The 72089-nt window shown below is 37.7% G+C and overlaps 3 protein-coding genes, 2 long non-coding RNA genes and 1 other non-coding gene across 8 annotated transcripts; 1 reads left to right on the forward strand and 5 right to left on the reverse strand.

The window, feature by feature from the left end:
* Nucleotides 1-20871: 20871 nt before the first annotated feature.
* Nucleotides 20872-23090, reverse strand: LOC110897962. The gene is made up of 2 exons (XR_004877107.1): nt 21219-23090; nt 20872-21126 (listed from the first exon to the last, which is right to left on the reverse strand). It is a non-coding gene; the product is annotated as an uncharacterized LOC110897962 (long non-coding RNA).
* A 2978-nt stretch (nt 23091-26068) lies between these two features.
* TRNAI-AAU lies at nt 26069-26142 on the reverse strand. Its single transcript has one exon. It is a non-coding gene; the product is annotated as a tRNA-Ile (tRNA).
* Nucleotides 26143-50418: 24276 nt separating this feature from the next.
* On the forward strand, nt 50419-55182 carry LOC110897960 (alpha/beta hydrolase domain-containing protein 17C). The gene is made up of 5 exons (XM_022144695.2): nt 50419-51404; nt 52671-52707; nt 53481-53717; nt 53811-53858; nt 54495-55182. Exons 1-5 carry the CDS (start codon nt 51058-51060, stop codon nt 54996-54998), a joined length of 1173 nt encoding a protein of 390 aa, XP_022000387.1. The 5' UTR covers nt 50419-51057; the 3' UTR covers nt 54999-55182.
* A 78-nt stretch (nt 55183-55260) lies between these two features.
* On the reverse strand, nt 55261-56735 carry LOC110897961 (protein SAMBA). Its single transcript, XM_022144696.2, has 3 exons — nt 56539-56735; nt 55579-55689; nt 55261-55439 (listed from the first exon to the last, which is right to left on the reverse strand). Exons 1-3 carry the CDS (start codon nt 56687-56689, stop codon nt 55366-55368), a joined length of 336 nt encoding a protein of 111 aa, XP_022000388.1. The 5' UTR covers nt 56690-56735; the 3' UTR covers nt 55261-55365.
* A 3645-nt stretch (nt 56736-60380) lies between these two features.
* LOC110897959 lies at nt 60381-62493 on the reverse strand. Of its 2 annotated transcripts, none has more exons than XR_002569119.2 (4): nt 61945-62493; nt 61601-61846; nt 60859-60995; nt 60381-60430 (listed from the first exon to the last, which is right to left on the reverse strand). It is a non-coding gene; the product is annotated as an uncharacterized LOC110897959 (long non-coding RNA). The 2 variants fall into 2 exon arrangements; XR_004877108.1 differs by having other exon boundaries at nt 60859-60931; nt 61945-62492.
* Nucleotides 62494-66027: 3534 nt separating this feature from the next.
* On the reverse strand, nt 66028-69755 carry LOC110897958 (heat shock factor protein HSF8). 2 transcript variants are annotated; one of them, XM_022144692.2, is made up of 3 exons: nt 69257-69755; nt 66822-67843; nt 66028-66562 (listed from the first exon to the last, which is right to left on the reverse strand). In XM_022144692.2, the coding sequence occupies exons 1-2, from the start codon at nt 69539-69541 to the stop codon at nt 66866-66868; spliced, it is 1263 nt and encodes a 420-aa protein (XP_022000384.1). In that variant the 5' UTR covers nt 69542-69755; the 3' UTR covers nt 66028-66562; nt 66822-66865. The 2 variants fall into 2 exon arrangements, with proteins under 2 accessions (XP_022000384.1, XP_022000386.1); XM_022144694.2 differs by having other exon boundaries at nt 66028-66549; nt 69257-69735.
* Between the last annotated feature and the right edge of the window lie 2334 nt (nt 69756-72089).

A 72089-nucleotide genomic window follows, 5' to 3' on the forward strand; every position in this document is an offset into this window, starting at 1 on the left:
GCTAACCAATATGCATGTATTATGTGACTAAATGAATGCTTGTTGATTGTGTTTACACGTGGAATGTTGTCTACCTGCCTTAACGACGTAGTACTATAGTTTGGACTCAGCACCCGTTCAAACGGAGGTTGTTAAGTACAATTACTTGCATGGATTACGGTGGTAATCATGTATTGCGAACCGTCTCGGACGGTCAACCCGCAGTCACTGGTATCGATAGATCCATATCGATAATTAACTTGCTTCGTTTTCCTCTGTGTACGTGCTGGTTATGCGTAAACTATTTCGAACTCTATATGCTATTACCAAACTTGTATGCTAACCTTTACATTATATGTATTGACTTTATTTTAACGTATGTGACAGGTGTTTAAGATGTTTGCTTGCTAGGAAAGTGAGGCTAGAATAAAGCTCTAGAGGCCCCCAACAAATAGTTGTCTGTCAGGAAAAAGCAACTAGAGCATAGTTGTCTGTAGATCTTGTCAGGCTGGGTCTTTAGGAGCACTTGAACAATATTTATTTGTTTTATTTAAAAATCTGAGTTATCGAAACAGAGTATTTGACTGGTTGTTATCTGTAATAATTTGTTTGTTATTTGGGACACGGTGTGGGACGTGTTATTTAAACTGAATAGTGATGGACTCCAACGACCTGAACTCGAACCTTGGCAACTTATTCTAACTTTTACTTATCTCACCAAAGCCTCGACGGACTCCAACGACCTGAACTCACGAGTATGGCCTAGGGAATACACGTTGAATGCCCAAGAATCGAGGCAGAAACGCGATCCTGAAAGTCGAAAAGTGATGACAAGTCTATTGTGAATAGTCGAATCGCTTTGGGTAGTCAATGTCTAGTAGCCGCAGACAATCCATTTCCTCGATTTATTGTGTTTCAATTCAGAGCCCGCAACTGCTGACTCTGATAAATTCGTCGATTTTATGTGGTTTATGTGTAATTACCTGTTTATGTGTTTAATTGTAATGTTCGCCCGATTTTTGCTATCACTTCGATCAACACACACGACTCGTATTGCTATTCTACCTCAAAACGCTAACAAGTCGTTGCAATTCTAGGCAATATTATGATACGATATACACTATACTATACTCGATATGCTATACGATTATGCAATACTATTCGATATTCTATGCGCAATCGCTATATACGAACGACTCGCGAGCTTTGAATGATAGGTTTCTGTATTCTGACTGCTTCTGTGCTTAAATGTGCATGTGCTTCTGTGTTTATGTGTCTCTGTGCTCTACGTGCCTATGTGCTTCTGTGATTACGTGAATCCGTGAATCTGTGGTTATGTGCCTACGTGTGTATGTGATGCGTGTTTCGACGTGTTTCTAAGCGTTAGTAAGTAGGAGACGTGTGAGATGAGAATCGATTTGTTGTGTCTGAGACATACGACGATGTCTGTTGCAGACCATGTCGTCATCTGGACACCGAACCCCACTTACTCGCCAAGAGAAGAGAGACAGGCGTCTCGCCGCTATCATTGCCAAGAGCGTGGCAAAGGTAGTGAGCGATGTGTATGAAAACGCCAGCAAATCGTCTGAGGAATCGCGAATCGACGCTCCTAAGGATGCCAACAAGACTGGTTTCAGCTTCAAACAGTTTAAAGCATGCGGACCTAAAGAATTCACCGGAGAAGATGGCCCTACCGCCATGTTTCAATGGTTCGATTCAGTTGAAGTCACTCTGCGCCAAAGCGGCTGTCCTGAAAATCTCCGTACCCTCCATGCTACAGGCGTCTTCCAGTCCCGAGCTCTAGACTGGTGGACGGCCGAACGAAACAAGCGCGGAAATGATGCAGCTTATGAGCTGACCTGGGAGGAGTTAAAGGCAATCATGATGGACGAATTTTTCCCTCCCCATGAACGCCAAAAGCTGGAGGACGAGTTTTGGAACATCAAGCAGAAGGATGGAGACAACGCTGCTTTAACTGCACGCTTCAAGCAGCTCAGCATCATTTGTCCCGATCAAGTCAAACGCCAGAGATCGCAATCAAGAAGTATATTCGAGCTCTACCCGATTGTGTTGCCGATTTCGTTCATGCTGCCAAGCCATCATCGATTGAAGAGACCTACCTGCTTGCCGCTGAGATCAATGACAAGCGGGTAAAGTCTGGTTTTTGGGATAAGCATACCAAGTCTCTGCACCAAGCCACCGCCACGTCAACCGTCGACACTACCACTGCTCAACCCTCCAAGACATCAAGAAGAAAGAAGAAGCACAACAACAACAACTCCAACAACAAGAACTGTGCTGTGACAACGACTGCTGCTCCTCTGCAAGCCGTACCAGCCCAGCAGGAGTCTCACCACCGGCAAGCTCCAGTGATCAATGCGCCGCCAGCTAAGCGCGCTTACACAGGTCCCCACCCGCTCTGCCCGGCATGCTCATACCATCATCCGGTGGGAATCGCCTGTCGTTTCTGCGCCCACTACAATCTTTACGGACATTTCACTGCGAATTGTCGCTATGGTCCCCGTCAAGCCCCAGTTCAAGCCACCGCTCATCAAGCTCTACTTCCAGCCCCTCAAGGCCAACCAACAGCTCAAGCACCCGCGGTCAATGCTCGAGTCTGCTTTGCATGTGGTGACCCTAACCACTTTGCAAACATGTGCCCGAACAGGGTTGTGAAACAAGAACCCCAGCAGCAGCAGCAACAACAGCAAGCAACCAGTTCCAGAACCTTTAACATCAACGCCCGTCAAGCCGAGGCTGACAACAACGTGGTTAATGGTACGTTCCTTGTGAATGGTATTTATGCATCATGTTTGTTTGATACTGGAGCCGATAACTGCTTTGTATCGTTTGAATTCGAGAAGCTCCTTAGTCGTAATCGTTCTTATCTCCCCTCATCATTCAAAGTCGAAGTTGCTACTGGAAGAACCGTCGCCGTTAACTCTGTTCTTCGTGATTGTACCGTCGAGCTCAAAAATCACATCTTCCCAATCAATCTTATTCCGATGCAACTCGGAAGTTTTGACGTCATAGTAGGCATGGACTTTCTTCGTGAAAACCATGCTGAAGTTGTGTGTTTCGAGAAAATGATTCGATTCTCGCTCGCGAATGGTGATCTACTATGTGTGTACGGTGAAACAGCTTCAAAAGGTCTCAAACTCATGTCATGTGTCCAAGCTAGCAAGTATCTCCGCAAGGAATACAACGCTTTCTTGGCCAACATTGTAGTAGCGGAGAAGGAAAAGAAAAAGAAGGCCGAAGTCAAAGACGTTCCAGTGGTTTGTGAATTTCCTCAGGTGTTCCCTGATGATCTTCCCGGGCTACCGCCAAGTCGTGATATCGACTTTCGTATCGACCTCATTCCTGGAGCTAACCCTGTTGCCAAAGCCCCTTATCGACTAGCGCCATCCGAAATGAGGGAACTCTCAAACCAACTCCAGGAGTTACTTGAAAAAGGCTTTATTTGCCCGAGCACCTCTCCTTGGGGCGCACCAGTCCTTTTCGTCAAAAAGAAGGATGGGTCGTTCAGGATGTGTATCGATTACCGAGAATTGAATAAGCTGACCATCAAGAACCGCTATCCTCTACTTCGAATCGATGATTTGTTTGATCAGCTACAAGGTGCATCGTGTTTCTCGAAGATCGATTTACGCTCAGGATATCATCAGTTACGCATACAAGAGGAAGATATACCCAAAACCGCTTTTCGCACTCGATACGGCCATTACGAATTCGTTGTTATGCCTTTTGGTCTAACCAACGCGCCCGCGGTATTCATGGATCTGATGAATCGCGTGTGTAAACCTTATCTTGACCGTTTCGTCATCGTGTTCATCGACGATGTCCTGATTTATTCCAAGTCGAAAGCCGAACACGCGCAACATCTACGTTTGGTTCTCGAGTTACTCCAGGGGAACCAACTCTACGCCAAGTTCTCCAAGTGCGAATTCTGGTTGGAGGAGGTTCAGTTTCTGGGTCACATCGTGAATAGCCAGGGTATTCATGTCGATCCCGCGAAGATTGAAGCAGTTAAAAGTTGGATTACGCCTAAGAACCCGTCCGAAGTCCGATCATTTCTTGGATTAGCGGGCTATTATTGACGATTTATCGAAGGATTCTCTAAGATCGTTGTGCCGCTTACCGCTCTTACCCATAAAGACAGGTCTTTTGTTTGGGGAACTGAACAAGAGTCTGCCTTCCAAACCCTTAAGCGCAAGCTCTGCAATGCTCCTGTTCTCACTTTGCCGGACGGAAACGACGATTTCAATGTCTATTGTGATGCTTCCAACCTTGGTCTTGGCTATGTTCTCATGCAACGGGACAAGGTTATAGCGTACGCATCTCGTCAGCTCAAAATCCACGAGAAGAACTATACAACCCACGATCTCGAGCTAGGCGCAGTTGTTTTTGCATTGAAGATATGGCGACACTACCTGTATAGTACCAAGTGTACGATCTTCACCGATCACAGGAGTTTACAACATATCTTTAATCAGAAAGAACTTACCATGCGTCAACACCGATGGGTAGAACTTCTTAACGATTACGACTGTGAGATTCGTTATCACCCGGGCAAGGCAAATGTTGTAGCCGACGCACTCAGCAGACGGAGTTATTTGCTCAGCATTCGCAATACCCAAGCCCAGCACAATCTCGAAGCTCTCATCCGCGAAGCCCAGCATGCTTGTTTTAATGAACGCACTTTGAAGAAGGAGAGAATCTATCACGATGGAGCTCAGCTTGTAAGCAAAGCAGATGGGATTTTCTATTATCTGGACCGAATTTGGATCCCTAAGCGGACCGATTTGCGAAAGATTATAATGAACGAAGCCCACAAATCCCGATACTCTATTCACCCCGGTGCCGATAAAATGTACCAGGATCTTCGTTACAAGTACTGGTGGCCGGGTATGAAACGGGATATCGCCCTCTATGTTGGAAGTTGCCAAACTTGTGCGAGAGTTAAGGCTGAACATCAACGACCTTCCGGCTTACTCGAACAACCCCCAATCCCCATATGGAAATGGGAGAGTATAGCTATGGATTTCATAACCAAACTTCCGCCCACGCCATCAGGTTACGACAGCATTTGGGTCAGAGTTAACCGACTGACCAAATCAACCCATTTTTTGCCAATACGGGAAGACTACAAGGTAGAACGACTAGCCCGAATCTACACCGACGAGATCATTTTTAATCATGGTACGCCTCGTGACATCATTTCAGACCGTAATGCTCGGTTTACTTCGCGATTGTGGGAAACGTTTCAAGCGGCCCTTGGGATGTCGCTTAACCTGAGTAATGCATTCCACCCTCAAACTGACAGACAGACTGAAAGAACGATCCGTACTCTTGAAGACATGCTCCGCGCATGTGTCATAGACTTCGGGGGTAGTTGGAACAAATACCTACCGTTAGTCGAATTCTCGTACAACAACAGCTATCATGCCAGCATACAAATGGCACCATTCGAGGCTTTATATGGAAGAAGATGTCGTTCGCCTATTGTGTGGCACGAGATCGGTCATTCGCAATTAACCGGTCCCGAGCTGCTACAAGAAACGACTGACAAAATCCTCCAGATTCGAGACAACTTGGCAAAGGCCAGGGATAGACAGAAAAGTTATGCTGATAGAAGACGCAAGCCCCTTGAATTTGACGTTGGCGACTACGTGCTCCTAAAAGTATCACCTTGGAAGGGTGTAGTCAGATTCGGCAAGAAATGGAAACTAGCGCCTCGATATGTTGGACCTTTTAAGATTCTGAAAAGGATCGGAAAAGTCGCCTACAAACTCGAACTACCGGAGGAACTCAGTAACGTCCACCCAACTTTCCATGTGTCAAACCTCCGAAAATGCCTAGCTGACCATGATCTGATTGTGCCTCTCGACGATCTTCAGGTCAACGAAACGCTACACTTTGTAGAAAAGCCTGTAGAAATCATGGATCGTTAAACCAAGCAACTCAGGCGCTCGCGCATCCCTATTGAAGCGTCAAAATGGTAATTCACGGTGCTGTGCAGCTTCGAGCCTTTCCCTAAACAAGGGGAGGCTGTAACACCCCGTGTTTTCGAATGTCAAAGTCAAAGTCAAAGTCCAAGTCAACTTTGACTGTAAATAGTCTATTTTATGTTTTATTTGTATTATGTGGAGTAAGTGTTGTACTCAAGAAGGAATCGAAGTAATCGAATGTTTGATCGACGCGAACCAACTTACGACTGTGAATGGTAGGAAGTAACAATGCGATAAAGTTAACTAATCAGTAATCAAACCGATCTAACTATCATCGAACTCGAATCTCGAATTACGTGAACTTTGGTTGTTGTTTTGCGTGTGCGTGTGCCTTATGTGTTACCTGTGCGTGCTTACTTTATGTTTTGTGTGGAATTCAATCGAATCAATCGAAACTTGAATCGAAACTCGAAGCTCAAATCGAATGCAATCAAAATCGAATTATGACGAATGGCAACGAAAGAATAGGGTGAAGTATAGATGATTGTATGTAAGATATAGTGGTTGGGATTAAAAGTAATTTGAATAGGGAACTCTATCGTACTCGTATCGTCTTCAATCGAAATCGAAATATCAGAAATCGTCGCACCGAACCCTCGAACCAGACTGCTAATCGATCAGGCTGTCAGTCGATCGAACAGCCCAGCCGATCGAACAGACTGTTCGATCGAGCAGGTTGTCCGATCGGGGGAGCCTGGCCGATCGGCCAGCCCTTTCCTCTTTTGGAGCCTATAAATAGGGCTGTCATTGTCACTCTTTACCACTTTTGGAAAGCTCTGACCGACCAACTCGTGCTCCTCTTCTTTTCTCAGATTTCTTCTGATTCCGGTAAGTTTTCGTCCTAAATCTTGTACTTTCTTGATCAAAACATGCTCCTACACCTTTCTATCTTTCAAATCTTGATTTCTAGCCGTGAAATCACCAAGATCTAAGCATTCTTGGATGATGTCATCATGGTGTTCTTCAAGAACATCATATTTTGGCCTCAATCCACCATGAATAGCTCGGATCTAACCGATTTCCACATAAAAAAGCTAAGATCTAAACATTTACATGATGTAAAGGATTGAAAGAAGGATTTCCAACTTTCTTTCAACTCTTTTACACTCAATGCCTTCAAACCGGTAGAAACGGAGCTTAAGCTAACTCACTAATCATTCCGATGGTTGTGTGGTTCAAGATTCGGGTTCTAACTACGAGGTTCACCAACTTCGGGTTAAACGTTAAACTGCCATTCCGAACCGTTCACTGGCCGAATTTGGGTGATTCCTGTCCGAGCAAGAGAAACAAGTAAGAACGAAGGTTCCCTGGTTAAACTCATTATCAAACTACCTCGATATAACGTCAAATAATCAGAACAGCCAAGTGTTAGATGAACAGGCCGACCAGGTCAGGATACTGGCCCAACGGTTAGGCTATTCGAACGAACAGCCCAACCGATCGGACATGCCAGCCGATCGACCAAGGCAGTCGCTCGGCTAGCATATGGCCCTACACTTAACAATTTCATGAAGTATGGTATTGAACGAGGTATTGTTCGATCGAACAGCTGTTCGTCAACATTACTCCTCGGATCATGAGATACTATGCTTCAACACTTAGTCGATTTTCAATTCATTTAACGTATAAGAATGCCACCCGATCGAACATGTTGTTCGATCGAGTATGCTATTCGATCGAGTAGGCTGTTCGATTGAGTGACATCCTGCTGAGGACTAATACTGAAGTTCCTAATCGATCGGTTAAGCCGACCGATCGAACAGAACGTTCGATCGATCGACCTGAAAGGTAAGAATACTTCAATGTTCTCAAATACTACAACAAAAACTTCAAAAGTTCAAATCCTCACACACAAACACATCTTACTCAAAGGAAGAAACAATCCACTCGAACAGTCCAGCCGATCGAGCCTACCGGCCGATCGAACAGACTGTCCGAACGGACTGTCTAGCCGAACGAACAACCCGTTCGATCGAACCTACTGTTCGATCGACCAGGCTGTTCGACCCATCATCACTTGTTAACCTGTAACACGTAGAATGTTATTCATCGTTATGCTATCGAACTATTTAGGCTAACCCTACTCTCAAGCGCTCCCTTCAATCCATCAAATCAATCGCTGTGAGTATACTCGATCCCTTTTTGCTTTTAGCAATTTTGGGTGTTACATACGTTACTTATATCAAAACACAATCGATCACACTACTCAAACTATTTGAACGCTAACCAATATGCATGTATTACGTGACTAAATGAATGCTTGTTGATTGTGTTTACACGTGGAATGCTGTCTACCTGCCTTAACGACGTAGTACTATAGTTTGGACTCAGCACCCGTTCACACGGGGGTTGTTAAGGACAATTACTTGCATGGATTACGGTGGTAATCATGTATTGCGAACCATCTCGGACGGTCAACCCGCAGTCACTGGTATCGATAGATCCATGTCGATAATTAACATGCTTCGTTTTCCTCTGTGTACGTGCTGGTTATTCGTAAACTATTTCGAACTCTATATGCTATTACCAAACTTGTATGCTCACCTTTACATTATATGTATTGACTTTATTTTAACGTATGTGACATGTGTTTAAGATGTTTGCTTGCTAGGAAAGTGAGGCTAGAATAAAGCTCTAGAGGCCCCCAACAAATAGTTGTCTGTCAGGAAAAAGCAACTAGAGCATAGTTGTCTGTAGATCTTGTCAGGTTGGGTCTTTAGGAGCACTTGAACAATATTTATTTGTTTTATTTAAAAACCTGAGTTGTGGGAACAGAGTATTTGACTGGTTGTTATCTGTAATAATTTGTTTGTTATTTGAGACACGGTATGGGACGTGTTATTTAAACTGAATAGTGATGATAATTGTTAGGGAAACTTCTGGACAATCTGTTTCGCTCAGTGCCATGCCCCGATGATTCCGCCATCGGTTGGGGAGTGACAAATTAAATAGAATAAAATATTCATGTATATGGTGTAATTTGAAAAAAAAAATCAGCGTACCAAAAAGTTATGACCTTTTAAAAATCGGGGGGGGAGTTAATTTTTTATAAGGGGATAAGTATAATTACTAACTAATTATCTACAATTTTGTTAAAGATGAGTGATTAAAGTGTAGTCTAGATGAGATGATTAAATTGACGGTATTTAATCACTTGACATTTTGTAGCTATTAAACATTATGGGATAATGACTAAGTATGTTGGGCTATAATTACATGTACACTAAGGCATCATATACTTGTACCTTTTAATCCACGTGTCAATACTGACCAAGACAACTATCGAAACATCGACAAAAATGAATAGATCGTCACAGTACTTTTGGATTTTTTTAAACATTATAGTTTATAAGATATGACAAGAATATGTAAAAGAATTATAAGTTTGTTGTAAAGTGGGAAAACTGTAACTAATTACCCATAATTGTGTTAAAACTCAGGGATTTAAGTGTAATAAGATGGGGCCTAAAATATAATTATCTACAATTTTGTTAAAGATGAGTGATTAAAGTGTAGTCTAGATGAGATGATTAAATTGACGGTATTTAATCACTTGACATTTTGTAGCTATTAAACATTATGGGATAATGACTAAGTACGTTGGTCATTAATTATTGTACACTAAGGCATCATCTACTTGTACCTTTTAATCCACGCGTCAATACTGACCAAGACAACTATCAAAACATCGACAAAAATGAATAGGTCGTCACGGTACTTTTGGATTTTTTTAAAACATTATAGTTTATAAGATATGACAAGAATACGTAAAAGAATTATAAGTTTGTTGTGAAGTGGGAAAAGTGTAATTAATTACCCATAATTGTGTTAAAACTCAGGGATTTAAGTGTAATAAGATGGGGCCTAAAATATAATTATTGTTTAAAAGACCAATTTACCCTTATTTTAGGGGTATATTTATAAATTAAGAGGGAAAAAGTTCTTATTTTTTGGCTTAATATAGAGATGGTAAGATACCGAGATCGTCTAAGGATACAACTATTTTAGTACCGAGTCTTCAATGCCGAGGTCGTTGATACGTGGTTGAAAACCAGTGTTTGTTATTGCATAACTTGATGTTTTTACATAAGTTTTAATTTCGGATAGCCTACTTTTAATCAAAAATGTGTTTTGCAGGTTTGATGGAGTTTAAGGAGCTTTTCGGGAGCTTTACGAGTCATCGGGTGGAAAACCGGAGCACTGGGACGCAGTACGGATCAACCGGGAGTGCGGGGAGTGAAAAATGAGAAGTTGGTGATGAAGAGGCCGTCGCCGACGGGCTAGAGGCCGTCCTGGACGGGCTCTAGAAACACCCGTCGGCCAAACAAACTTGTATCCAGCCGATCAAGCCGTCGGCAGAAAATCGATTTTTGAGAGGTCGTCGCCGACGGGGTCAGGGCCGTCGGCGACGGGTCCCGGATTCCCTAAACGCTGAAGTTCTTGAATTAGGTGATTAAAACGATTCCCATTGGTCTTTTTGGCATTAACTCGTAAGTTACACTTTACTTGGAGTTTGAATCTTGACGTTGGAGCCTAAAACCATCCATCATTCACCTCTAATCGATCTAACACAACACATATCATCCGAATCATCATCAAGATCATCATCAATCATCCACAACCCTAATTCTCCATACCATCAATCCTTCCACCATCATCCTTCACCAAACCTTCATCATCCATTAATTCTCCATTGTTCAAGCTTCGAGATGACTCCATTCAAGTTCCAAGCATCCGGTGTTCAAGCTTCTTCAACCATGAGCGGCTAAACACCTTGGTTTCACCCCGGTGTAGGTAGTTGTTAAATTTAGGGTTTCGAACTGTTCTTGTTTCAACTTTGTGACAATTTGTGTTTGATTTTTGAAACCATTGACAACAGTTTACATTTGTTTCGTATTCGTAAATTGTCGAACGATGCTAAAAGTTATGACTTTACGAAATGGTTATGTGTAGTTATGCATTGTCGTGGTTAGGTTTTACTTGTGTTTATTACAAAGTGCATTCTTGTCCGTTTTTCGAAACGTTGATAGTTATTGGCACCTAAGTCACAGTACACTAAATCCGCTAATCGTACGCAATTGAGTTGAATCTAAAAACTTGTAGAAACCCTAGGTTGGCAATTACTGAAACCGGGTATGAACCCTTTTTCTTATTATTGTTTAGTAATCAATTTTCTTTCAATCGTTAATCATTAGTCGTTAATTAATTAAATCAATTCTATTAGTTCAATTTCACATTTTTCAATTAACAAAACCACAAAAATATCTGGCAAGCTTCATAATCTGTGACAATTGTTCTAATTCAATCGAATCCACACATAAACCACATACTCTTCGTGGTTCGACCCCTTACCACCACTAACTATTTGTTAAGGGTAATTTAGGCTTATAAATATTATCTTTGACCGGAACGCGACACTCCGATCAGTCGTCTAAGGATACAACATGTTTTGACTCTACATAGACATAGAAAATATGACCGACCCAAGTCAATGGCACCACAAGATTATTTATAGATTTTAAGGGTTAATCTGAAATACTAATGACCCAAGTCAATGGTGACACTAAGATTTCACTCACTTTCAATAAACTATTGATTAACCAAAGTCATTAACACACACACACACACACACCTTGTCCACTCATGATCTTCCTTAGTTAACTCTTCATTAAGGGGGTAAGTTTCCCCCCAAACACCCTTAAGAATCTAGCCAAGAGTAGCCATGAAACTAGTTTTCACCAAATTTGAAAAGATTATATTAAGCATCAAAAGCTTGATTACATTAATGATTTTTGAATTTTTTTTAATGATTATAATGATTAGAGATAGTGGGTAGAAGAGAAATGTGTTGTGGAGAAGAGAGGAGAGGAGAAGAATTGAGCACTTGAAAATGGTGGAATTGACCTCTATTAATAGGTTGGCTGGGCTCAAGACAAGGGGTGTACCTGGATAGCAGGGGTCGTGCCTGGCCAAGTGACCTGCTACAACCTGTTCGTGAGCCACATGGGGTGTTTGCCATGCACGGGTTGTGGTCAACTCAGTGGGTCCCCTTGATCCTCCAAATCTTCCATAAGTCAACTTTTGTCATCTAGTGTCGTGTCTGGTATCTAGGCTTTGCTCTTTGGTTTTCTGGAGGTATCTGACAATGTCCGCATCTGAGCCATGGGACGTGTCTGGCGAGGTATGGGGTGTGTCTGGATAGTCTTTCTCATTTTCTTCAGCTTTTCGCCCAGATTTGCTTCCTTTGTTCATCTTGGATTTTGTTTTGTCTTGGAAATTAAAAATAACGAAATAAGTCTATTTTGAATATTTCTTTAACAAAACATAATAAAAAAATAAGTGTAAATTTGTAACGCCTCGCTTTTTGGAACTTTCCTTATTTAGAAAGTTTGCTTGTATTTCTATTTTTGGAACTTTTATTCTCTTTGTAATTGTATTTCATTTCCAGCCTTGTAGCCCGAGAATTGATCATAATGAAATTCATTCTTTATACTTATTTGTTGTACATGCAATCAGTCAATTAAATACATGTTTTGATACTCATTATATGTGCAACACTTATACGTGCATTCACGATACTAGAATTATAATTAAGTACATGTTTCATACTTAAAAACCCGCTAAACATGGAAATTATGGCATAAAATAATAATAATAATATCAAAGTTTAGGGGCTAAAATGAAAGAAAAACAAAGTTCCGGACTTCAGTAGCGCCGCGCTATGCGAGCCTCATCCCCTCTTCTCTTCGTGTGCCGCCAAGGCCCTTAATCGGCAGTAAGTTGTTTCCTGGCTTCGGGTTGGCCAAATTTCTAACACCTTTTTACTCCCCAGTCACCTTTAATTTTCATTAAACACTAAACTCTAACCAACCACTACATAAACAAGCTTCCTATCACCCATTTTCACTTTCCAAACTCATCTACACTCTCAAAACTCCCTCAAATCAGTTGCAAACATCAGAAAACACAGATTATTCTAAGTGCAAAAGTAAGCACTTTCTTCACTTTTCTTCATCTGTTCTTTCATTACAAAGCTTGGAACACCTGTAGGAGTGTATTCACAAGTTTACCATGGTAAACTAAGGTGGAACATCACCATTTTGAGGTCCAAACCTTCTGTTTTGGAAGATTATCTTGTTAACTTTATAAAACTTATGATTTCTTTTGCAATCTTGTACCTACCTTGCTTCTAATCAAGTCTATGGTTAGTGAGCTTGTGTATGGTTGATTCTTACGAGTTTAGAGGTGCAAACACCCTCCAAACTTTTTGTTTTGATAGGGTTTAAACACCCACAAGTGTTGAAACCATCCAAGTCTACCATAGTCCATATGGCAAGACTTGTGTTTTCGTGAAAGTGTGAACTTGGAGGCCATGGCTATCCTAACTTGTTCCACCACCTCACTTGATGTTTTATCTTGCTATTCCAAGTAGCTTACTAGTCCTAAAGTAACACAACCCCGCTGCAACTCCAGCATTTTCCATGATGGGTACGAAATAACCGGGTTGATCTTACTTGGCTACTTGATGAAATGTTAGATAGTTGTAATTTTCTTTTTCATTCATGACCATCCGAATCATCCTTGTGATGATTTGTACATTGGTGAATTCATACAATGAGGTTAAATTTACCTCCATGCTTGACTTATATGACATTTATGACATTCATGATAGACTTAGTTTTAGGTTTACTATATAAAATATATGTATGTATATATATATATATATATGTATATACATAGTCGAATTCATGATGCTAATCGGTTATGATTATGTGTCATGATTTAGGTTATTTTATCTGTTGTTCTAAGTTCCTCGTTTTCGATTCTAATGGGCAAATTAGGACCCATGAAATCACATACAAACTTAGTGTCAAAACGAGTACTTAGACAAGATATGTTTTATGAATACATACTTTTTGTAATTTAAATTCCAATCTGAATCCTTCGTCAAAACTCCGAATACTCACACACCTTCCTTTACCCCATGTAGGGTGACCACGGTGTTTCCAATCTCCAACTCTTCAACTTGCGGGATTAACAAAAGAAAGCTTTGCAAAACCGTGAGTATACTCGAACGCCCTCTTTACGTTTTACATTTTTGGGTGCAATATGTTTACATTATCAAATTACACATTCACACTTATACTTTATGCAAACACAAACAATCCAAGCACAGTTCATTTTGGTCTGGGAAGCGAGCAGTTGACCCTCAAGCTCAGTTACCTTTAGTTGAAAAGCTACCAAGTCCTTCTAAGAGGTCTTAAGTTCTACTTCTTTCTTCCCCAAAGAGGCAGTGACATCGTCAACCTTACTGACAGCAACTGCCCAACGTTCAATGCAGACGGGAAGGGAAGTAACAAGTCGGGCAGCATCCGCTAGAGTTCGGTAAGCATAATCTTCATAGTTAGCCCTTACGGGCCCCTTCCCTTTAACCACCTCTGTTTTCTCCTTTGAAACCTTCTCCCCAACATTCTCATCTTTTTCCTCAACCTTCTCTTTTTTTCTTCTCAACCACCTTCGAGGAAGCAACTTCCTCATCATCAACCACAGAAACACCCCTCCCAGGGGAAACAATCTTAGAAGCACCACCCTTTTGCTTCTTCTTCAAAAGTGTTTTCAACTTCTTACCATCATTAATAACAGGAACAGAATTTTTAGGAACAACCCTCTTGGTTTCCTTTAGCTTCTTCAAAACAGCAGCTACCTACTTGGTCTGGGGCCACGACTGCCTCATTTGAAACCTTCAGAGCTTCCTTCTTAACTGGCTTCACACCAATCACGGAAGCAATGATGTTAGCATCATCTTCATTACCACTATCAACAGAGATAGGGTCAGAAGATTGGGAAGCAACAGCAGGGGAACTAGTAGATCTGGTAAACCGAACCCGTTTTCGGGGTGTTATAGTGACCACCTAAACGCCTTGTCGCCAACCACCACTCCCAGAACTCTAGCTTTTCTCCACAAGCCACCACCAGCAGCAACAGACAGCCAACAACCACCACCTTCCGACTACCATCACCACCACCCAACCTCCGGCAACCACAAGCATCACCACCATCTTCCCTCAACTTAGATCCACCGGAAAAGGAGACAAATTTGTTATGGTCGTTTCAGATCTAAAAAGTCGAACCCCACTTTGACATTACACCTTAGATCTGACATCACTCGCTTCTATGCATACACTTCAATTCATGTTGTTATCTTGCTACGATAGAAATCGTAAAACATAGCAAGAAGACCTACTTATGCTTTTGCTTAACAGTTCCCATACAAGGTTTAATTCACATAAGCTTTTTTCTCTCTTTTTGGGTATGGAGTGACTAATTTGGGTTGATTGAGGTCTGAATATTAAGGGCTTGTGAGATTAATTGAGAAAGAAATAGGGTGATGTTGGAGGTGAGAGGCTTAGATCTGGTAGTGAGTTATTGTTGGTGGTGGGTGGTGGTGAGTGAAGGTGGTGCTGGATGAGAGAGATAGGGTAATTTAGTTTTTTTTTTTTTTTTTATCTTTTTAAATTTAGTTTTCTTTTGTAAGTAAATAGGTAAAATGTCTAAAATGCCCTCATGTGCCTTGCACATGATCAGACTAAACTGATAAATTTAACCTGGTTAGTGCTAAACGACGTAGGATGTAATGAGTTTTACAACAAAAAAGACTGTCACTGTAATTATTAAAATTAAATGGTCATATATTGCAATCCGATACAAACATAAATGATGAAAAGTGTAATTTACCCTATAAAATAAGAAGCAATATTGAAATGATTAAAATACCCTAATGTGATAAGCATATGGGTTGAGTTAACTGAAAAATCTAACAAATGTCAGTGATAGGGATCACTCGAGTTTAAAATTACAATCATTTAGATCACCTATATAATTAGTGAAGCCTCAAAACAAAGTCTGCAAAAATGACAAACCACAAGGACTAACCAAGCATTTAACTCAAAAGATTTTGATTGAAATGCTACTCTAAATACAGATTAAACAAAATTTGAAGACAAATATTTTTTAAAGACGAGAAATACATTTAAATAGGAATATTTTAAGCCTGGCTGTCATACACACTTATGCGTTTCTAAAAGTGTGACGGGCCCTGTTAATCCTTATAGGCTTGAGCTAGCCCACCTATTTTTTAAGTCTCAGCCCTTATAGGCTTGTACCAGCCTAGTTTGTATTTATTATTTTAGAGTTAAATGTTATTTTAGTCTGTGGTTTGTGTTATTTCGACAGTTTAGTTTAAATATTTTATTTTTTTATATGTTCAAAAAGGTTTCATCGTTGCCATTTTAGTCAACTGGGTTAACTTCATCTATTTTTTCTGTTAACAAGAAGAGCAATTCAGTCATTTTATATGTAATTCTATTAACTAGAAGGACAATTCGACTATATAAAATGACCGAATCACCCTTCTCATTAACAAAAATAATGAATGAAGTTAACCTAGTGGACTAAAATGGCAACGGTGAAACCTTTTTCGACCCACAGGCGAAAAATAAAACCTTTAAACTAAACTGGCAAAATGACCCAAACCAAAGAGACTAAAATGACATTTAACTTTTAATTTAATATTATTATATAACATAACTCGTCCATTGAAGACGATATGACTTTGACTAGTGTGTTTCATAGTAGTGCACCACTTCTGAGATAGTAACTTGTGAATACTCTAGTTGTAGAGAACTAGTGTTCAACCCCCGCGTTGTGGGGCGGGGGTTGTAAAACCGTGTTAATTATGTTCCTAAGATCCTACTTTAATTGCTTTAGGTTACCCTGCACGTTTCAACGAGTTTTATAGCGGCGTCTTACATGCTTTACAAACAGGAGAACTTTCATATTGTTACCTAGAGACAAGATAAACCCATTTAGCCAAACCAAAACCTACAAAATTGAACCATAATCAATAATGATGGTTCGGTTATGCGACGCGTTAAAACCGAACCGTGAAGCGGCACTCCACTAATATATTTTTTTTTGCACCACGCTAAATTTTATTTGAACGGTTATTATTAAATTATAGCACATTTCATTTTTTGGAATAAAACTTTCTAAACTAAATGTTATAAATATTGAAAGTTGATGAATACCTTTTGGTTCATTAAAATAGCTGTCATTTTCTAATTGCAATTAAGGATTCATAATCCTTTTACAAACACACCCTGCAATTTACTTTTTTCTTTTGACTGTTTCTTGAAACCACAAGCAACCTCTGCCTTCATCCACACACAATCAAACCTGGAATATTTCTTGTCACCCATATGTGAATAGTTCAAATTATACTCATCCCTTCTTCCCTAAAGACGATATGTACACATATAGTGATAGGGGAGGTTCATTTGAGAAGAAAATTAAATTGAGAAGAAAAAGAACAAAGGGTAGAATTGTAAAACATTAAATAGTATTTCTTACATCTCATTTATTATTATCTTTGACTAATTAATTAGTCATAAAGATTATTGTCATTCACACTAAATTTTTTGCCTATACACATCAAAATTTATCCTACACGTTTTGAAAATTTATCCTACATATATTGAAATTTATCCTACACAACTCGTAATTCATCCTACACACCTCGTAATTTATCCTACACTTTAAATTAATTGTTTTTCTTCTTTGAAAAAAAAATATTTTTTGAAAATAAGTTACAAATTTAATTTACTAGATATTAAAAAGGAAGACTAACAATTAATGATCTATCTAAGTTTACCAATATACCCTTACACTAATATTAAATACAAAAATTAAATGAAGTAAAATGAAGGATTCTTATTGGTTGAAATTTGTTATTTTTTATTCTTACAAAAAAATTGTTCTCATTTGAACCCTTATAGTGGTACAATTACTTATCTTTACACCAACACAACAATTTATAGTTGGTTTATATATGGAAGATTTCTTTACAAATTAAAATTTCTTCTCGCTCGTTCGTATCCTTGTCTAAATGTATAACTAAGATGTCATTTAGGTGGTCGGATGTCGCCGATCTGAACATGCATGGCGAAAACGACTCGCAGGAGATTGGCCGAGACGTCGCCGGAACCCTAGCCGCCATTGTTGGAGGCGGCGGCTAGATGGTGAAACACCCTCAACAACCCCCTTGCAGCCATAGAATTTATTGATGATGTTTGTTGTAGACGTCGGAGATTGTTTTGAAGTGGACCAGTGAGCTATTCACCGTCTAACCTCGTCACCGTCGCTGGGGTGTATAAACCACCACCACCAGTTTCTTCCACACCTTCAGATAGGGAACATAACCGATCCACGCGCCTGGTGGTGTTGCCGCCGTAGCGCCGCCACGGAACCACCGTCCTCGGCCCCTCCCTTTTAACTCCTTCTCATCTCTAACTCTTTGTCTCGGTAACCATCTCTTTCTATTCCTCACGTTTTCTATCTCTTCCTTTTAATTTGAACAAAGGCGGTTAGGAACCTAGGTTTTCATGGAGATAAGCAGGTGGGTGTCGTCGTGGTAAACAAAAGCTTGTGGCAATATTGTAAATAAGATCCCAAAACTGTCCAATTATCCTATTGTTCACAAGAACCTACGCTAATTGTCATATAGAATGTTTGATTGCTTGTTGAAAAACATATTGTCTATGTACACAACTAGGTTATAACCCGTGGTACCCACGGGTCGCTCTCTTTTTAAGGATATTAATATTTTATTAATTTTATTAAAACGGTTTTTTTATAAAATTTGTGAGGATATATATTCAATAATTCAATGTTATTCGTACATAAAAATATATTAAATTAATGATATAGCTTATCTTAAGAAAAGCTCCACTAACTAAGAAATGACATTGATCAACTCATTTAAGGCTGAATATGATGTTTTGGATAGAAATGCCCTTTCAAATTTCAATTAAAGGGATTTCTGACTTAAGTTGTTGAACGCCTATTAATAGACCATGGCCATGAGCAGCCAGCAGTCGTCATCACTTCTTCATGCAAGTCATGAAAAAAAAATTCTGCAACAAACCTTCAAAAATTGTTAGACATGCAGCAATATTCAATAAAACAGTAACCAAAATGCAATTTAAATTTCCAAATGCACAATATCATAAATACGGTACCTTAATATGAAAATAAATAACGTGTATTTTTAAGGGGTAACTTTGTAGAATAGTAACCAAGTTTTAAAAGTGTTCCAATTAGGTCACTCAAGTTTCAAAAGTGTTTCAATCAGGTCACTCAACATTCATTTTTCATTAAAATTAAGGGTCTTTTCATCCATTTCATAAGTAACCATGATGATGTTGATTTTTGTTTCTTTTTTCTCTTTTATTTGATGCTAACTTTGAGTGATAACGTGAAATGTAACTTGTTTTTTAATTTTTAATGTAATTAAAGTGTTTTTATTTTTAATAAATATAATTTCATATATTAGAATAATCCGATCCCAACATCTTATCTTTCATTTTTCTCTTGACCTATAGAAAAAAGGACATGAGTTGATTTGAATGTTAAGTTATCTAATTGGGACAAAAACGATCCGAGTGACCTAATTAGAACACTTTTGAAACTTGGTTACTATTCTGTGACATTATTGTTTTCTTTTATTTAAGTAGATTGAAACATTTTACAAAACAATTGAATATGTATGTATTTATTGATTGAATGATTGAAATTGACCGTAAAAGTCTTGAATTTTTTTGTGAATTTTTTTGAAAGTTATAGACACAACCTTCAAATTTGCAAACTTAAACAAATAACTTGAATTAAAATTTTAGTTTTTAGAATGACATTCAAACTTCTGAAGTTAAAACTTATTATACAAATTAATTAACAATTAATGCGGCTATAATTCTTTAGTACAGCCTTGAAAATCCTCGTCCTATACATAATAGAATCTCGTGTAAATATATGGCATCACGAATGCCCATTTCTTGAATTTATTGAAAAAAAAATTTCAACATAGAAACATATTAATTAGCGGGTTTACCACGTCATACAATGAGCTAGAAAGTGAAAATTAAGTGGTCTCATTGATTAACACATGGCATAAAAAACTTTATCTATTATATAACATAGAATAGATTAAGCTTCACCCCTCTGAGGAAATAAATCCCCCAGAAACTATACTATTCGAATATTAATTAATCAAAATATTTATGGGTTGTTCGATTTGTTTTTGATAATGAACTTTTCTGTTTAATAAACACGAGTTGTACAATTTGTTTTTGAAAACGACTTTTCTGTTTAATAAACGTACACAAAAATTATTTGTGATTGTAAAGTGAAGTGTCCAAATGAGTCGGAAAGGATCTACTTCTTTGATAATTCTAATTGGTGTAGTGTGTCGAAAGGATCAACTTCTTTGATAATTCATTAAAAGACTGGTATTGTATTTTGCATGAATGCTTTTCAGATCAGTTGGTTATTCAACTATTGCATTTGCTGTTGCTGTTCTTGAAGGCAATACACAACCAGGTGTATGGTTTCCAGAAGAGGTACGCACCACAGGCACATAAACAAATGCATAGTCATTTGTACACCACTATAAATAAATGACCACTACATTATTAAACCTTGAAAACATTACCAACATACCCCCATTATCAGGATGAAAGGGTGGGTAAACTTGTAACTTTGATGGTTTTATTGGTTTTTTTTTGAAAGGCAAAACAACTCAAGTTAATCTTTTTGGAAACAACTCAAGTTAATCTTTTTGGAAAAGTGTTAATTTGGCTCGGCTCGGCTCGGTTAGAAAGTGAGCCTAGCTCGTCTCGTGACAATTTAAATTATGTAAACAACGGTTGAACAATGTACAAAGGCTTTACCATTTAATTTTATAATATCTTTTATATTATATTTGTAGAGACCTATAATGGCATACATAATGAAGATGAGTCCGAATTCAAAATTAAAATATAACTAATTTGAGTAGAAATAAAGACAACCTGCTCATTTAGAAAACGGATTCTTTGCTCCATGCTAGGAATCATAACTTTGGGTGACAGATCAAGAACAAAATCCTTCTAACTATTGCAACTTATATAAAGTTGAACATAGATCATCTAACCAACATAAATAAGCCTTAAAGAAAACTGGTTTAAAAAAATAATAAGAGACTAACTCATCTATATCCTCATTGTTAATAGCCAAGATGCTGACCGGGTGAAGCATTTAAACCCTGCCAAAGAATGCAACCATTCATAATCTGTTATGAATACAAAAAATATATTGAAATACGACAACAACTTGCATTATTATAGATGCACTTACATACAAATCCCATGGATTCAGACATTCAGTTTGTGATTAACTAATCGACCTTTGGAGGAGTTAATGAAAAGTAAAGGACAATCATTTGACCCAATGTATTTCTCTTAGTTATTCTGAATCACATGCAATAAAAAACAACAATCTTATAATTTGATAGATGTACTAATAAAGAGGCGATTAGAAGTGGAATGTTGTATATGGCTACATAAGCAGAGGATACCAATAGTTAATAGTAAATTATATAATAACTTACATTCTATGCAGTGGTATAAGAATTAAACTCAATAGTCTTAGATCATAATAACAACCTGATAACCCCATAATTTAAACGGTGGATGGAAATAGTATGAGTATGAAAACAATCCACAGTAATATTCACCTAAAATATTAAATGAGAAAAAAAATTCAGATGACCCGTGGCCACAAATTCCAAGGTATATATGGAATTCTTTTTCTAGTTAAGTGGTGTGGGGAGGCCATCCTTCAAAAGGCGTTCTTTAGTTCCCTTCAAATACATAATCTAGAATAAAATTGCATCGAGCTATATCACAAACATTGTGACCTATCCTGACTTAAACTCATTCTAACCCATACCTATCCTGGCCCAGTTTTTTATCAGCCTAGCTTATCCTGACCCAAACCCATTATGACCAAAACCCATTCTGACCCAACAACTAACCCAATCCAACTTGCCCATTTTGCAACCTCTAATGTTACACATCATCTTCTTCATGACCAGTAAATGAAACAGAAACTTAGCCGATACTCATGTTGGTCGTAAGATTACCTAATGTATGCATAACATCCAATGGAAGGATTGCTAAAAGCTGCCAAAATGTAATAAAACTAACTTCAAGAAATATAAAAATATGCAACATATACATGAGTTCGGTTAGTCTCTTCATACCTGTCCGCAATTGATATTTGGCCATTTATGAAGATTTAAGGCCTAGGGGTGCTAAACGGGTCGTGTTCGCGGGTTGGCGGGTTCAACCTAACCCGAACCCGAAAATTTTAGACGAACTCGAACCCGAAAATCATGCCATACATATGAACCCGAACACGACCTGAATACTCGCATACTGACCCGAACCAGACACGTTCAACCCAGATTTTTTATTTTTTATTTTTTTCAGCAAATTAATATATTAAAATTAACACGACTACAAAAAAAAACACAAATTTATATAATAAAATTACATTAAATCATAAAAATTTATGTCAACTTCCATTTTTAAGTTATATTTATAGCATAAAATACACATCCAATTTAATTTATGACATAAAAGATATTTTAAAAGATAAAATATAATATAAATGGGTTAAATGGGTCAACCCGCCAACCCAACTGGGTTGACCCGAACCTGACCAGTTTAGCTAAACGGGTTCGCGGGTTCAACCTGAAACTGACCCAAGCTCGTTAAGACTAAACCCAAACCTGACAAGTTTTGAAGTGGACCAGTGAGCTATTCACCGTCTAACCTCGTCACCGTCGCTGGGGTGTATAAACCACCACCACCAGTTTCTTCCACACCTTCAGATAGGGAACATAACCGATCCACACGCCTGGTGGTTTGCCGCCGTAGCGTCGCCACGGAACCACCGTCCTCGGCCCCTCCCTTTTAACTCCTTCTCATCTCTAACTCTTTGTCTCGGTAACCATCTCTTTCTATTCCTCACGTTTTCTATCTCTTCCTTTTAATTTGAACAAAGGCGGTTAGGAACCTAGGTTTTCATGGAGATAAGCAGGTGGGTGTCGTCGTGGTAAACAAAAGCTTGTGGCAATATTGTAAATAAGATCCCAAAACTGTCCAATTATCCTATTGTTCACAAGAACCTACGCTAATTGTCATATAGAATGTTTGATTGCTTGTTGAAAAACATATTGTCTATGTACACAATTAGTCTTGCCCGCCCGTGTTCCAGGATATTAAGCCGAATATTTTTTTTTCATATTTGATTACTTGTAAAATACTACTCATAACATGATCTGAAGAAAAAATACATCAAGTCAACCAATTAAAACTTTGCTAAAAAAACTAAAACGATGGAAATACTATAATTTTAAAAATGGGGGCAAAATTGTAATTTTCAGGACAAGGACAAATGAGTGTGTGCCAGGCAGCCGCCTAACACGAATAAAAATTCAACCGAGTCAACAATTAAAACAAAACACTACCATAGTTTTGTAAAAAAAAAAAAAAGCTAAAATAAGCGCATGACTGTAATTTTACACCGGGGACGAAAACGTAATTTGATAGAAAAAAAACCCAAAAACAATGGCAAAATTATAAATTTGAATTCAGGGCAAAATCATAATTCGACTGGGAGGGAAAAATAACAAATCTAATGACAAAACTGTAAATTTAAACGGGACAAAAAATAATGTATATATATTGAATTTAAAAAAAAATAATGTATATATATTGAATTTAAAAAAAAAAAAACGCGTGCCCTTCGAAATCACGCGTCTTGTGCGGATGTCCTCCCCATACACCATCAAAGCCGTCATTGCCTATACATCATGGCTAAAATTTAAAACACAAACCTATATAGACTTCTAACATTTTTAGGAGTTTTTAACTTTATAGTCTAACTCTATGAATTATTATATTTATTATATTATATTTATAGTTGCTAAGTATACAATTATTCATGGGTTTTCATCATTATCATGGTATCCAAGTTTGAGGTTCTCTAAAATATGACGCAAAGATGTGGGCCCCCCTATTAAAATATGACCGTTAATAATAAAAAAAAATTAAATTTCTATTTTTTGAATAAAGCCAAACGGCTAGATTTTTAAAATATATAAATTAAACCCCCATTTTCACTATCAAACACCAAATTAACTTCCACAATTCACCATTTTCTCCTATAATTTTTACACTCTCTTCCACTACACTCTCAACCTTCTTCCACATAATTTTCATGGATCCGTTCAACAACCCCGATACTCCCAACACGCCTTCGAACAACCCGAATACTCCCACCAATCCGACCCAACCAAATGTTTTTTCGGTTCCGGGGTATTATCCAACGCTAGAACCGAACCAATTCTCCCAATTTTCATCGAACGCTTTTGCGTCATTCCAACAATCGCCCAACCAATTCGATGTTGAGAACGAACCCGAGCCGAGACGTTCGATGTTGAAAAAACTACAAGACGACATCATGAAAAAGTATCAAATTATTTAACTTTATGTTTATTTTTATTAAGTCTTTTTTTTAAGTTTATGTTTTTTTTAATATTTATGTAATGTGGGTTTAATATTAATGAAAATATTTTATTAGTATATTTGTCAAATGTTAAAAAAAAATAAAATAATAAAAAAAATAAAAAAAAACATGGTGAGGACTATGACTAGGATCATCCTACCATGCCTTGTAGTTTTGGAGGATGGAGCATCTTAGTGAGGATTGTGACGTGTCGCCTACGTGGCGGACCATCCTCCAAGGATGGTCCATCACCATACCATGTAGTCTTAGTTACTACTTCCTTGTCTCGACTCAAGACACCGTTATCCTTTCCTTTGTTTATTTGGTTTAGAGCTAAAGCATTGTGTTGTCTTTGTCGCATCTTGCTATGCCACATGTCTTGTGCTATTCAAACTACTACTTGTGATCAACGATCCTCATATGACCGGCCTGGGTTGGGCGGGGAGGACCAACGGCCAGGACCCGATATTTCGAGGGGCACATTTTTTATGAAAAAAACCCGATATGTATATGTAAAATATTTTTTTAATCGGGTACATTCATACAAACAACAACATAGGCCCCCTTACAAAACTATTCTTATGGTTTAGATTAGTTATTAACCCCTTTGACATTAGGTTTAGACCTTTAGTGAGCCAAATACCTAATTTCGTTAAGGCCTAAGGACACATTTTTTTGAGCTTGAACAGGGTATACGAATTCTCAGGACCGGCAGTCATGTCTTTCCTTGTGCCAATAACGTGGTTGTTAATTTGTCATTGCTTTGTGAGCTTGTTATCATAAGGTTTTTCCTTTTATTTGTCACCGATATCTTTGTATTTTATTATTATTTTTATTTTTCTTGACGTCTGTTTTAGTTTTCTTATGGTTGCAAAATTGGAGGTATGGAACCATCTTATATCATCACTTGTTTGTTGATGCTTTTGATTTGAAGTTGTTGGGTCTATTGGTTAGTTTGCATTGTGTGATGTTCACTACCATGGAAGTTCAATATATTTTCTCATTATCTGTTTTTTTTTTTTTTTTTTTTTTAATTTGCAGCTCGTCGCCCGCAACCCTCTAACAGAACGTCATTGCTAATCCATTCACTCGACATGTTGTCATCGTTGTGGTGTGTGCTGTCTCATATGCATTTGAACTTGGATTCATGGATTTTATGTTTTTGGTATACATTCTGGCTCGGATCTTTTGAACTTGTCTATGTTTTCTTTTGTCGTTACAATTTGATGGGTTGCAACATCAATCAATCGTCGAGATATGTATTCTACACAAAGCTTGTAAAATTGAACCTGGGTAATTGTTTAATGATAACTTTATGAACGATTGTCGCATTTGTTACCTCGAAAAAAATTACTAAAAAATATATTAAACTAAAATGATGACTTTATGAACAATTTTTGCATTTGTTTCATCAAAAAATAATTACTCAAAGTATATTAAAAGGAAGACTAAAACTTTATTATTATTTGTTACATAAAAAATAATTACTCAAAGTATATTAAAGGAAGATAAAAACTTTACAATTGTAGTCGTATATACTGTTGTATTGTTACCTATTTTAACATTGAGAAATCTATAAATCGATGTGAAAGAAAAAAAGAAACTGTCGGTAAAAATATTAATACAAAAAGTGGCCCATGCAGGTCTCGAACCTGCGACCTTCGCGTTATTAGCACGACGCTCTAACCAACTGAGCTAATAGGCCTTGTTGGTTATTTGTTCACTGTTTCATATTAATCTTATATTGCGTGTGAGATGTTTTCATTGACTTGGTCAATGAAAATGTAAATACAAAGTTAATCAAATACCGTGATATGATTATATACTTTTGCTCATAAAAATATATGAAAACTTATTAATTTCAGTAATATTTACAAAATAATAATTGATATATATAGAGGAACAGACATATTTGTAAATGAATCATTTCATAAACTAAAGTTAGAAGAATAATGAGTATTGTATTTGACTAAGATGTGGTGGATGTAAAATGATGGTACAATCCAAAATGATGTATTTTAAATTTATTGGTAGCTTCATTTATTAATCTTTATTAAATTTATTAATCCACATGATTTTAATTGAACCAACTTTATCTCAAAACAATCCGACCCGTGCCTCAACCCGGGTCAAATAATTAAACATTGCTACTAATAATGCACCGGTCATTAATGAACTGGTGACATGGATATTACTATTCGTAGAGATGATGACCCTGAAATTAGTGACTATTCATTATTTTAGTGATTTTTATCATGCAACAACAGAGGCGTTTATGAGAATTCACTACCATGTTCGAGCTTGAAAAATGTATCAATTGACGATAGAAAAGTAGAAAGAATCAAGATCTAGGAGGCACAAAATCAAGAATAAAGGGGAAAATGATGAAACTAATCTTAATCGAAAGGGTTATATGGTAAATTATGAAAGTTAAAGGTTAAAAGATTAAATTGGAGTTTGATATAAACACAAAGGATATATAGATAATGGTTAGAGATTTGTTTATTAGTTGTTTAGTTATTTGAGTAGGATAAGATGACTTGTTTAACAAAGTTTATTTTAGTATAAATAGGGCTTAAATTTAATGTGTTATGTGTGGTCTTTGTTCATAATAATAATATAGAGTTCATAACTAGTGATTAGTTCGTGTTGTGTTATTTGCTCGATATAATTCTTCCAACATTTAAACCGAACTAACAAGGCCAAAACAAATTGTTTTACTTCTTAAAACGGAACAAATCCAAGCCTGATTTTAATTCGAAAAGGTTGGTTTAACAACTTCAATTCTCTCTTAATAGATTGTTCATGGCAATCGAATCAGGGTGAAGCTATATGTTAAATATATATGCTAATATAACGGTAAATATATGTTCAGTCGTGTTGTTTGGATTATATGGTGTTTATGTAGTGATTAAATTCGGTTTCGTACAAACAAATCATAAAACCGAAATTCAAACAATATGGTCCAATAAGAATGGTCGAATATTACAATTCGATTAGCTATAAATAGTAAACAAATATACGTTGATTCTATAACATTGCATATAACGATTGATGTAACTCATGAGTTACATAGTGATTCAGTCTCATTTGAAAAGTTTTGGTTTCTATTGTTTTACATACTAATCTATAAGAATTAAATCAATAAGTTTGTTGTGTATAGGATTTATTGGGTTTGGTTGTTATTATATTATAAGAATTAGAAGTTAAAACTATTATTATCGAACTTTTGGTAGACTTCCAAACTAGTATATTAGGGTGGAGGGTATCGTTCAATCACTTAGGGTGTTTGAGTTATTCTATAGCCAATAATATCATGTCATGTCAAGTCCCCATTCCACTCCTTATTTTGCACTCAATCACTCACTGGCAATGGTTCAAACACCTAGAGAGTGCTAAAAAATTAAAAAAAAAATTATTATTGGTTGAAAGGGGTTGGGACCCACCATTAAACCCCCATCTCTCCTCCTTCCCTCTTCTTCCCGCATCGGTGAGTAGCCACCGAAATCACCACTCCCTACTCACCGACTTGAAGCCGGCAATCATTCCCTGTGCGGTAAACTTGGTCCCCGCGATAACTCCCCGCCATGATACCGTGTACCCTTGTGATAAAATCAACATTAATAACTTGAACTTTGTGCAACATTTATGTTTGATATTGATGAAGTATTCAATATTTCCACCACCGGGAAGACTTCAAAGGAAGCATAAGCCACAACGGTAACAATCAATATCCATTCAATGCTTATCTCAAGTTCTCAACTTTCATCCACAAAACTCATCTTTAGGTCTAGTAGCATTTGTGCCAATGATCTCTAGATCAAGTGGTGGAAGACTTGCATTTCTTTTGAGAGATGCAAGTTTAACTCTCACTTGGTGTAGAGTGAGGCATTGGTGGACAATGATAGGAGACCCAGGAAAACCTGGGTTCGATCCTTGAGCCAAGCGGGTTTTACCGGTAATTTCACCGTCGTGCCTAAGGGCGGGTGGGTTACCGGGTTTTGCCCGAAATTGGTGGTGGACTCGGGTTACTCTCGGAGTACTCCGTTTGGTCCAGTGGGTGACCCGAAAGTACACGGGATTGATTCTGTTGGCCGTTCAAAAAAAAAGGTCTAGTACCATTGCCAATGAGTAGTGGTGGAGTGGTTGAAAAGAATTACTGTTCCTTGTGACCCATGTTTGATTCTCGCTCTCCTCATTATTTTCTGCGGCATCCAGGTGAAGAGCGAATACATGTGGCGCCGGTTCAGGGCAGACAAATCATGTCTTATCGGGTTTAACATGTCTCTGATGTCACACCCCAACCGATGGCGGAATCATCGGGGCATGGCACTGAGCGAAACAGATTGTCCAGAAGTTTCCACAACAACTATTAATACTATTCATTTAAATGATACGTCCCATACCATATCCCAAATAATACAATAAATTATTACAGATAACAACTAGTCAAGTAATTCTGTTCCGACAACTCAGATTTAAATAAATAAATATAAAAATTGTTCAAATGCTCCTAAAGACCCAGCCTGACAAGATCTATAGACAACTATGCTCTAGTTGCTTATTCCTAACAGACAACTATTTGTTGGGGGCTCTAGAGCTTTATTCTAGCCTCGCTTTCCTAGCAAGCAAACATCTTAAACACCTGTCACATACGTTAAAATAAAGTCAATAAATATAATGTAAAGGTGAGCATACAAGTTTGATAATAGCATAATAAGTTCGAAATAGTTTACGCATAACCAGCACGTACACAGAGGAAAACGAAGCATGTTAATTATCGACATGGATCTATCGATACCAGTGACTGCGGGTTGACTGTCCGAGACAGTTCGCAATACATGATTACCACCGTAATCCATGCAAGTAATTGTCCTTAACAACCCCCGTGTGAACGGGTGCTGAGTCGAAACTATAGTACTACGTTGTTAAGGCAGGTAGACAGCATTCCACGTGTAAACATAACAACAAGCATTCATTTAGTCACGTAATACATGCGAATCGGTTAGCGTTCAAATAATTGAGTAGTGTGTTCGATTGTGATTTTGATAAGTAACGTATGTAACACCCAAAAGTGCTAAAGCAAAAAGGGTTCGAGTATACTCAGTGATTGGTTGATGGATTGAAGGGAGCGCCTGAGAGTAGGTTTAGCCTGAATAGTTCGATAGCACAACGATGAGTAACATTCTATGTGTTACAGGTTAACAAGTGATGATGGGTCGAACAGCCTGGTCGATCGAACAACAGGTTCGATCGGACGGGTTGTTCGGTCGGTTGAACAGTCCGTTCGGACAGCTTGTTCGATCGGCCGGTAGGCTCGATCGGTTAGCCTGTTCGAGTGGATTGTTTCTTCCTTTGAGTAGGATGTGTTTGTGTATGATGGTTTGTCCTTTTGAAGTTTTCGTTGTAGCATTTGAGAACACTGAAGTGTTCTTACCTTTCAGGTCGATCGATCGAACAGCATGTTCGATCGGCCAGCTTAACCGATCAGTTTGACACTTCTGGTTGAGTTCTCAATGCGATGTCACCTGATCGGACGGTATGTTCGATCGGGTGGCACTTCACTACGACGGACGAGTTGAAAATCGATTAAGGGATGAAGCATAGTATCTCATGATCCGAGGAGTAATGTTGACAATCAGTCGTTCGATCGAACAGTCCCTCGTTCAATACCATACTTCATGAAACTGTCAAGTGTGGGGCCATATGCTAGCCGTTCGGCTGACCTGGTCGATCGGCGGACATGTCCGATCGGTTGGGTTATCCGTTCGGACAGCCTAACCGTTCGGTCAGCATCCTGACCTGGTCGGCCTGTTCGGCTATCACTTGGTTGTTCTAGTTATTTGACGATATATCGAGGTAGTTTGACAACGAGTTGAACCATAACACTTCCGTTCTTACCTGTTTCCCCTGCTCTGACCGGAATCACCCAAATCCCATCTGCTTTGCATACAAGCTGAGCTCCATCGTGATAGATCCTCTGTTTCTTCAAAATGCGTTCATTAAAACAAGCATGCTGGGCTTCGCGGATAAGGGTTTCGAGATCATGCTGGGCTTGGGTATTGCGAATACTGAGCACATAACTCCTTCTGCTGAGCGCGTCGGCAACAACATTTGCCTTGCCTGGGTGATAACGAATCTCACAGTCGTAATCGTTGAGAAGTTCTACCCATCGACATTGACGCGTGTTAAGTTCTTTTTGATTAAAGATGTGTTGTAAATTCCTGTGATCGGTGAAGATCGTACACTTGGTACCATACAGGTAGTGTCGCCAAATCTTCAATGCAAAAACAACTGCGCCTAGCTCGAGATCGTGGGTTGTATAGTTCTTCTCGTGGATTTTGTAAAACCCGTTAGGATCCTTCAATGATATCAAGCACTAGTTTGTGAAAGTGCGGAAAAACAGTCACAAACCGATTCAAGAACTAAAAGATAAACGAAACAATAATGATTAAACACAAACCGGAATATCTTGCATTCACAGTTAAACAATGACTGATACAAGACACCTTTGAGTTTTCGGCCAGCCTTCCTAGTCGCAACCTTCTGATCAACCTCAACCAAATGGTTGAGGTTTGTTTAAATACAAAACGAATGGGCTCTAAACCTAGGCCCATGCGACAACTAGCTAAACAACCCAACCCATACATAATCGACCCAAATACTAGTTAAACATTTACAAAATCAACCCTGAACTATGCTAACCTACATGTATAAACCTTCAGGTTCCAACAATCTCCCCCTAGGTTTATGCATGCAGGTTCTTGAAGCTTCAATTGTCACGATCACCACCCAAACGATCTTTAAGTCCACAAAAACCCTTTGTGCGAATATGAATGGCTGAAGCGACAGCTGCAGTCCATCCTTTAGCAATTTCTTCATACTTCTCAGTAGCTCTAATCTGATTCTGAGCCAACACCTCCAGATCCTCAAGAGCAAGATTTAGCAAATCCACTTGATCCACCAAACGAAAACTTACATCACCATCACAAACAAACACAGCCTGACCAAGACGCTCATCATAAGCCCAGAAATGTAAAGACTTCAAAGCACCTTTTGGAATCTTTTTCACCAACGGAATCAACTTTTCTTTGTCAGTTACAGGCCAGTGCACGATTTTCATACGCTTCTTTGTAAATGGATCTCTAATTAGCAGGTTTAACAAAAGACTATGCCGTACGCATCGACGGAAAGTTATGAAGAACTTCCCTCTTCAATCTCTCGAAAAACACATATCCAGGACCTCCAGTCTTGTCATCTACATAAGGTGCATTAGACAACTCTGTCAGATCAACCTTAGTGAAAGACTGAAACTAGCCTGGGTGTTTGTACCACTCGACAGGTCCCACTTTTCTTTTTATCCACCATCTCTTTCGATCATGATCAAAACCCCAGCTAACAACACCAGAACGATTTCCAACTTGATCGTAGAGAGTTTCACCAACATCCATTAAATGGTGAGTTGCATGAGCATCATCATCATCTGGATTTAGATTCTTGTTCTTCAAAATCACCAACTCCCTTTTCTTCTTAATTCTTTCAGCCTTCTCTTTGTCTGTCACTGGATCAGTAACTCTTTTGAAGTATTGTTCCATAGCAGTACTTTTCTCAGCATTATCCTGTTCAAAAGCTTTTCTTCTGTTTTCAACGTCAGTCGGATCAGAAAACTCTTGCCCAAACTTTTTCTCCAACTTTCCACGTAAATCATAAACCATAGTAAACAGCAAACTGACATCTCCTTGAAGTTGTTCAATTTGTTGATTCTTTTGCACTATAATATCTTCAAGTTGGATAATCTTGGCTTCCTTATGAATTAAATCTTGCTCAACCACAACTAATCTTTTCTTCATTTCTCTCATACTAATGAACTCATCATCATCGCTTGAATCGTCAAACTGCATTCTAAACGGCTCTTCAGGTCTCTTACCACTTGAACTACTAGGCATATCAAGATCAACTCTAGAAAGACCTGCAGATTCAGAAGCACTAGGTAGCGTTGTCTCAACAGCAGTATCAACATTAACACTTGTAACCTGAACATCTGCAGTGGTGGTCTCCAAAACATCTCCTTGAGAATCAGTGTTTAACTCAAAGATATCTTCAATTGTAGTGGTGGTGTCAGAGACATTTTTCTCAAAATCGAAGTCATACAGACCTTCATCATCCTCATCAGTATTCATGGATTGATCTTTGTTTTGCTCAACATACATTCCGAGTCGAGGATCCCTCCTTTTCCGCTTCAATGGTAGGGAATCAGGATCCTTTGGGTTCTCACTAGACTCTTCATTAGAAATAGGGATGGCAAAAAAGCCCAAGCCCGACGGGTATACCCAAAACCCGAAACATACGGGCCGGGTATACCCGAAGCCCAATGGGTATGGGCCGGGTATGGGCTTAAAAATGGAAAAAATTCGGGTACGGGTACAGGTATGGGATTTAGTGATACCCGCCCGATACCCGGCCCATTTACCCGAATAATACCCCAAATAATCATATTATAAATTTCATTTGATTATGTTTATAGAAATGATTATTTTTATATTTATTGTGTTGCTTTTTTTAATACACACAACAACCTGTTCAAAAGATATCGACGAAGCATATTGTCAAACAATTGAATATGACTATGATGATGGTGACGAGGTAAATATATCTTCCAAGTTTAAGATTTTATTACATTTATGCTACATTAGTGATGAGTTATTTAATAGTATATTTTTCTCTTTTCTCATTAACAGTAGGAAAGATATTTCAAGGGATGAGTGATGAACTGCTACTCTAGCTTCACGTTTGGAAAGCAAGCACAGTACTTACAATAGCTATCACAAGTGAACTTACATTTTTTACTACATATGGCTATCACAAGTGAACTTAACTTTTTAAATACATATTTGGAAATGAAGACAACTAGTATTTCATATGTGGATATGTATTTGGCAACTGCTTAGCGAACAAATAACTTATTTTTAAGCATGTATATTGTAAATGGAAGTATTTAATCGTTTTGATTAATTTGGTATATGTGGTATGAATATGATATGGAAGTATTTAATCATATTTTCATTTGTATAGTTATTAAAATTGTAAACTATATAAAAATCAAAGTAAAAATTGTACATTTCTCCCAACGGGTATTTTTAAAGAATTAACGGGTATACCCGATACCCGCGGGTATGCCCGATACCCGACGGGTAATTACCCGACAAATACCTGACGGGTAACGGGCCGGGTATGAGACAAAGAATTACAACCGGGTACGGGCTGGGATTACCAATACCCGGCCCAAAACCGGCCCATTGCCATTCCTGATTAGAAACTGAAAGATTAGAAGGAGGATTTCCCATCTTTTCAGTTACAGACTTTAACAGCAGAGCTAGACTTTCAGCAGAAATCACAGGTGTAACAGCAGTAACAGCTTCAGCTTCAGGAGGAAGCTCTTCATCTTCTCCAGAATCACACATAATCTCAATGCCTTCATCGTCAGAATCAATTGTTAAAAACTCTGTCTCAGGCTCATCTTCAACACCTCTTTGAATATCATGTTCTTCAGCAACAATAGCATTTGCAGGTGCATCATTCACTTGAACAGGTTGCACTATCACTGGATTAGCAACGACATCTTCAGTCTCTGCAAATTGACCAAATTTCTCTAACGGAATCAATCCTTCAAATTTCTTTTCAGTACCCTTCTTTGGAGTGAGAGCACCAAAACAAGCTGGACCCATAGGCTTCAATTCCAATGTGTTTCCAGATCTCTCCAACTCTGGATAACGAGCATTAAAAATCATTTGTAAAAACCTTGGATACATAAGAAATTTGTCCTTTCTGACTCCCAACACATTTCTCTTCATAGCTTCCAAAATATACTTTGAATAATTGAAAGGCTCGTTTGTTATCACACAGGCAAGAGCAGCAGCCTGTGTACTGTTCAACTGATTAGTGCCTCCTCTGTTCTCTGTTATACACAAAAGACACATGTGCAACAAAAGTCGCCAATAAGGATGCACAAACTTCTTAACCAGAGGTGGATACTTCCCTTCATAACTCAATCTAGGCAATATCGCTTCAACTGTGCCAGCGGGAAGCTCAATCGAATCTGTTTCTTGATCATTAAACTGTAAAACTTCTCGAATCATTTGCTCTGTCACAGTGACGACCTTCTTTTGAACTTCAGAGACAATAACTCCCTTTCCTTCAACAACTTCAATTTTCGCATTTTTCCAAAACTCTTGAATAAGATTTTCGAAGATGACTGGATTTTCTCGTAGTGCGTGAACTATACGACAGCTGTTGAGACCTTTCATCAATGAAGTATACATCCTCCTGTGTTTCTCTGGAGGAGGTGCTAAGTATCCTGCCTGATTATGTGTCGAAATGAATTTCAAATCCATAATCTGCATAAAACAAAAGTGCATTACAAACATTGACAAAATTTCAAATTACAAAGTCAACATTTAGAACGCAGTGCATTACAAACATTGACAAAATTTCAAATTACAAAGTCAACATTTAGAACGCATCAACAACACCATAACTCAGATTTTAAAATCTTGACTCGAGACTATTGCTTTTGACTCGAGACCATGAGTTCTCGAGTCGAAATCATGATTTACTAAGTCGAGAACATGAGTCGAGACTTTGAGATCTCGAGTCGAGACCTTGAGTCGAGACCTTGAGATCTCGAGTCACTACCAAGAGATTGCGACTCGTAACCACTGGTCTCGAGTCCTTATGTTATCTGAGTCAAAACCCCACAAACAACTTTATCCTTTCAGATTTTGGATCAAAGTCCCAAAAACATCTTTTGATTTGTTTGAAGACCAAAATATATAAGAAACTAGGGTTCTTGGTCATCTTCAAATCTTCATCAGATCATCATCACATCTTCATAATATCTGCAAAACTTCAAACAAATCATCATCATACCTTAATAAACGATGAATCGAGACCAGAAAAACAGAATATGATGAATCGAAACCGGAGAATCACGTTGGAAACAAGAGCAACTTTTCGGAACTTTGAGAGAGAATATCAGAGGGTCTCGAGTGAGAAGTGAGGTCTTGACTCGAGACCTGTGATTTATACCTCAACCCAAATAAATGGGCCAGTGACTTTTGGGCCGAGACCAACTATTTGGGCTAAAAACTCTTAAAAAGATTTTCCTTGAATAATTCAATTATAATAAAATCCTCTTTTAAAAGAAACAATTAACAATTTGACAACCCATTAAACTTTCTGAGCATGATTTGCAAAAACCTAAAACAAAATAAATAATAAAAACTATTATTTACAAAAATAAATTAGGAAAATAACAGAAATTACTCAGGGATCAAATCACAAGGTTTCGGGCTTAACTTCACTTATCAACACTGATCTATTACCGAATGATCTAGACTATTGCCAGTATATTTGTCCACCTAAACTCATCTCTCTAGACCTTTTCCATATAACTGCCTGTAACGAATTTTATCATGTTTTAATTTCTTAACAGTGAACACCCAAGCAAATACTAATCAAATCCCGGAAATATAAACAGCACACTCTATCATGCATGTAGCTTCCCTACCACATATTTCACAAGTCCAATTCAGATCTCTGGAAGCTTAACTAGGAATAGATTAAGAAGAGAACAGAATAGATCTTAAGCAGAGATGATGTAATATACAGATCAAATGAGTTTTTATCAATTTGATATAGGTTTCTTGGGGTTTCTTTTGGGCACTAGAGGGCCTCTTTCGGGTGTATTAGATCTACAACGCGACAACGTACAACTAGGTCAGCATGTATCTAGATGCAGCAGAAGCTGTCGTTGCCTAGCACCTCCAGATCAGCATGTATCGAGATGCAGCAGAGAAGGTACACGACTTTTTCAGAAAAGATTTCAGAGTCAGACTAAAATTGTGTGTATCGGGACAACATACAGACATTCAAATAGACATGAGCTAATTCCAAGTGATTTTCTTTCCTGGGTCATGTACTATTTTAGTTCTGAACAGAAACAGCCAGTGTTTCCAGTCTTAAGAGTAGAGCCTACCAACACATCAATACTAGAGTCAAACTGTTTCGATACTGGTCTTACATGAGTCAGCCCTTGACCATAATGTGAAAATTCATTTCATTTCCCAGTCATGCAACGCCTCTTTTTGTGTTTTTCAAATTTTTTATTGTTTTTGTATTTTTCAAATTTTTTTATTGTTTTTGTATTTTTCTCCCCCTAAATTTGAGCATAAATAAAAACTACCTAAGAATAGAAAACTTTATGAACAAATTTACCTACGAAACAAAAATATGCTCAGTCAGTGAAACGGATCATTTTCAGAAAATCCACAAGCACTTTGAATTTTGAGCTGCTGACAGGTTTGGTGAACAAATCGGCAGCATTTTCATCTGTGTCGATTTGCTCAAGTGTAATAAGACCTCTGTCGAAGCAGTCTCTAATGAAATGAACTTTTATGTCTATGTGCTTGGTTTTGGAGTGAAAAACAGGATTTCTGACTATTTGTATTGCAGCACTATTATCGCAGTAAATGGTAGTATTGAGATAAGTCAAACCATAGTCCTGCAATTGATGTTGCATCCACACCACTTGAGAGCAAGATGCAGAGGCAGCGACGTACTCAGCTTCAGCTGTAGATATCGCCACCGTTTGTTGTTTCTTGCATTGCCAAGAAATGAGCCTGTCGCCCAGAAATTGACATCCCGCTGATGTAGATTTCCTGTCACTATCAGTACCTCCAAAATTGCTATCAGAAAACGCAAACAAGTCAAAATTGGAATCCGTCGGATACCACAGACCAAACCGGGGTCGGCCTTTAAGGTACCGAAAGATTCGTTTAACAGCAGTAAGATGAGAAGTTTTAGGATTAGCCTGATATCTCGTGCAGTTGTAGACATCAAACATGATATCCGGACGGCTAGCTGTCAGATACATCAACGACCCGATCATAGACCGATACTGACGTTGATCCACAGGAGATCCTTCTTCATCTTCAGTCAATAACGGTCTCTCTGCCCATTGGTGTTTCAGCTGGTTTTGCGTCCGAAAACTTGAATTTTGCTAGCACGTCATCCACATACTTCCCTTGATGGATAAGAATCCCTTGAGAATTCTGCTTGACTTGTAGACCCAAAACAGTGTCATTTCCCTGAGAGCACTCATTTCAAACTTCTTTTTCATAACTCTCTCAAACTCCTTGCAAAGCTCCTCACTTGTAGACCCGAAAATAATATCATCGACATAAATTTGAACTAAGATCTGATCCTTGCCCACTTTCTTGATGAACAGAGTCTGGTCTATTGTGCCACGTGTGTACCCATGAGCCAAAAGATGTTCAGTTAGTGTGGCATACCAAGCTCGTGGTGCTTGGTGTAATCCATACAATGCCTTGTCTAGCTTGTAGGCATATTCTGGATGATCTGGATGCACAAAACCTGGTGGCTGCTCAACGAAGATTTCTTCCTTCACATCTCCATATAGAAACGCTGTCTTGACATCCATCTGATATACAGTGAACCCCATATATGACGCGTAAGATAAGAAGATCCGGATGGCTTCAAGTCGGGCAACTGGAGCATATACTTCATCATAATCCAGACCTTCTATTTGTCGAAAACCCTGAACCACCAGCCTTGCTTTATTTCGAACAATAACCCCTGCAGAATCTTGCTTGTTTCGAAACACCCATCTAGTTCCAAGTTTGCGCTTTCCCTTTGGCAACTTGACAAGTTTCCATATGCCAAGCTTCTCAAACTGGTTCAGCTCTTCATGCATAGCATCTACCCAGCCTGGTTCCTACAAAGCTATATCAACAGTTTTAGGTTCGATTTGTGAAATGTAGCAAGAATATAAGCAAGTATTGATGGTTCCTGATTGGCTCCTGGTTAAAATTCCTGCATTTACAGGACCAATCACATTCTCTATAGGGTGATTTCGTTGGACACTTGTAGGTATTGCCAGGTCATGTACGGTCTCGTCTTCAGTGGTGGTGTTGCTAGACCCCTCCTCATTAGATGCTGCAGTATTATGAACGAATGGAGTGGTAACTATGCAATCTTCAGGAATAGATTCAGGAAATAGTGCAGATCCTGAACCATTAGATGCAGAACCACCAGTTGAAGCACCTTCAGGGGATTGATGGGACGTTTGCTGAGACGTAGGATGCTGCGTAAACACCATTCCCGGCGGATCAATGGTATGTTGTCTGACGCTTCCTTCTGTCTGTTCTTCTTCTTCTTCAGTGTCCTCAAAAGACAACGGTTGTTTTGGAATAGACACACCTGCATCTGAAAAATCATTTGACGAAATATTAAATGACTTAAACAATTCAGAATAGTCGTATAACCAATCTGGTCCGACTCTAGCATCTGTAGCGTTTTCTTCAAGCCACTCAATGTTGCACGACTCGACAACCTTTTTAGTTACTTTGTTGTATACCCTATAGGCAGAGCCTTTAGCATATCCAACAAAGAAACATTCGTCCCCTTTGACCTCAAACTTTCCATTAGAGTCCATAAGTAATAATACACAAGGATATCCAAAGATACGAAAGTGTGAAATCGAAGGTTTACGTCCTTCCAGAATCTCATAAGGGGTTTTCATATGACGTTTATTTACTAAAGCATGATTCTGGACGTAACAAGCCGTGCTAACAGCTTCGGCCCAAAAGAAACTAGGAAGCTTCGAGTTAGCCAGCATAGTTCGTGCAGCCTCGATAAGAGTACGATTTCTTCTTTCAGCTACTCCATTTTGTTGAGGAGTTCGTGGTGCACTATACTGACGATCAATTCCCTTTTCTGTGCAGAATGTGTCCAAAGTAACGTTCTTGAATTCTGTCCCATTGTCAGATCGAATAACCTTCACCTTGGTGCTCGCTTGATTTTCAGCCAGAGTGATGAATTGTTTCACTAAAACTGCAGTTTCATTCTTGTGACTGAGAAAATACACCCAGGTGTAACGAGAGTAATCATCGACGATTACAAGACAATAAGCTTTCTTGCCAATACTCAACACATTCACTGGACCAAAAAGATCCATGTGAAGTAATTCAAGCACGGCTTTCGTCGAGGGTGCCGGTTTAGCCTTGTGAGGTTTTCGATGAGCTTTTCCTTTTGCACAAGCAACACACTTTTCAACCAACATGAAATCTTTTATAGGAAGATCACGTACTAATTGACCTTTAGCCAATCAGTTCAAATTCTTCATGTTCACATGCCTAAGGCGACGATGCCACAGTAGACCATCATGTTCTGAAATCTTCGAGAATAGGCAAGTAATTTCTTCACACGGTTTCTTGTTCATATCAATCACATAAGCATTTCCTCGTCTCTCTGCTGACATTAAGAACCAATCTTCTGGAATGACAATCCCAGGTTTAAGAACATGACATCCTTTCTTTGTAAAGTGAACTGAATTTCCTCGATCACAAATCTGAGAAATGCTCAACAGATTGTGTTTCAGTTCTGGAACATAGTTAACATTTTCGAAGCTTAAAACGCTGTTTCGTACGGTTCCTTTCAATGTGATTCTGCCTGATTCTCCTCCCGCAAATGAGACATATCCACCATTAAATTCTTTGACATTCACCAGTTGGGATAAGTCTCATGTCATGTGCCTGGAACAGCCACTATCCATGTACCAGAGGTGCACGGTAGTCCTCCACAGCTGTTCCTGCACGATTAGCGGGATTAGTTAGATTTAGGAACCCAGCCCATAGTGGATCTGGGTTTTCCTTGTGCATCAATGTAAGTCACTCTCTGCCACACTAAATTGTCTTTATTTAAAAACTTCGAAGTATTTATAATGGCAGAATTTCGATAACATGTATGAGACGGATTGGATTGCGTGGCCTTAGCTTTAGATTTCCAATGCTTGTTTGACCAGTTAGAATTGTAGGTACCAAAGGCATTATGTTGATTTCTGCGAAAATCATTTTGTTGATTTTGATTTTTGCGTTTGGCTGCATTCCAATCCTGATCAGAAGGTTTAGTCTTGTGATAGTTGTTTTTCATTGTCTTAGTCTTTTCAGTCGTCATTGACTCTGAACAACGATATCGGTTAGACTTGACCTTCTGATCTTGCACAAACTTCCTCTTGTACGATGCCCTTGGGAGTTGAACACAATTTCTGGCAATGTGGCCTGCGATGCCACAGTTAAAACATGTTTGACGTTTCATTTTGTGAGTATTTTGAAAATTTTTACAAGATTTGCTTGGTTTTGAATGATTTAGCGTTTTGGTTTTCTGAACATGTTTTGCTTGTGGTTGTTCTGAGCATTTTGGTGGCTGTTTATCTAATGACTCCTCACTTATCTCAATTCCCTTTTCTTCATTACTAAATTCAGGTTCAGTATTTGAACATGTAGAAGTCTCATCAATATGCATTTCCTCAACGCATTTATCATGTGAAACTAATTCAGGTTCAATTTCAACTACAGTTTCCAATGGGGTCCCACTAGATTCAACATTAGGGACATCCACTGAGACAGATTCAGAAGAAGAATCAGGATACTCTTGATTTTCTTGAGAAGTCATTTCAGTGGTTTCACTGAATGCGTCCTGGGGGACCTCACCTGTAACACTTTTATCAACTGAAACGTTAGAAACACCACAATCACATAAATTAGCTGAAAAACGGTCATCACCACACTTATTGTTCAAAGTTTCAACACAAACATCATCAGTTTTGCCCAAAACAACAGGCTCACAAGACGAAACATAAGCAGAAAACGACGCAAATAAAGAACGACCAAAAGCAATGTCAGATTCAGTTTGTTCAAAATAATTTTCAGAAATATTTGAAAGAACAACTGGTTCACTCCCATGAACATCTCCACACTTTACTTCATAAAAATCATCTGCACATGAATATGAAACGTTAGGATCAATTGAGCCTTTAGAAACGAAATTTAATGGAGTAGACTTTTGTTTCTCAACTGGTCTGTCATTAGATGACGACTTATTGTTTTTGGAACCATCAGTCATTTTACTCTCATTCATCATTTCCTCCTCAGTCATTGGTAAATAAGTATAATTATCATTGTAGGGAGGAGGAGTCTGATTATAACCCAAACCACGCCCTTTCTTTTCTTTGTACGCGAGCTGTTGATCACACAAATTTTTGACTAATTTACTGGAAGAATCAAATTTCTTAATGTTAAGCTCATTAGTTTGATATCTATCTCTGATATCTTCCAGTTCCTTAGTCATAGCGCATAGTTTTTCCTGAACGTATAAGAGTTGAGATGATTTCACACTTACATCATCCTTGAGTTTGATGATGTCTTTTCGCTGAGCTTCAATCTTTTCTTTATAAAGTTTTTCGTTTTTTTGATAAAGTAAAGTTTTTATTTTTTATATCTTGATAATCTTGAATTAGCTCAGCGTTGTGCATTCTATAAACTTCAACTCTTTCTCTACATTCAGGAGTACAGAAAGCAGAAAGTACCTCTTCTTTGGTGAGACCTTTAACTGGAGCTGAAAGAATCTGGGTCATGAAAGCAAAGTTTTCAGCTGAAGCCTCCTCCTCTTGTACAGAAGCTTGATCATTTGAGGTCATGAAAGCAATGTTATTTGAAGCAGCTTGATTTTCTGGAGCTAAAATGTTCAGACGCTCAATTTCTGAATTCCAATCAAAGTTGATGTTGGGCTGAACCACCAGGGCTTGAGCTAATCCTTGTGGTTGAGGACTTCCAGTAGCAGCAGCATCTGTTATACTAGATGTGGTCACAAGAGCTCTTTCTCGATTAGGTGTTGCGGGCTGAGCAGGAGTTTGTTCTCTATTTATCGGTGGTTTTGTGCAATTTCGAGCATAGTGCCCTTCCTCATGACAGTTGTAACAACGTAAGTTAAGAGGCACCTTAGAAGCTCCTGTGAAAGAAGCGCCCCATCTGTTTTTACCTGTTCTTTTCACGAACTTTTGTGCCCTGAAAGCAGCCATCGCCATCTACCAGGGTTAGCTCCAGGAATAAGGTCGATACGAAAGTCGATATCACGACTTGGCGTTAGCCCGAGAAGATCATCAGGGAACACCTGAGGAAATTCACGAACCACTGGAACGTCTTTGACTTCGGCCTTCTTTTCTTTTCCTTCTCCGCTACTACAATGTTGGCCAAGAAAGCGCTGTATTCCTTGCGAAGATACTTGCTAGCTTGGATGCATGACATGAGCTTGAGGCCTTTTGAAGCTGTTTCCCCGTACACACATAATAGATCACCATTCGCGAGCGAGAATCGGATCATCTTTTCAAAACACACAACTTCAGCATGGTTTTCGCGAAGAAAGTCCATGCCTACTATGATGTCAAAACTTCCGAGTTGCATCGGAATAAGATCGATTAGGAAGATGTGGTTGTTGAGCTCGAGAGTACAATCACGAAGAACAGAGTTAACGGCGACGGTCCTTCCAGTAGCAACTTCGACTTCGAATGACGAGGGGAGATAAGAACGCTTACGACTAAGGAGCGTCTCGAATTCAAATGACATAAAGCAGTTATCGGCTCGAGTATCAAACAAACATGATGCATAAATACCATTCACAAGGAACGTACCATTTACCATGTTGTTGTCAGTCTGGGCTTGACGGGCGTTGATGTTAAAGGTTCTATCACGGGCTGCTTGCTGCTGCTGCTGAGGTTGCTGTTGTTGTTGTTGTTGTTGAGGCTCTTGTTTCACCACCCTGTTCGGGCACATGTTTGCAAAGTGGTTAGGGTCACCACATGCAAAGCAGACTCAAGCATTGACCGCGGGTGCTTGAGCTGCGTGTTGGCCTTGAGGGGCTGGGAGTAGAGCTTGTTGAGCAGTCGCTTGAACTGGGGCTTGACGGGGACCATAGCGACAATTCGTAGTGAAATGCCCGTAGAGGTTGCAGTGGGCGCAGAAACGACAGGCGATTCCTACCGGATGATGATATGATCATGTCGGGCAGAGGGGGTGGGGACCTGTGTAAGCGCGCTTCGCTGGCGGCGCATTGATCACTGGAGCTTGTCGGTGGTGAGACTGTTGCTGAGCCTGTACGGCTTGCAGAGGGGCAGCAGTTGTTGTCACAACACAGTTCTTGTTGCTGGAGTTGTTGTTGTTGTTGTGCTTCTTCTTTCTTCTTGATGACTTGGAGGGTTGAGCAGTGGTGGTGTCGACAGTTGACGTGGTGGTGGCTTGGTGTAGAGACTTGGATTGCTTATCCCAAAAACCAGACTTCACTCGCTTGTCATTTATCTCGGCGGCAAGCAAGCAAGTCTCCTCGATCGATGATGTCTTGGCGGCGTGAACAAAGTCGGCAACACAATCTGGTAGAGCTCGAATGTACTTCTTGATGGCCATGTCTGGCGTCTTGACTTGATCGAGACAAATGATGCTAAGCTGCTTGAAGCGAGCAGTTAAAGCAGCGTTGTCTCCATCCTTCTGCTTGATGTTCCAAAACTCGTCCTCCAGCTTTTGGCGTTCATGGGGAGGGCAGAATTCGTCCATCATGATTGCCTTCAACTCTTCCCAAGTCAGCTCATAAGCTGCATCATTTCCGTGCTTGTTTCGTTCGGCCGTCCACCAGTCTAGAGCTCGGGACTGGAAGACGCCGGTAGCATTGAGGGTGCGGAGATTCTTAGGACAGCCGCTTTGGCGCAGAGTGACTTCGACTGAATCAACCCATTGAAACATGGCGGTAGGGCCATCTTCTCCGGTGAATTCCTTAGGTCCGCATGCGTTAAACTGTTTGAAGCTGAAGCCAGTCTTGTTGGCATCCTTAGGAGCTTCAGTTCGCGACTCCTCAGACGATTTGCTGACGTTTTCATACACCTCGCTTACTGCCTTTGCCACTTGCTTGGCGATGATAGCAGCGAGACGCTTGTCTCTCTTCTCTTCTCTTGGCGAGTAAGTGGGGTTCGGTGTCCAGATGACGACATGGTCTGCAACAGACATTGTCGTATGTCTCAGACACAACAAATCGAATCTCACCTCGCACGTCTACTACTTACTAAAGCTTAGAAACACGTCGAAACACGTATCACATAAACACATAGGCACACAACCACAGATTCACGTAATCGCAGAAGCACATAAGCACGTAGGCACGTAGAGCACAGAGACACATAACACAGAAGCACATACACATTCAATCACAGATGCAGTTAGAATACAGAAACCTATCATTCAAAGCTCGCGGGTCGTTCGTATAGCATATCGAGTAGTATAGTATAGTCGTATAGCATATCGAGCATAGTATAATCGTATATCGTAACATAACTTCGTCTAGATTCATAGCGATTTGCTACCGTTTTGAGGTAGAAAGGTTATGCGGATCGTGTGTGTCGATCGAAGTGATAGCAAAAATCGAATAAATCCTCAAAATCTTAAACACATAAACAGTTAAACACATACATCACATAAAATTAACGAGTCATCAGAGTCGCAACTGCAGGCTCAGAATCGAAAACACATAAAAATCGAGAGATAGATCGTCTGCGGCTACTAGACATTGACTATCCAAAGCGATTCGACTATTCACAATAGACTTGTCATCACTTTTCAACTTTCGGGGCCGTGTTGCTGCCTCGATTCTTGGGCATTCAACACGCATTCCCTAGGTCATACTCGTGAGTTCAGGTCGTTGGAGTCCATCGAGGCTTTGGTGAGATGAGTAAAAGTTGGAATGGGTTGCCAAGGTTCGGGTTTCACCCCTTGGCTTGGCAATTTCTTCCTTGTTTTAGTAAAATTTGAGGAGATTATTCGTCAAAATATGGTTTTCACTCCTGATTTGGTATAAGTCTCCTCGTTTGTTATTGAAAATAATGAGGAAATCGTCGATAAATCGATAAAATCGGCATTGATCAAGTAATTTAGTCGGGAGTTTGCGGTTTTCACACCTAATCTTGACTAAATCGCTTGATTCTATTTGAAAATTCGAGTGCAGTGATAGTGAGGAGTAACTGGTTATAGTACCTAAGCTTGGTCTGTTGGTTCCTAACTATAGTCTAGGTCTCTAAGACAGCGACCCGGACTAGGTTGTGTCTTGCCTAATTCCCTATAGTTATGGCTCTGATACCAATCTGTCACACCCCAACCGATGGCGGAATCATCGGGGCATGGCACTGAGCGAAACAGATTGTCCAGAAGTTTCCACAACAACTATTAATACTATTCAGTTAAATGATATGTCCCATACCGTATCCTAAATAATACAATAAATTATTACAGATAACAACTAGTCAAGTAATTCTGTTCCGACAACTCAGATTTAAATAAATAAATATAAAAATTGTTCAAATGCTCCTAAAGACCCAGCCTGACAAGATCTACAGACAACTATGCTCTAGTTGCTTATTCCTGACAGACAACTATTTGTTGGGGGGCTCTAGAGCTTTATTCTAACCTCGCTTTCCTAGCAAGCAAACATCTTAAACACCTGTCACATACGTTAAAATAAAGTCAATACATATAATGTAAAGGTGAGCATACAAGTTTGATAATAGCATAATAAGTTCGAAATAGTTTACGCATAACCAGCACGTACACAGAGGAAAACGAAGCATGTTAATTATCGACATGGATCTATCGATACCAGTGACTGCGGGTTGACTGTCCGAGACAGTTCGCAATACATGATTACCACCGTAATCCATGCAAGTAATTGTCCTTAACAACCCCCGTGTGAACGGGTCCTGGGTCCAAACTATAGTACTACGTCGTTAAGGCAGGTAGACAGCATTCCACGTGTAAACATAACAACAAGCATTCATTTAGTCACGTAATACATGCGAATCGGTTAGCGTTCAAATAATTGAGTAGTGTGTTCGATTGTGATTTTGATAAGTAACGTATGTAACACCCAAAAGTGCTAAAGCAAAAAGGGTTCGAGTATACTCACAGTGATTGGTTGATGGATTGAAGGGAGCGCTTGAGAATAGGTTTAGCCTGAATAGTTCGATAGTACAACGATGAGTAACATTCTACGTGTTACAGGTTAACAAGTGATGATGGGTCGAACAGCCTGGTCGATCGAACAGCAGGTTCGATCGGACGGGTTGTTCGGTCGGTTGAACAGTCCGTTCGGACAGCTTGTTCGATCGGCCGGTAGGCTCGATCGGCTAGCCTGTTCGAGTGGATTGTTTCTTCCTTTGAGTAGGATGTGTTTGTGTATGATGGTTTGTCCTTTTGAAGTTTTCATTGTAGCATTTGAGAACACTGAAGTGTTCTTACCTTTCAGGTCGATCGATCGAACAATATGTTCGATTGGCCGGCTTAACCGATTAGTTTGACACTTCTGGTTGAGTTCTCAATGCGATGTCACCTGATCGGACTGGTATGTTTGATCGGGTGGCACTTCACTACGACGGACGAGTTGAAAATCGATTAAGGGTTGAAGCATAGTATCTCATGATCCGAGGAGTAATGTTGACAATCAGTCGTTCGATCGAACAGTACCTCGTTCAATACCATACTTCATGAAACTGTCAAGTGTGGGGCCATATGCTAGCCGATCGGCTGACCTGGTCGATTGGCTGACATGTCCGATCGGTTGGGTTGTCCCTTCGGACAGCCTAACCGTTCGGTCAGCATCCTGACCTGGTCGGCCTGTTCGACTATCACTTGGCTGTTCTGGTTAATTGACGGTATATCAAGGTAGTTTGACAACGAGTTGAACCATAACACTTCCGTTCTTACCTGTTTCCCCTGCTCGGACATGAATCACCCAAATCCAGCTGGTGAACGGTTCAGAACGGGAGTTTAATGTTTAACCCGAATCGGTGAACCTCATAGATAGAATTCGAATCTTAACCACACCACTATTAGAATGATTAGTGTGTTGGTTTAAGCTCCGTTTCTATCGGTTTGAAAGCATTGAGTGTAAAAGAGTTGAAAGAAAGTTGGAAATCCTTCTTTCAATCCTTCCCACCATGTAGACGTCCAGATCTGTAATAGATATTAGTTTGTTTATGTGGAAATCGGCTAGATCCAAGTGATTCTTGGTGGAATAAGGCCAAAACATGATGTTCTTGAAGAACACCATGATGACATCATCCTAGAATGCTTAGATCTTGATGATTTCACGGTTAGAAATCAAGATTTGAAAGATAGAAAGGTGTAGGAGTGTGTATTGATCAAGAAAGTACAAGATTTAGGATGAAAACTTACCGGAATCGGAAGAAATCTGAGAAAAGATGAGGAGCACGGGCTGGTCGGTCAGAGAGTTTCCAAAAGTGGGAAAGAATGACAATGACAGGCCTATTTATAGGCTTCTAAAAGAGGAAAGGGCTGGCCGATCGGCCAGGCACTCCGATCGGACAGCCTGCTCAATCGGACAGTCCGTCCGATCGGCTGGGCTGTTCGATCGGCTGACAGCCTGATCGATCCACAGCCTGTTTCGAGTGTTCGGTGCGACGATTTCTGATATTTCGATTTCGATTGAAGACGATACGAGTACGATAGAGTTTCCTATTCAAATTACTTTTAGTCCCAACCACTATATCTACATACAAGCATCTATATCTCGCGTAACCTCTTTTCCACTAACTATCATGATTCGATTTCGATTGCATTCGATTGAGTTCGAGTTTCGATTGATTCGATTGATTACCACACAAAACATAAAGTAAACAAGCACAGGTAACACATAAGGCACACACACACAAGTTATATCACACCAAAATCGCATTGTTCGAGTTTCGAGTTCGATTGATGATTCGATTAGCTTGATTATTGATTGATTAACTTTATCGCATTGTTACTTCCTACTATTCACAGTCGTAAATCGGTTCGCGTCGACTAAACATTCGATTACTTCGATTCTTTCTTGATTACAACACTTACTCCACATAATACAATTAAAACATAAAATAGACTAATTATAGTCAAAGAAGTCAAAGTTGACTTGGACTTTGATTTTGACTTTGACATTCGAAAACACGGGGTGTTACATCTGACGACGCGAATAACATAAGTATTAAACATGAATACAAGTTGTTTAACTACTTTATATCTCATGTCTATAACATAGTTGTATATTTTATGTACCGATTAGAAGAAATAATAGATCGTAGCCTCCTAATTATATATATTTTTTTAAAAAAGTAAAAAAACCAAGAAATGTACTTTTTCAGTAAACATGTTTAATCGTGTCTTATACAGATATCTATTGTCAGCCCTTTCGACTTGGATGAGAGGCGATGTTTTACCGATTATTCCACTGTCGTGCCTTCAGGCGGGTGGAGGTCGGGTTTCCACGCATCTGAAGAGAGCCAAGGGGCTGGCGGCGGTCGAGTAGTCGACCTTGGCCACAACGTCCAGTGTCACGGTGGTTGACACATCGTTAGTTGCCATTAGCATCATTGCTATATTTGGTGGTGATTCATGAACAAAACAAGCCAACAAAGATTTGACTCGTGTGGATAGTATCTTTTCAAGCTAGTTTTGTTTTTAGAATCTCATTCATCAACTAAGATAGGATTAATCTAAAAAAATTGTATAACAATTGTAAAGGTACATGTTGGACAGACCCATAAATTTCATATAAATCTATTATTATTGTAAAATATATTATGTACATGAAATTTTGCTCTTTTTTTAACATCACTCAAACAAGACTTACATGTTCTCTTTTATTTTAGGGTTATTGGATTTTAATAAACTTAAGTTTCATCTGTTGGCCAATAATAATTTCAACTTTAAAAATTCCTCCCAACGATCCCAACTTCTAAAAGTTTGGACCTCATTGATCTTTTTCTAACATAGGTACACTTAAATCATTTAAGGAGTCTGAGGGTGCATTTGAATCTATTGAGGGGGCCAAATTCTTATATGTTAGAAAAAGATTAATGGATGCCAAATTCTTACAAGTTGGGATCGTTGGAGAGAATTTTTAAAGTTAAGATTATTATCGGCCAATAGGTGAAACTTAAGATTATTAAAATCCAATAACTCTTTATTTTATTATGATTGATTGGAGTAAACAAGGAGGGTGCACATTGATAAAATAAAATGAAAAGTTAGAAAAAAATAAATAAATATTAAGTATCAAAATTCAAAAGTTTACAAGGTTGGAGAGTATCTGTGTTTTACATGCTTTGCTTGTCCAACCTCACGGTATAAAGTTGTCTCTTTACTTTACATGCTTCACTTGCCTATTTTCATGATATTTTGTTTCACATGATATTTTTGATAAATGAAATGAGAAGTTAGCCAAAAAGAATTAAAAATTTAGTATCAAACGTTTATAAGGTTGAACATTTGGACAATATTCTTGTTTCATGTGCTTCACTTACCCAACCTCAAGGTTTGACTCATTGCTTTACATGCTTCACTCGCCTATTTCCTTCATATTTTTTCGCTATGCCAAGCATGGATGCAAACCTTTTTGCCGCAAAATAACCCAAGTTAAATGCCACATAGAGGCCACCTAAACTTAGTTTTTAGTTGCTCCACCTGCCAAGATCCTTCTTGCGGCAAGGATACCCTCCACCCTAACGAATATGTTATGGGTCAACCGTACACCGTACCAAAAAAAAGTCATTATGCTTTGACTCGTGATCCAACCCAAATGACTTACCCATTACGATACAAAGAGAAAACTCATAAACTTTGATTGTTAGACTCATGTCTAATGACAATACATTATACCTTCTTTGTATGTTTTTAACTTCCTTTTTAGGACGGGACATAGCGACTTACCATTGGTGATTGATCCAAACGATAAGCACTCAATGTCCCCATCAAAACATTCATGATATCATTTCTTACTCTTGACCACAACCAGCGTGATCAGCATTCCACTCTCAGTTCATAAGTCGTCGATCATATGTGAATTCAAACGACCCGTCTATTTTGTCACCTCTACCTGCCCGATAAACCAATTGTCTTATTTGTCACCTAATACTTGGATCTTAACGATATCCTATAGTTCATAACTAAAATGCATTAGTGTCACACAAACGAGACAACTGGCAACTTGGCAAGTCCCATCAAAACCTCATGATCCAGTCAACATGCTTTCCAAGGCTGAAGAAGAAAGATGAGTTGTACATCAAGATCTCTACATACACAGCCATTGTACAAGTAAACAATGCATAGAACCAATATTCATATCTCTCATGTGTAGTCCTGTTGAAAAAATATTTGTCGTTTAGGGATAGGGTGTAGTGGCCGTGGGTCCCACTCTGTCAAACCTTACAAGCAATGAAGTTATCAAACTCCCATCTTTGAACACATGCCTCTCTCCCCCTTCACCCCTCCATCTCTCTCTCTCTCTCTCTCCAACCCACTTCCTTCTGTAAACCTTCTGTAAAACTTGTAAAAACTAAAAAGTTTTAATCTTTTTAGCCAAAACTCAAGATACCCATTTCACCCTTTTCAAAGCTCTACAAAACCCACCAATATTTTCACCATTTTTAAACAAATCAAGAAACCCCACCATCAATTTGTGCTTAAACTCATCACAGAAGGTATAAACTCATGTAAACTCATATACCCATTTCACCAAACTCAAAACCCTTCAAAACCCAGATGAATTTTTCCATTATTTAACAAATCAAGCAAAACCCACAAATCTTTAACCCTAAATTGACCACAAATTGCATAAAAATCACACCTTTATGAGCACAATCTTCACAAGAATGTTGTAGCTACTGTTAACAGTAGCAATGGGTTGTGTAATATCCAATCTCAGTGCTAAATTCGCCTTCTTTCCACCATCACCACCCACCTACCAGATCAAGAAGCAAGAAAATGGTAAGCTTAATGCTATATACACGTCATCATCCATGCCGCTGACGTCAGCAGCCGGTGGTGTTGATGATGGTGGTGGTAGTTGTTCAGTTGATGTGTTGTCTTTGTGTACAAAAAGAGGCAACAAGATTGTAGCTTTTTATCTTAAAAACCCATATGCAAGACTCACTCTACTCTATTCTCATGGTAATGCTGCTGATTTGGGTCAACTGTTTGACTTATTTGTTCAACTCAAAGCCAATCTGAGGGTCAATCTCATGGGGTCCGTTTTCTCTTCTCTGTTTCTTACCTACCTTTTGTTTATAATCAATGTTCCCCCAAATATTAACATTATGTTATGAATATATGCATATTGTTGTGAGTATAATGGGATTTGCTTTTTGTTCTTTTGCAAGAAATATTAATATTTATTTTCTTTAATCTTGCAACTGTTCATCTTATCTGTCTTTATGGGATTACTAGTTTGTTGGGTTTTGCTTTTTTTAATCCTGCAGTCACTAATTTTAGATAAAGTTTGGATCTTGATCCATTGATGTACATTTGAATGAACCAATCTTGGTGTAGATTTTGTTACTAAAAAGGTAAAAAAGAACTAAATTTGTGTAAGTTTTGGGCCTAAAAGTAATTCATTCATTTTCTTTTTATGATGGAACAAACTGAATAGTGTAGGTAATTTGCATTTTTAGATCATGATGTTGATTTGATCTTCTTCTTCTTCTTCTTATCCATGTGATGTGTGATAGGTGTTGGATTTCAAGATTTTACTGTTTGTAGTATTATACATATGGATCTATACGATTAGCAAAATGACCCGTAAAAACGAGTGCTTCCCTGAAATTATTCGGCTTTGTTTTCAAGATTAGCGCGTAAGCGTAATAACCGTTACTTTATATGGTCCACGAATCATGTTCTAGCTTTCTTTAACTGTTTGTATCTAGAATATTAAGAATCATTACAAGATTTCTGTAGCAATATGACCCCCGTAAAATCGAGTGCTTCCATGAAACTATTCGGGTTTGTTTTCAAGATTAGCGCGTAATAACCGTTGCATTATGTGGTCCATAAATCATGTTCTAGCTTTCTTTAACTTTTTGGTTATAGGTTAATTGTATCTTGTGAAGATGAAAAATGGAAAAAGAACAGAAAAGGTGAAAGTGAAAGTTTTTAACTTTATTTTCCCTGGTTCACTATAAAGTGAGCATTTTTTCACTGATCAATTACCTGCAAAAGGGTAAAAAGACACAAATTTCTGATGCATCTTGATAAGAGATTGGGATGTTTGTGCTAGTTACTACATCTGCCAAATAGGGTTCTACTTTTGTGGCCAAAAAGTTCAGTCATTTTTTTTTCAACATCCATGCTGTTCTCAGATTTTACTTCTTGAATAAATGTTTTTTTTTTTTTTAAATGACTTTTGGGTTTGATTTGTTATAGATAAAAATGTTATTTTGGTGGTTAAACCTTAGGGGTATTTGTATTTGATATAATTGATAATATTCTTTTTGTTTGTCCTGCTTTTCTTTAACAGATATGATTATTCGGGCTATGGAGAGTCATCCGGCAAGGTAAATGGGTCGACTTCATTGTCTGTTGTTTAATAGTTATGTATCAACCACTTTTTATAAAGGCCTGGTCTCCACTATTCACACACCCTAAATATCTTATTCACACACCCAATCATGTGTACCACTCATATAGGTTTATACGGGTCGTATAGTAGTAACAGAATGTCAGAGTGTGTTTGGCTGTGCAAGTATACGGCCAATATACATTTATATGAGCTTTATATACGACCCATAAACATATATACGACCAATATACATGTATACGAGCCTTATATACAACCCATAAACATATATACGACCAGTATGCATGTATACAAGCCTTATATACGATCCATAAACATATATACGACCAGTATGCATGTATACAAGCCTTATATACGATCCATAAACATATATACGGGCAGTATATATGTATACGAGTCGTATACTTACATAACCAAATATATTGACATTCTCTTACTAGTATACGACCTGTATATTTGTATACGACCAATATATAGGGTGTCAAAATATAGATTTAGGGGTGTACCTTTATTAGCTCCCTTTATAAAACACACATCCATACACCCCGTAAGTATAACTAAAAATAGACTTTATAGTTTGTAAAGTCAATACATTTACAGATTCGGCCCCAGGGTTTTGTCTTGTTAATTATTTTAATACTTCTGATATTTGTTTTTATCTTTTGTAATTTTCAGCTGGTTCTTGTCTTGTTAGCTTGTTAATTGTTAAATACTTCTGATATTTGTTTTTATTTTTTTCGTGATTTTCAGCCAACTGAGCTTAATACGTATGCGGACATAGAGGCGGTATACGAGTGTCTCCAAACCGAATACGGAGTCAGCCAGGAAGACTTGATTCTATACGGACAGTCGGTTGGAAGTGGGCCCACACTACATTTGGCTTCTAAGTTACCGAGGTTAAGAGGCGTTGTTTTACACAGTGCAATTCTTTCTGGCCTCCGCGTTGTTTGTCATGTCGATTGCAGATTTTGCTTTGATATTTACAAGGTAAATAGGGCGGTGCTCCATCTTATTTATTTAGATTCTTTTTAAGGTTTCAGTTTATGTGACTTGATCGCGTTATCTTGTTAATTCTCGCAGAATGTTAACAAAATTCGGAATGTGAAATGCCCGACACTTGTCATACACGTAAGTTCTGACCCGTTTTAATGTTATAAATTGTTGCGATAGGTCACCTGTATAAGACACGATTAGGCCTGTTTACTAAAAAGTACACTACATGATTTTGTACTTTTCTAAAAATAAGGGGCTGTTTGGCAACATCTGAATGGTTAAGTGCTGAACCAGTAAGATGAGGTCTGAACCATTAAGAGCCTGTATAATGCTTAACCGTTCAGAGGCAAATGTCTGACCAATTCAGATTAGAGGTCTTAACCATTCAGACTCTGTATAAATCTTAACTATTCAGAGGCAAATGTCTGAACCATTCAGACATCTGCTCATGAAACAAACAGTCTGAACTATTAAGTGATGAACCAGTATGAGGTCTGAACCATTAAGAGGTAAACAAACAGCCCCTAAATAAAATTAGGAGGCTAGATCCAATATTTTTTCTTCTTGGTACCTAAAACATACAACTGTGTTATCGACATGAGATATAAAGTATTTAAATGAGTATTATTCATGTTTAATACTTGTGCTATTCACGTCGCCAGAGACCTGTTAAACACGATAAGACACAAACGCAATAAGACATGATTTGCCAGCTAATGTTCTTGAACTTTGGCGTTGACCACTTGACCCGATTTCATGTAAACATGTCAGGGTACGGAGGACGATGTTGTAAACTGGCAACACGGAAACAGACTATGGAAGATGGCTAAGGACCCGTATGAACCTTTGTGGGTCAAAGGCGGTGGCCACTGCAACTTAGAACTCTATCCCGATTACATTCGTCATCTTTACAAGTTCATTTACGATATGGAAACGATGACCACTAAAACCCAACTCACAAAGATCAAACTAAAGGTCAGGTTACCAAAAAAGCCAAACCCCGGGAAGTCAACTGCCGGCTGCTATTGTTGTTGTATAAAAGTCGGTCGGCCACGCTGCCCGAAACCTCAGTGCCCGACGTGCAACAAGTGTTTCGGCAAGCCAAAGTGCCCGGATTGTTTGGGACTCGGACGCTGCTGTTGTTTTAACTGGAACTCTTGTTGCTGGTGGCCGAAACTGAAATGCCCGGATGTGAAGTTACTTAAATGCCCTTCGTGTTTGAAATGCGGGTGCTTTACTTGTTTGGGCAAGTGCGGGCGGTGTTCTTGTTGGTGATATAGGTTTGTATTTTGCGATCAGGGTGGGTTATGGGTATACATTGTGTTAGGGTTTCACAGTTGGAAAAGGTTATAAGCGTAATTTAACCCGTTTGTATAGATTTTGTTCTGAACTAGTGCCTGGATATGGCAAAACGGATAGGGATTTAGCGTTTTGATAACAACTCGGTTTTCTCCATGTTCCTCTTTTCGTTTCCTCATAACGCGTTTATGTTTCAACTAACCCTTTGATTCACATATCAACCATTCAAGAATCAAGATTTACTAAATAATGCTTAAATTATAATAATTGTTTTTGAAATACATAATGTCACTACAAAGAATGCTAGATCACAAATATGGCATGCATAAAATACCAAAATTTTCTACTTGATTGAAGCATTTTGATTCCTTTTCTGGGTAAGCTTCATCGTTTCCGCATGTTTGCTTAGAAGACCGCCTGAAAGTTATAGAACGCTAAACATTTTAATCGACACGTTTGGGATTTTAATTATTTAAACTGTTGTATTAAGCAATCCCGAACACTCCTAATGGAATAAGGTATAAGGCGAATTTGAGACGCGAAAACTAAGGTTTACCTGGTCGAGTTATAAGGTGGATTCGAGAACGAGGCCCTTCAAACATCCAACTGTCTTCATCCAACATCCTAACTTCCTTGTTCAATGTTGCCATCAAATCCTCTTTCAAGGCTGCATTGCAAACACTAAACCATCTTACATCTGTAACTATTGTATTCAATGGCATCTTTCCACATGCTAATAATATATCTTTCCTAATTCAATTCTTAAAAACTATTTATTTGACATTGATTATATTTGACCCGTGCGATTTTGAACAACGTAGATAAAAATGTTGCAACGATATATTCAGAATTTTATAACGTCTTACATAGAATAATCAACTCCAAACTCAATAAAAAAAACAACTTCCCAAAAACCCTAAAATCCGTTCAACTTTAAAATTACCAGTATAAAACTGTTTATTTGACACAAAAAGTCAAAGCAGCAAGATGCACAGAATCAAAAAATCAAGGGTAAATTACACTTTTCGTCATTTATGTTTGTATCGGATTCGAATGGATGCCCTCTAACTTCAATAATTACAGTCACAGTCCTTTATTTGCAAGGCGCATGCCATATTTAACGGAAAATCTTAACCTGGTTAGTGCTAAAGGACGAAGAGTGTAATGAGTTTTACAAATAAAGGACTGGTTGTAATTATTGAAGTTAAAGTGCATCCATAGCAATCCGATCAAACATAAAGAACGAAAAATCTAATTTACCCAAAATTCAAACCTAAGGCAAAAAAAAAAAAAAAAAACCCCTCAGACCCCAATCAACAACACAAATCAACTCTAAACCCAAACAGTTTGACCACAAAAAGTCAACCAAACATGTTTGACCACAAAGAGTCAAAATTAACCCGCTTCCGGCACTCCAAACACGCAAAGAACATATTTTTATTACATAAATGAGAATAATAAAACAAACCCACATCATCTATTGACATAATCTAGTGAAAATATTGAAGATATATACCTCTAAGAGCCTCTTCTTTACGTTCTTGAAAAGTGGTGAGATCGGCTGAGAAGTAGACCTCATCGGATGAAGAGATTCCGCTGGCTCCGACAATCGCCGTCGTAGATATCGATGATCTCGCCGGTGATGATGTTAGTGAACTGTTGCTCATCTTGTTTGATTGTTGATTTCAAAAGTTTGAAAGTTGAAACCCTTTGTATGTTGCAGGTGTTTAAATACTTGAATATGTGTTTGTGGATGTTGCAATTTCGACCCCTTGAAAATGTAGTTTCTTACTTTAGATGTGATTAGAAGGTTGTTTGTTTATTTAACTAGGTTAAACTTGTGTAATGCACGGTTGGTCTATATATTGTATTAATAAAATGTTTTGAATTGTGTTATGTGATAGTGTTGGCGGTGAATTAATTAAATGTTCAACGAACTGTTTGACGAAAAGTTTGTTTATTTATCTAACTAGGTTAAACTCGTGTAATACACGATTGGTCTAAAAGATACTGTTTAGAGTAAACTGTTAAAATAGTCCCTGAGGTTTAGTCACTTTTGTCACTTTAGTCTAAAACTCAAACCTTTTGAATCTAGGTCCTTGTGGTTTCAATTTTGTTGCCATTTTCATCCAAAATCAAAATTTGGTCAGATTTTTTAGTTAATATCTAGTTTTTTCTCTTTTTCCTCCATTTTAATAAAGGGCAAAATGGTCTTTTAATGTTTTATTGTAACAAATTAAAAAACTGACAATTTTGCCCTTCATTAAGGAGGAAAAAGACAAAAAAAAAAAAAAAAACCGGAAGTTAACTGAAAAATCTGAGCAGATTTTGCTTTTGGATGAAAATGACAACAAAATTGAAACCACATGGACCCAGATTCAAAAAGTTTGAGTTCTGGATTAAAGTGACCAAACCTTAGGGACCATTTTGACAGTTTACTCTACTGTTTAATAAAATGGTTTGAACTGTGTTATGTTGGCAGTGAATTAATTAAATGTTCAGCGAACCGTTGGATGAGAAGTTTGTTTATTTATCTAACTAGGTTAAACCCGTGTGTAATACACGACTGGTCTAAAAGACACTGTTAATAAAAATTTCAACCACAAATTCGGCTAGTCTCCCATCATCATCAGATGTCGCAGAAAATAATGGGGAGGGTAGGAATCAAACCTGAGTCCTTTAGAATACCAAGTCTCTCTCTTACCAATCCACTACCACCACGTTAGCATTTGATCATACCGACTAATCCCAAAAAACCAAACTGACAAAAGTTCAAACCATTTGAAACTACTGTTAATAAAAACATACCATCTATACCTTATAATAAAACAAAACAAGCTTAGGCCACATGGCATGAACTTAAGCTATTAGATGCCACGTGGCATTTTATTGTTTCCTCTTTTTTTCCCTTTGAGCGGCAAATTTAATAGACTCTTCCTATTCTACGTTTCATAATCTTACACTAGAAGAATTCCCAAATCCCTCTCAATCATCCTCTCATCTTCTCTCAAATCATCTTCCAAAAATAAATACATTCCATATTCTTATTATTGAAGATCATTCCTTTCAATAATCTCCTCATCACAAACCCTAATCTAAGGCGATCGTTCCACTTTGACAATTTTTGTTTGTCGCATTCATCCGCCATCACAAGTTCATCGATTTCTTCTTCATCTTTTTCAGTTGTTAATTCACACAAAAACAGTAATAAAACATGAGATCGAAATTTGTGTTGATTATGAATCGATTTTAGATCTATTTTTTACATCTTGAATATCAAGTTTGTAGAAAGTGTTGAATTGCAGGTTTTTATTGTTACATCGAAGAAGAAGAGAACAATATAGTTGTTAATTACAATTCATATATCACATCACTGTTTCTATTGTTGTTGGCAATTGATGAAGCTGAAGATGAATGGAGCCAAGAGCAATTTTGGTTGCATAATTTGAAAGAAATTGCAGGTTATGATTCACGGAGATAAAAATTGCAGGTTTTGCTATTTACAGCAACTCCAACGATCAGATGCACTCTGTGATTTATATAATAGGTATGGTGTTTCTATTTTTCGTTTATGAATTTTTCATTTACAGATGCTAATAGTGTTTCTTTTTCTTTTTTTTTTTTCATATTGAAACCCTAAATCTGACATTGATTATTCATTCTTCAAAACAGGTTAATTAGTTAATTCTTTTAGTTTTTGTTTGCTGGTCAATCTAGGGTTTGGTCCCTTTACGGTGAATCCAAACTCTTATTTCGTATATATTGAATCCAAATCCCCAATGTTTGTTTTTAAATCAGGATTTGTTCCCCTTGCACTGAATCAAATCAGATGCTCTATCAGTTCCAGGTAAATACGGTAATTTTTTCTTGGTTTGATCGGATATTTGTTAAATTTTATTTGTTTCATTTTTAATCTAATTTCATTTAATTAAGAACGAGTCAATTCGTGTTGTGTTTAATCTCTCAAATAGGATTAAATCAAAATTTTCAACTTATAATTTAGCACTAATATTAAGTATTTTATAAAGTTTCATTTTACTAATAATAAGCATCTATAAGAAAAAAAGGTTGGATATCAATATTGAAACCAAAATTTGCACATTGTTTTGCTCCTTTAGTGCAATGGCAGATGAGGTTAACAAAGAAACCATTGGAATCAAGCTCTATGCCTCCAACAGAGAGCTGGAACATTACTTTTAAAGTATAATAATTCAGTTGTTCTGTGTAAAAATAAGTTTGAGTTGCATATGATGGTATGTTCTCTCAATAGAAAGTTCTCTAGACCATTAACGGAATAGTCTTGAAAACATTCCGTTCGGGGAAAGTATCATCATCAATAAAAAACAATTGGAATGTAACTTTGCTCAATCTCAAATGGGTCATTATATTTCATCATGCCGGTGCTATTATGAGCAATGAAATAAGAGTTATTGATCATAAAAACTTCCATGTTTTAGAGACGGAACATAAGTGAATTAACATCTTGCATTTCGATTATGATAATATTACAATAACTTCTCTTTCGAGGTACCCACTTCCCCGTATCATTTTGTGGGAAGTTTGAGTAATTTAAATTGGTTTTTAATTGATATTTTTTCTATTTTTTATAAGTTTGTTGATAATGTGTTTAGCCTATGCAAAAGCTATTTGCACACCTTGAGGTTGCGATAAAGGTTATATTATTTCTATTCATTTTTATGTAGATAGAGCTTTTAATTATAAACGGGTCATTTTTGGCTTGTGTTATTGATTTGTGACTGAACTTGCGTAAATCTAATTATCAAACTTGCGAAATCTGGATATCGTCTTCTAATACTCAATTAGTTATTGATTTGTGACTGATATTCTTTTGGTGGATGTGGCTTCGTAGCATTTACAGAGATCGTCTTGAATATTTCGGAAGCTGTTAAACCAAATGCCTAACCCAAAGATGGATGTGGCTTCTAGTTGACAAAATGTCAAGAAATTGGCTTGAAGTTAAAGGTAAACAAACAAGGTGTCTTAAAACGGATGCAAGTGTTTTCTGAATTTAATATTCTTTGATTTTTTTTCTAAGAACTTCTAAATAGGATTGATAACTAAGCTATCAAAAAAGTATGGATGAAGCTCAAACTTAACTAAGTGTTGTCACCATTATTGTGTGCAAGCACCTTATATCAGTTGTCACACCCCAACCAATGGCGGAAACATCGGGATGAGACGAAGTGTGAAGATTGCTCGAGACATCATAACGTTAATAATTGTGACAAGTATTTAAATAGTCATTTCATTTCATTTCTAAAGAATCAATTACAAGGTTTTGAAACAAAATACAACAACATGAATAATAAAATAACACCATATGAATACAATTCTTTTAGGTGTGTATCTAAGCATCCTACTAGATTCCAAGCATCGTCAACACCCACCTGTAACATGTTAAAATAAAGTCAATGCAAAAGCAAAGGCGAGTATACAAGTTTGATACATACATAGCAAAAGATAGGTTTTTGAACAATTCATCATAACAAACATGCGATTCAAGATAAACATTAAATATGGCATGTGTCTAACATATCAAACCAAGAAAACGCAACTTGCTCATGACATAACCAAAGTTTCAGTAGAGGCGGGTCGTTAATCCTATAGCGCTACATATGTCAAGGTTTGGCTCGTACGAAGTTAATGATAAGATAAGAATCACCCAAATTTAAAGTATCAAGCCATCACATATACAAGCATGTTATAGGAATGTTCATGTGTTTAGACAAAAGTTCTTGTGTAAGTTTCAATAAGTAAACATGTTACGCCCCAAAAGTGGTAAAAGTAAAAAGGGGAAAAGTACGAGTATACTCACAATTTTGCTAAGTCTTCCGATTATCCAAGTATGACGAGTTGATGAGATAGGAGGACGGAACACCGAGGTCACCCTATATGGGCAAACGATGGTGCATGAGTGACGGAATTCCAAGAGAACGAACGAGGGTGTTTACCCTAGATATTTAAATATGGTGAACTCGTTATTAAGTATCGGTTAAAAATAAGAGAAAGTAATCTTAATATTTATGTTTTGCATAATATGGAATTCGTATACTATATTTTATCTCAATATGAAGATTTATTGTTATAAAAGAATTATCCATTTATGTTATAAATTTAGAGGTTTAGTTATAAAGAGAAAACGAATCAATCATAATAAAAATCGTTTTGAAATTACATGCGTATTGTTTCGTGGATTTTCACGAAAAACGGGCAGAGTTTCCTCTGTTTTTGGACGATCCCGACAAAATAAGTTGTCGATTTATTTGTCAAAATTCAACAATTAGCGAAACAACATATATTTCTACGAGTTACATAACGAAAATATGCGTATTATACAAATCTCAAAGACACGTTCAATGAACAAGTTCAAGTGACTAGTGTTTTATGATTAAACCGTAATTAAAATATAACAATAATAATAAAATTCACGTCAAATGCTATAATATTTTTAGATGCCAAGTGTAACGGTTCGAGTTGGTTTAGTGTATAAAAAGAACATATAAACAGAATACTAAAGAAAAAAAATAATACTAATAGTATTGTCGTAAATGTTATACCGTATCTCGCGAGTAACCCGCGCGGACCAGTTGGCTGTTGTTGACTTGTTTAGACTGAACCGAAACAACCAAAGCGGTTGTTGTCTGATGTTGGCTCGAACCCGCGACTGTTTGACCACAGTTGACCAGGTTTGACCTGGTTTGACCAAAGTCCAAAACGAAACCCAACTGAGCTGTTGACTGACGTTGCCCCGAACTCGAGACCGAGTATGACCCGCAGATGTCTTGTTAAACCGAACCATGAGCCTAGACACGAGCCAAGTACGACCCCAAATCAAAACTAAGCAGTAGATGGAACGAGTAAAATAAAAAAAATAAAAAGAAAGCTGGAACCCAAAGCTAACCTGAACTGGATTGAGAACAAAGCTGAACCAGGACCGGCTTGAACCGAGCTTCGAATCGAGACCCGAGCAGAGGACCACCGCCACTGCCACTGTCGTCCACCGCTGCAGACGGCGGCGCTACCCTCCTCGCCGATCTCTCTCTCTCATCAGCCTATGTCTCTCTCTCTCTTTTTCTGACCTGAACCGCCGGAACAGATGGAACAGAGGGGGGGGTGGTGTGTAGCCGGAAACGAACGGCCGGAGAAGGAGAGAAGTAGGGGGTGTTGTCGTCGAGAGGGGGGGTCTCGCCTGACGAAACGAACCGCCGGCAGCCGCCGGAGTTCCCTGGAATTCACCGGGTTTCCGGTCACCGATCATAGAGAGAAGATGAGGGAGATCGAGAGGTGTGTTTGGTTGTGGTTGTTTTATGAGTGTAGATGAGGGTAAAGTGTAGGGAAGGTGTGAGTCTTGAAGGGTTAGGGTTTACACAAAGAAGATGGGGAAGATGAGGGAGCAGGGAGGTGAAAGATTTAGTTGTTTGTGTGTGATGACTGCACATATACACGAGAGAGAATTAGGGTTCTTACATTTATTTTTTTTTAGGAAAAAAAAAAGATAAGAGAACAATATAGTCCCTAATCTTTGAAAGATTTAAATTAATTAGTTGAATTAACTGGGTTTAAGTTATATCACAGGGTTGACCAAACTAACTAGGTTAACTTGTATTTTCTAACTTTAAAATTCTAACGAGACTAGTTAGGTTATTAAAAATGGAACCTTTAAATTGTAAAAAAATAATCGATTAATTTAATTAACTAAATAATGGTTAAATAACCATATTTATAACGGATCGAATTAAGGATAAAAGATTTCTCGACGATTAACCATTTCGAAAGGGACAAGTTTCCAAAAAAAGGATTTCCAAGACTCGTTTTCTAAATTAGGAAGGTTGTGAAAACTTATTCTGACTCACCCTTTTTTTGTTATGGATAAACATCAATTGTGAGGCTGACCATAATTGTTAAGATGATTAACAATCATCGTTATCCACCATATACTAAAGTTAGAGCAATAACTACAAGTGTTATGCATTTCATACAATTATCTAATTAAAATTGATTTGGTTTTGAGACCCGCTGTCTACTAACATCTCGTATACAAAAATAGGAACATATAAAACCATCTTAGAAAATCTGATTAATATAGGCTCTTTGCAAGTGGAACAAATCCGTCAACAGGAGTTAGCACAAGAACAAGTTTTAAGAACAAAGAATCATATTACTTATATAAAAGATCAACATTTGTTTCTAACAAAACAGACAAATGAAATCCAACCCTGCTAGCTTCTACCATATTTAACCTTTCTACAAATCATTATATTCTCCATTACTCCATAGACATCAAACTATGTCTGTCTTCTCTCGCAAGATCAACATTTACTTCTTACAGATGCAACTCGTCTTCGGCGAGAACAAACCTCTCCACTAACACTCTCATTTGTTACGTTATCACCAACACTCTCACAGGCCCTCCCAAATGATCCATCATCAACGGGCTTCTTCTTCCTCTCTTTAACTTTTTAACTGAGAATTCGATCTTCAACCTGTCCACTATCCCCTCATGGGAACCACACGTTGCCACATTAACAATTCGCGGTATAATGTCATAACTCGAACCGCGTGTTCCAGAACCACAAATTCCACTGTACACAGATTTCGAATCCGATTCCGGTTCTGTTTCAAGAGGGATGAAATCCATGACTCCTTTATTAGCAGAACCTTCAACCGGGCCATCATAACCGTTATAACTACCCTCTTCAGATTCACACACTTTGTGTTTTTTAACACATTGGTTCTCATAATAAAACTGATCCGGAAAATCACGTTTTGCTGAAACTTTTCTTGGTTTCCATTTGCAGCCGTAGCTGTATGAATCCATTGAGTAAAACTGCATCATGAAATCAACAAATACATATACTTTCCGAAACTTATTTATATTTGAAATATTAATTTGGACTTGTTTAAAATCTAAGAATATTAAGGGAATATGCTACAGAATAGTAATGAAGTTTTAGGAGTGTTCTAATTAGGTCACTGATAAAATTTATTGTTCCAATTAGATCATTCTACTTTATTTTGGTGTTCTAATGCTAGAGATTTTACTTGAACAGCAGGTCATAATCCTACATGGCATTTATTTTACTTTTTTTTTAAAAAAACATGATGACATGGAATAAAAAAAATATAATAAATCAAAACAAAATCAAAACCCAAAAGGATCAAATATTACAAATCGTTGAAATTTTATCGTTAGTTGTTTATCTTCATTTATAATTTTTTAGATATTTTGAAAAAAAAAATCACATTTTTTAATTTTTTCGCATTTTTTTTAACTTTTCTACAATTTTTTTAAAAAAATTTAAATCTATTTCGCATTTTTTTTTCTAATCCATTTGACATTTATGTGTCATGTCAACAAATTTTTTAAATAAAAAACCCTAAATAAACGCCATGTAGGATGGATGACCTTCTATTTAGGTAAAATATCTAGGATTGAAACATAAAATGAAACTTGAATGACCTAATTGGAACAAAAAAAATTATGAATGACCTAATTAGAACACTCTTGAAACTTGGTTACTATTGTACAAAGTTAACCCAAATATTAATGATGATTTTTTTTATCAGTTTGGTTAAACAGAAAACTAATTAAATAAACAAATAAATATTTACGAGAATGAGATAGAAATATTTACCAGGAGTAATATGGTTGCTTCGAAACGGAGATCTTGAAACTTGGTAACTAAAAGGTTAAAACGATGATGGTAAATTTAGGGTTATGGTTTGGAGAGTGTCGCATAATACGTATATATTACTGTCGAAGATATCGACCGTTAGAAACGGGATTTAAGATTTTTGAAAATAGACTTTGTTTTCACGCAATGTTGTTTCATATATAATTTTCTGATTTTTTAAGTTGTTATACGATAATTAATGTTTATTTATTATTTGTTGGTAATTTGATTTTCTTTATCCTCCGTCAAAACTAAATCTGATACTAAATCTGATTATGATTCAAAAAGACCAAAATGTATGAATATGAAAAATAAGTCACAATGTTTTTAACAAATAAATCATAATGTATGATAATTCGTCAGTTGATCTTATATCCTAGACATGGTATTCAAATATTTAACATGCATAATGATAATATTTGACATTTAACAAGTGTCCCTAATCAACCTTGTCTAGTTCGTTCGCTTGTTTATGTCTGTTTGTTAAAATATTTATGTTAGTTTGCGTTCTATTATATACTTATTTAATTTTTTTAGGTCTATTACAATAGCTTTATTGATATTATGGGCCCAACAAATTGATTACATGTTTACTCATTTAGTACCGTTTTAAAAAAACATGAACAAGAAAACCCCGTTTGTTTAGTTATTCGTGTTCGATTGTTGGTTTAATTAAAGTTAAAAGAATCATGCCAAATTTGTTGTCCTTTACAAGCCTATGTTGGCATGTTGCTAATCCACTTGAGAGGGTGTTTGGGTTCCTTTTTTTGAGGAAAAAAGGACTTTTGAAGGGAAAAAAGGATTTTTGAGGGTGTTTGGCTTTCCTTTTGAAGGCAAAAGTCCTTTGCAAAAGCTAGAAGTCAGGTTTTTCTGACTTATTTTTTCCAAAAGGACTTTTGGAAAAGTTGAAAATAAGGTAAGCCAAACATGCCCTGAGTTTCTTAAAATTTCTTCTTTTATTAATGGTGGTGTGTTTTTCAGTTGATCACAAACATATGAAGTTATTACACTTCAAAGTTTTGCTAAGCATAAGCCATAACCATTAATTGTTAATAGTACGTAAGCATTTCACATAAATTTGATAGACGTAAACAAATGAAGTCGTTTGTGGGTTATTTGATAATCGATTCACTAAAAGTTTGCATTGAGGTGTTGGTAAACAAACTTTAGTTGATTTTAATTCCAAATTGAAGTTTATTTAGCAAATGAGTTCGTATCACAGGTCTAAACGAGTCTACTACTTACAAAAAATTCATATCTATATATAACAATAAAATAATATAATTACATATTAAATATTGCTATAACTATATAAAAATATAGTTATATACATAACCAATAGAACAAATATATAATCACCAAGTCAAGCCCGAGCTGAGTTCAAGCATATAAATTTACTCACACACCGATCTTGAGACATAACAATGTGCTCAAAGCCTCAAAATGAGTTGGGCTCAAATTTCAGTTAGACGATCCTAGCTTGACCTTAGTCCGGTTCTAGCTTGGCTGAGCTGGCTTACTCTACTACTAAAAATCATAACATTTTCCAAAACGTGTAAAGTCACATGTTTAGGCTATATGTTATGATTTCGGGAGAGGATGAAGGGGGTTGCATTGCATCCCCTTTTAAGGGGCGTGGTGTTCCCCTCCATCCTCAACCTCCACATCAGATTTCTATCTCGAAACGCCTCAAAATCTTCTTTATTTCGCATGATGAACAAGACCTCCATCCCCTCCATACCGATCCCCTTGAAGGGGTATGGTGTTCCGTGTTCCCCACCTCCATCGCTCCACGTCAGCACTCCCTTGACACCATTATCCACCTTCAAGTACTAGCAGAGAAAACTGAAAAAGTGAAAAACATAAACTTTTGTTCATATCACAAATAAAAGTATAAAACCATCTTGTCACAACACATATTACCAAAAATTGCCAAAATGTTTGTTTAATGAAATACAAAGAATTTTTAAACTTCTAAAACAGTTTTAAAGGAAAGGTTGGACACAGGTCTAAAAATTGCAGTATAAGCTTCCCTCAAAGGGCAAAATGGTAAACAATGACAGCAGCTGACTAGAAGGCTATTATATTAAAAAACGAGCTATACCTCGGACGATACCAAGAACATTTGTACAATTTGTTTAAATCTAATTAGGCTTCTTTAGTCTCTGAAGAAAGTAGCCCCATTTGCTGTGTGAGTTGCTGCACCTGAGCCGAGCCTGTATTTTCTAACGATTTAACTTCACTTCCCTGCATCAAGTAATCATCCATTGGAGCCGAGCCCATTTCTTCAGCTAGAACGGCTTCCGGGTTGGGCTCAACAACCCATGACGGATCAATTTCGTTGAAAAAATCCATATCAAAATCACTATTCCATTGTGTGTCTCCATCAGGTGGGAAACCGATAGGTGCACCATCCAATGGAACCAGGTTTGGGTCAATAGGTACACCATCCAACAGGTCAGCGACATGAGCGAATTCTTGATCATCGGCTAGTGGGCTCGTTGCAACCACATTAGAATTTGCTTCAAGTGGTGCAGATTGACTAGATGTTGGTGGTATGATCTCTTCAAGTTTTACAAAATGTCTCAGCATTGCGTTTGGTGAATCGTTACTCATGGGTTGATATTTAACGATCTGTCCATCAACCGACTCGTTATTTTTATCGGAAACAGCTTGCTCTTGTTTAAACCTGCGTTTCTTGTTGCCTTCTGAAATGAGTTTGGCGTTCTCGTTTTGTTGTACAAAATGCGCCAAGAAACCCGGGCTATTAACCGCTTTCGATAAAAACGCCATCATTTGTTGTTGCCGTTGTTCCATTCCTTGAAGACGTTGCACCAATGATTGCATTAGATTATCAGTTGCTTGTTGCTGCTGTCGAAGCCTCACGAGCTCCTGCATCAGCACATTTTTGTCACGTTTTAGTCTCTCGACTTCTTCCTCGAGTCCAAATTTCCCAACTTCAACACATCGGTTCACGGAAGATGTCTGTCCGTGTGGCAGTTGTGACTGGTTGTTGTGCCCTGCGGCGGGCTTCCGGCGAACTATGGTTTTGAGGAGGTCTTTTTGGCCTCGTAAGAATCCCTCGTTTGCGAATTCCCAACGATCTGGATCAATTTTCCTGAATCCCTGTTATCACAATCAAGTAGTTGAAATGATGTTTTGATCTTCAATTGATAATACACAATATTGCAATGTCATGAATTTATGATTCACTTCAAGAAATGATCTTTTCAAACTAGGTAGACAAAGCCCAAAGGCTCAAGGCGCACTCAGGCACTGTTGTCAATAGCGATAATAGCGTTCGCTCGCTATAGCGCACTTCATAGCGGAGCGACCCTATCTCACAATTTGATTGTTAGCGACTCCAATCCTCCATAGTGTGAAAATATCGGGATTTCGGGATTTTTTCTTTGTTTTAATATAAACAGCGGGAGTTTAGGCTTTTTTTTCCTGTGTCAATATAACTATTTAATATAAATTGCGTATTCAGATGAAAAAAACAGTGTATTTTGATAAAATATACACATAAGATATTTCTAAAATTTTCTTCTAGTGTGTCACCATACATAAAATAGTGCCCGCTATTTCAACGCTATCGCTACGTAGCGTATAAGTAGCTTGTTGCTATCATCCTCTATTCGCTATTGACAACTATGCATTCAGGGCACAAAGAGTGCGCCTGTCGCCTAGGCGCACAGTATAAACAGGCATTTCTAGCTGTTTTAGACATAGTTTAAGACGGTTTAGACCTATGTTGTCAAAGCGCCTAGGCGCACTCAAGGCGCATAGGCCGAGCCCAGAGCCTAGCGCTAGGCGCTTAAAAAACGAGGGCTTTTTTAACTAAGGCGCAAAGTATAATATACGTGTTTAGGGGTTTTAGAGATGTTTTATGCTTGTTTAGGGCTACTTTAGGATGTTTTAGGGTTGTTCAGGACGTGTTTATGGCTCATTTAGGATGTTTTAGGGGTTTCTGGCGACTTTTAGCCTGAATTTGGCATGGAATTGGTCTAAAATTGCGCGTCACCAGTCGAGCGCATTTAGCACGCCTAGGCGTGCCGCGTGTGACAACATAGGTTTAGACTATTTTTTTGGCATGTTTAGACAAGTTTAGTCCGGTGCAGACAGGTTCTTTGCAGATTTAGGCTGGTTTTTTCCAAGTTTTTTGTGCCTTTGGGACATGATGGACGCAAGGCGGTTTTGCTACGCTAAGCACCTAGGGGCGCGCCTTTGGCACCTTAACTACTACGATTTCAGATGACCACCAAAGGGGCAAGACACACATTAAGCTTTATAGATCTAACAGACTAACACCATATAAATTATGATTAAATAATACCCTAGGATGAAAGTCCTAAAATTTTCAAACCCTAAGCATCAGAGAAATTAATATTGAGAGTACCCTAACATCCCCCAAAATTTAAATTCAACAAAGAACTCAATAAAACTAACCTAAATCAGAACTAAAAAACATACAATTTGAACACAATCACCAATTACACCAAAAAAAAAAACAGGACGGAAAATAGAAGAGAAGATTACATAAGTATTAAGCTGGCGAACAAAGCTGGAGAAGTTACTGTGCTTAAAATACTTAGGCAAAATCTGTTTAGCAAACTCAGGAGGATCCTTCACAATAAAACTATTATTACCAGCACTCCACGAAACAACCGCATCCGTAGAACAATCATCCACCATATCGTACGTCTTCACCAGGAACGGCGGCGGAGCATTTACGGACGGAATCGGGATCGGCACGGGCGGAGCAGCGGCAGCGCCACTGTCTGTGGGGGCAACGGTGGCGTTGGTAGTGTTGCTAGTGTCCATTGGGATTGAATGAGGGTCGTTAGTTAGGGTTTTGTATTGGGTTTAATGGAGATCTGTGGTGAATTTGTGTTTGGGGAAGTTTTAGAAAAGGAACAACGGAGTAGAAGACAACGTGAATAAGTTTTTTAATCTATTTGCACCGATTATCAAAGTTTTTAAGAGGACCACACCACACATGTTTTGAAAAAAAAAAATCCCTAGAAATGCATCGATTATCAAAGTTTTTAAGAGCACCACACATGTTTTGAAAGAAAAAAATCGCTACAAAACTAGCTCTTCAAATTATTTAGTTTGGTTTCTTTTTCATCTTAATTCTTATCTCTATATGCTCAACTAACTTTTACAATCTAACGATTTAATAATAATAATAATAACAATAACAATAATAATAATAATAATAATAATAATAATAATAATAAGAGTTAAATGTCAATTAGTCCCTGTGTTTTGAGTCGTTTTGTCAGTTTAGTCCAAATGTTTCATTTTTCGTTTGTGGGTCCAAAAAAGTTTCACCATTACCATTTTAGTTCACTGGGTTAACTCCATCCATTTTTTCTATTAACAAGAACAATTTGATCATTTTATATGTATTTCTGTTAACTAGAAGGGCAATTCGGCCGTATACAATGACCGAATTGCCCTTATCGTTAACATAAAAATGTATGAAGTTAACACAGTAGACTAAAATGACAACAGTGAAACCTTTTTGGACCTACAAATAAAAAATAAAACATTTGGATTAAACTAACAAAATGACCCAATTTAATTACTCACAACTTTTTACTTTCAACTTTAGTCTCTTATACTTTTCATATTTCGCATAATTTTCGTTTTACGTTTTTGTTCTAGGTTTTGCGAGGTACTAATTACTCATTACCTCTCAGTATCGTGTGTTTCAACGTGTTTACGTTTTATTTTACGCTTCGTTCTAAATTTTGCAAGTTAACTGATGCAACGTGCGTGTGTGGTTCAACGTTTTTATGTCGTATATTTTTTCCCGTTTGATAGGTTCGTCGAAACGCGTGGGTCCTAAATCAACTTAGTTATTATTTTCTATGTTTTACGTTTAGGTATAATTTATCCGCATCGACACACCTCAACTTCAGTGTTAATGGTTCCTGGCGGTGCTGTGACATTGGTGCTATTTGTCACGGTTTTACATTTCCACCGCAACGCAGCGACGAGGGGAGCTTAATACTAGTTTTGATTACTTAGTAATACTTAGAAATATAGAAACTATAAAGTAACTGTGTTGTTAGATGAATCTATTACCCAAATATTAACGAAAATAGATATAATGTTTTCAAGTAAGATTCAAGAAAATGAATATTCTTTAAGTGATCAGGCCGATATCACTAAATCCATACCGTGTCATACCCATGAGACTTGTAGAAGTACTTTCATACATGTTAAGATATTGGTTTCGAATGATTTGGTTGTTGTAGTTACTAGGTGAGTAGAGATGACAATGAGTCGAGTATGAGTAATAATAGTCCTATACTCGATTGTAAAACCATGCTCATACGTGGCCTAATACGTGTTGGGTATCATATATAACCATTTAGTTTTTCAAAAGTATATGTTGTGATTTTTCAAGAAAATGAGTATTCATTAAGTGATCAGGCCGATATCACTAAATCCATACTGTGTGATACCCATGAGACTTGTAGAAGTACTTTCATACTTGCTAAGATACTGGGTTCGGATGATTTGGTTGTTGTAGTTACTAGGTGAGTAGAGATGACAATGAGTCAAGTATGAGTAATATTAGTACTATACTCGATTGTAAAACCATGTCTGATACGTGGCCTAATACGTGTTGGGTATCATATATAACCATTTAGTTTTTCAAAAGTGTATGTTGTGATTTTTGAACATATTTGTTCTTTCCGTCCTAATTTCTATATATTACATGTTCTTTAACATCTAAAATGTTTAAAATACGAAAAATTACATACATATCATTATCACTAATGTTTGAACAATCTAAAACATGTAAGTTTCATGATATTAATCTTAGATAATTTTGTATTTTGTAGCATATAAATATCTAAAACATGTAAGTTTCATGATACTAATCTTAGATAATTTTGTATTTTGTAGCATATAAATATAAATAATATTATTAAAATACACGTTATAAAAGAAAATTTCATTATCTTGTAGCAAAGTTACTAGACTAAAACATTATTAGAAAATTGTTAAACGGAAATGAAAAACAAAAATTTAATTTTTCGAATATATATTTTTGGGTATGTTTAGGTTCCTGTAAAAATGACATTTTTCATGAGAAGTGTGAGAAGACACAGAAAATGATATGTAGACATCATGTTTTGGACTTAGGCATGATGTTTTGGGTTGTTTTAGCAAGAAATACACCGAACATAACAATTTAAGATACAATGCAATAAATTATAGACATAAAACTTAAAACATCATGCCAGGAACGTTAAGTAGTGTGTTTTAGTTGTATTTTAAATGTCATGCCTAGAATTCATTGCATTGCGTCTTAATTATGTTTGGTGTTTTTCTTGCCAAAACAATCAAA

The sequence above is a fragment of the Helianthus annuus genome, chromosome 13 (assembly GCF_002127325.2).
Source record: "Helianthus annuus cultivar XRQ/B chromosome 13, HanXRQr2.0-SUNRISE, whole genome shotgun sequence".
Lineage (NCBI taxonomy): Eukaryota > Viridiplantae > Streptophyta > Magnoliopsida > Asterales > Asteraceae > Helianthus > Helianthus annuus.

Bases quoted from the DNA above. Each gene is read 5' to 3' on its own strand.
- LOC110897960 (XM_022144695.2), top strand. From the start codon at position 51,058: ATGGGTTGTGTAATATCCAATCTCAGTGCTAAATTCGCCTTCTTTCCA. The intron at 51,405-52,670 runs GTCCGTTTTCTC...TTTCTTTAACAG, and splicing joins CTGAGGGTCAATCTCATGGG to ATATGATTATTCGGGCTATG. The intron at 52,708-53,480 runs GTAAATGGGTCG...CGTGATTTTCAG, and splicing joins ATGGAGAGTCATCCGGCAAG to CCAACTGAGCTTAATACGTA.
- LOC110897961 (XM_022144696.2), bottom strand. From the start codon at position 56,689: ATGAGCAACAGTTCACTAACATCATCACCGGCGAGATCATCGATATCT. The intron at 55,690-56,538 runs GTATATATCTTC...TTTGCAATGCAG, and splicing joins TAAAGAAGAGGCTCTTAGAG to CCTTGAAAGAGGATTTGATG. The intron at 55,440-55,578 runs GTAAACCTTAGT...TATAACTTTCAG, and splicing joins CCACCTTATAACTCGACCAG to GCGGTCTTCTAAGCAAACAT.
- LOC110897958 (XM_022144692.2), bottom strand. From the start codon at position 69,541: ATGGACACTAGCAACACTACCAACGCCACCGTTGCCCCCACAGACAGT. The intron at 67,844-69,256 runs GTAATCTTCTCT...TTGTGATAACAG, and splicing joins TTCGCCAGCTTAATACTTAT to GGATTCAGGAAAATTGATCC.